A 72,089-nucleotide genomic window follows, 5' to 3' on the forward strand; every position below is an offset into this window, starting at 1 on the left:
ATGATGACTTGTACAATTACACGATCCTTACTCGAGACATTCCTGAAAGAATAAGGGAGACACGCCTGAGGAGATACATCAACGATCTAGATAATGAGAAAGGATATGAGTGAATGGGTCAACATTGGGAACCTGAGAAGAGACATCTAACTGTGGCTCCACTGTATACTATTTGGTAAAGGATATAAACTAGTATGGGTGGCCTCTTGGGTAAACTTGCTAAACAAGCTTCACACTCTCTGACGTTTGGTAGACACTCCGTCTTAGCTGACGGACACTCCGCTATGCTGGGTACCGAGGTGGGTTGCCTCTGAGTAGGTCTTTGTTTAGGTTGGTGGATACTCCATGGAGGTCACGGACATTTCGATAAGAACTAGGAGGTCTCGGGTTGCTGGGTTGCTGTTGTAACACCCCTGGTATTACGAGCTTATTTAGCACCACGTTTTAGGTCTAAGAAAAAATTCTGAAACGATTTTCTCGGATTTTAAAAATTTGACTTATATTTAAAAGTATCACTCGTGGCAAGTTATATTGAACTAACTAGTCGAGTAGTTCTTGAATGTAGTTCAAGACTAGAAATTATAATTTTCTAAGTCGGAAACGTTAGACAATGACGTGTTAGCATTAAATTCTAGCTAAATTTCTTAAACACTAACTTGATATTTTTGTATTGCTAGTTGCATCCTGGTGAGTACTTTGGCGTGGAGTGGTTCGTAGAATGGTCTGACGTGGCGGGGTTATTCCAAGATTTGCTCGAAGCTCTTTAGAACACGCATTGAACCACGTTCGATGTTCTGTTCGTGAACCGGCGCACTGCTCGACGAACTCATTTTGGCCTTCTCGTATCTTTTTTCCTATTTGCTCTCTGGTCGCGTCGAGTGCTTCCCTAGCTAGCTGGTGCCATGGACTTTGGATTAGTGAGGTTGGTCGGACTTGAACTGCACTGTTGGGCAGCTTTGGCATCACTTTAAAAAGCGTGCACGACACTGGTTTTGGCCAATTGGCCTTTGGCCGTGGTCACCACGTGTTTCAGCGCGTTCTACCGTGTCTGGCCACGCCATGGCCTGGCCATCGACTGAGCGTCTGGCCGTGCCTAGCGCCATCGCCGCACTGCCGTCCCCGGTCACTCGGTTGCCCTCTTGCCGTGCGCTGCCCCGCTAGCTAGCCTGGTGGCCGTCAACTGCACACCGGGCCTGTCAGTGTCGCGACCGCTCCCTGCTATGCGCGAGCGGTAGCCGACCGGGGTGCTGCTCACTCGCATCGGCATAGGTCTGTGCCCTTGCCCTCTTGTCACCTCATCCACTATAGAGCTCGTCCTTGCTACATGAACCGCCTACCTTGCCCTGTTCTCGACGTCGTCGCATTGCCTGCTGCGACGCTGTTGCATTTGACCGTGCGCATGCACAGCTTTTGGTGCTATCCGTGCTAACTGACACGCCTTGTCGGCCACGTTGTGCCACGTGAGCCCTACCCCCACACCCTGATCACTCGCTCGCCAACCCGCTCTGCTCAGAGTTTTTAAATCGTTTCGTCGTCACTAGCCACCATGACTGCCCCTCCCTCTCCTCCAAATTCATTGTGCGCGAAGCGCCTCCCTCTAATTCCTTGCACTCACTAGTGCCCAAGGTCCCTAGCTTGCCACTACAGTCAACTGCTATGGAAATCGCCCACCAGAGAGCGTGCACGTAGCGTCGCCGTCGCCGCCAGTCAGCTTGCCGCTGGAACAGAGCACGGTTGGGGGCAAGGTCTTAACCGTCGGTAATGGTTTGATTGATGGCACCGGTAGTCATAATTTGACCCCCTCTATCGAGTGCTCACCCTTTTCTGCCAGGTTTCTCGCCGGCGACGTGGTGGCACGGCCATGTCCGCCATGGAGCGTCGCTTCTCCGGTCGCTCACATGTGGCCGGGCCCGCTCGTAGGTCCTTCCCTTCAACCGTCTTCTCTGTGTCGACCGCGGTGAGTCCCTTCTGCTTTCCCACCGCCTCTATCCCTGCGTTAGCAGCCTAGGATGCCTACGTGCTCATGCCACCGTGGCAGATGGCCCAGCAGCGCAGATAGGGCGCCGGGACTGTTGATTTAGCTCCTAGTCGCCGTCTTGGGGCTCATCTTGGCCCCGCGGCGCTTGTCGGCCTGTTTGGGAAGTCGATGCTTTGCTCGGCTTTCCGGTGTGGGTGCGCTGTGCCGGCCGGAGCCACACAGCCACACGCAGAGCGTCGAGGGCCGACCTTGTGAGAAGGTGAGGATCAGGAGGGTGCACAATGAAAAACGGGTCTCTTGTATAACAGTGCGTGGAGTCATCGTGTAATAACCGCATAGTACGGGGACTTTTCTGCAAAAAAATCACCGACGCTCACATGGGCTCTCCGCTCGTTGGTCTGGCCTACTTCGCGCGTGTTCATTCCGCGCGGGCCGTGGGAGCCACTGGGCCACCGTTTGCGCTGGTCGCTGGGCCAGTTGGTGCTGCACCGCCTGGGCCGGCCTTGGGCCACCACGGCCTGGGTTTCACGTTGGGCTAGCCGGTCTTGTCTGGCTGGGCCTAATGCGGCCGTGAAGCGTTTCTATTTTTTTGCTTGATTTATTATTTGTTTGAAATGGCTAAAGTTTCTATATCCGTAATAAATCAAATAAAAATCATAAAATGGTGAAACAAGTTTTGTTAGTCTCCTAAAATCATGAGCTACCTATTAGTAGATTTTGTTCACATAGTTGATAATATTTTTGGAAGCTATATAAGTAAATTAAGGTACTTAATATTATAAAAAGATAACTTATAGGAATTATTGTGATAAATTGGTAATAGTATTGGATCTGAAACTTTTATAGTAGGCTCCTAGTAATGTTAGGTACTCACTGTAATTTTTGTAGCTCAATAATAATTAGTTTGCTAGGTAGATAATGATGCTCTATTTTAAATAATGATTAAATCGATAGAAGGAAATAAAGAAACAATCTTGGTTTATATAACTAAAATAATTGTTGGGAAATAACGCCTTATCCGACCACATGTATATGTAGCCTAAGTACGGACGTCGTTAGAATGAGCTCATTAGCTTAGTGCGGCATGATCGGGTTTCTATGCATTCGGCTATCATTGATTATTTATATCTATGTATTTGCATCATTGCATATCATATAGGTACGATGATGGATCAACGAATCAATTGAAGGATGATTGGGAATCCAAAGATGGTGTAATGGTATTCTCTCCAGGAGATGATGCAATGGGCTTCTATCCAGTTGATGGTGGATGATCTAAAAATGCAGATACTAACTGTTAATATATATCTTACCTAGGCAAGCCCCGGTGCATAACCCCTACTTTCTGCAGTTTAAATTATATTGTGCATTAAGTTTTTAAGGAGTTGAATGAAACCCACTTGCATATATATATCTTTATCCTATGAGTCTTACTAGTATTACATGATCGTGTAGAATGCTATGCTACAGGACTTCGGTAGAAGTTGAGTGATTGCCTATCACTCGCGATAGATAGAAAATATATTACTGTATTATTATCACTTGGAAAATATAAATGGTGGAAAGGAAAATGGTGACCGGGCACTGATATGGTTTGGGTATTGGTGGGTGTAAGAGGTTGTGTCACCGTGGACGCGGGGCATAGCTTGGGTTCACTGCTTTCCCTGTCTGTGTCGGTTAAGGACCGATCGTTGCATAAGCCATCGAGGCAAGTCACAAACTTATTATCCCGAGCACATACTTGGGTATAGGAGCTTGGAAGACTTGTTGCTCTCATGTCGTGGATCCAGCTCTTTTTGGACCGACTATAGGGTTTTATTTTGGTGGAGGAGGTCCTTGCACCGCACTGAGTCCGAGACTCAGGGGTGGGGGCTTGGAGTCCCAGTTTGGACAGGGACCTAGACACCTGGGATAGGAGAGTGATGGGTTGGTCTTGCTTGTGCCTTGGGTACAAGCGGGGCGTGTGTTTTTTGGGTACCCAACTGGGGGTATTGATTCGTGAATCGCCGGACAATCCAGTACAACCTGTTTCGTGTCTAGCACCATAGTAAGAACTGAAAGATGAAAGATGGAAGGAAAAGGAAATCTGATTGCTTACCACCTGCTTGAAAGTAGTACAGGTGCTTACATAGAATGGTTAGTTAATGAACCAATGCGGCTATTAATAAAAAATCGAATATAAGGACGTACGCTTAGTAATGCTTCCTGCAAATGCAATAAACCCACAAACCAGATAGCCTTGCATATCCTTGGAGCTTTTTCTTTCCTCCTGTCGGGTAAGTCTTGTTGAGTACAATTGAGTACTCAGGGTTTTATTCCCCATGTTGCAAGTTACAGGTGGATGCTAGAGCTGACCCTTATGTGTGGATACCTCCTAATGGGCTTAGCGAGGATTCCTTTACGCTGCGATCGTAGTTGTTATTTATAAATCTCACCAAATACTTTTATAAATGAAAGTTTATAATCTGTTGTCATAGTTCAATTATCAATGTTTCATCATGCTATGAATAGATATTTATTTCCGTTGTAATTCTGATCACATGTTTATATTCTACTGTTAAATTAAATTGTTCCTAACTCTGATAATATGATTATATTCCGCTGTTATAATAATAAATATTATACTCTGATGTTGTATTAAGAATGATGTAAGCTTATTTCTCTCATTTGTGATCCTGATGGTGAAAATGTGGATTTTCGGATTCTCCCCTGGGGTGTGCCCGACGAAACCGAGTAATTTGGTGTTCTCCCTTGGGTGCTTAGTGTCTAATGGAAGATGAGCACTCCTAAGAGGCATTAGATTAGATAGTTCTGCCATAGGTGGTATCAGAGCATAAATGAGGAAATAAGGCTTCGAAAACCTTTTCTAAACTAAAATTTGACAACCTATTTTTGCAAAAAGTTAGGGCGTTCAACTGCGAAGTTATATAAGTAGAGCCCTATTACTACGGTTATGTATCTAGGATAGATGGCACTCTGCTAACTTAGGTAGACTTAATCAAGTTTTCTACAGGTACACTGACTCGAGCATAGTCTGATAGTATCGACTAGTTACAGGGAGAGAACGATGTGCCAAAAATCTAAGAACGGTTGCCCTATATGTTGGCAAAAGTGAAAGGACATATAGGATGTGCATTCATGCATATCCTGTTTGTGCATTGTAGCGCTCATATTACTTATAGATACGCCCTCCATAGGTGTCATGCATGTCGTATTGTGCATGACTGACTCGTTCCTGTTCTAGAGTTAGGTTTGCACTGTGGCTTCGTGTTTTGCGTTCGCCCATGGTTCACGCCTGTTGTGACCCACGTCTCCTCGTACCCCTTTTCTATGCTCTTATCGGACCCTTGCCCTATAGTCATACTAGTCAGTAATGGCATCGCATGTCGCTCGCCTCGAACATGTGGAATTTGGTCGATTCGTCATAGTGATCCTGCGCGGGAACCCTAGTGGACCACGCTAGGACCACTAAATGCTCTGCCTTTATAAGCAGAGCCTAACTTAGCCATTGGCACCACTACTCAGCGCACTTTAGCTCGCTTAGCTTTTCTTTTGAGCCAGCCTTTCGTTTCGCTCAGTCTTCCTTGCAACCACCGTCAGAAATGGTAGGAGCCTGGGTTAGTAATTACTGCTTGAATGTTGAGGGTTTTCCTAGAATCCTGCATGCCACCCTGCAAAAGCTCGGAGTCAGAGATCATCCCAAGTATGAGGGCCGTGAGTATGAGGAGCATGGCATCGATTGGTGTGAGGTTACCGTCTACATTGGGAAGAGTGAAGAGTTCCCCGACCTCACTGAAGCCTGGAGTGTGACCGCAACCGGGTTTAGCTTCAATGACACCTACCAGGTTGTGGCCCACAAAGCCTTGTGGTACCTCTATCAGATCTATGAAGAGCCCATTGCCTATACCCCCATGAGGTTCTTTCCTCCCTTGGACAAGAATCGGTAGGCATGGAAGGCTCATATGGAGGCTTTGCAAGGGCGAGATGCTCAAGAGGATAGTCCAACCGTGGTGCACTTGACCACGTACCTGCTTGCTTTGGATGAGTAGTATGACCGGCAAGCCTTGGAGCTAAGGGCATGCCTTCAGCGCGCTGAGGAAGCTGAGATCTTCAACCGGATGCTCTAGGTGCAGCTCGTCGAAGCGCATGCCAGTGCTGTAGCTGCTGAGAGCCGGAAGACTACCATGTCGGAAGCTCTGAAGGAGACTAAAGATCGGCATGTCCATTAGCTGTGGGTGGCCTATCTTGTCACTAGGGCCAAGCGGAGGACGCTGGTTGTTGAAAGGCAGGATGCCCTGATCTTAGAGGGGATCCCTATCCACCCGCCTAAAAGAAGGAGAACCGGTGATGCAGAATCGCCAGCACCTCCACCTTCAAAAATGTTAGAAGCAGAACCCTTGATTCCTCTCACTCAGCCATTGCCACAAGAAGATGTAGATTAGTTGCCTTGGGATGCTGTACCCATAGTGGTGGCACTTTTCGTCGCTGTTCTCCAGTATTATACTCTTGCCGTTGTTGTCGTCCATAGTTGTTGAGATCGTCCGACCGTAGGTGAATGCTGTATCGTGAATGGGAGCCTGTATGCCTATATGATGTACCCTCATGAGACCGTTGGAACATGCATTTTATTTATTTTGCTATGTTTATTGCGTTCATCTACCCTTAGTTCGTTAGATGTGCTTAACAGTTGCATGGATGATATTAAGCAGGTTATGGGAGAAGTTGACACCCAAATGCTAGCAAATCAGCCGTGATTGGATGTTATTGGACATTGTATTGACTAATTGTGGATGTCCCAGCAGAGCACTTGAATCTCTTTAAATCAAATCTGCCGTTGGATTGGAATTCCTTGTCCCTTGTTGTGAAGGGAACCTTTGTTATTTGAATTTTCCCTTGCAATACTCCCCTTATTCTGTGGTCTATGACCCCACCGCCTTCATGGCATGTAAGTTGCTAGTAGTTGCCTAGTTAATACTTATGGTGCCACGACGACACCAAGGGCTCCCTATGGAATAGCTGCCACATGGTGACGCTGCTTGGCATGCGCTGGTATCAAGGTTGTTGACCAACTACCTTTACCCAGTTACACCGCCATACCACTTTTGCTACAAATAATTTCCTTGGAAATGTTCAGGTGTTCAAATGAGAAATCCACAACAGGTTGATGACATAGTGTTCTCTCAAGGTAAGCATGAGGAGGTGGTTTTGGAGGAAGGAAGTATGACATGGTCTCAGTCTACATGAAAGACGGACGTGGTCGAGTAAAGAAAAGAAAAAGAAGAGTAGTAAGGGAAGTTAGCCTTGGATAGTCGGGAGTAAAAGTGTAAAAGCCTGAGTGGATGTCATGTCCTAAGCCCTATGTTTAGTTGACCATGCTACGCATGCTGGGTTGTTTTGCTATGTGCCTTGCGAACGCTGTCTGTATCGGGTCCTTAGCTCCCTAGTCTCGCGTGGCCGCGGCATCGTGCCGCACTCGTCGTCTTTGTGCACTATGCGTTTCACCTTTTCCTAGCATCTGGTCGGCTCTCGACTCTCATGCCTTGTCCCTCGTACCGGACCCCCCTTCCCTCTCCCTCTCCTTTCTTTCTTCTTTTGGGGACACGACCGCCCGCACGTCTCCCTTGTCGAGCGCACCCTCTTATCTCCCCTCCTTTATTTCCTATCCGCTCGCTTGTGCAGGGAGCGCACCGTGGCCGTGTTTATCCCCGCAGCATGCACCGTCTATGTATCCCATCCCTGCCGCATCCGCTTCTGGTGTGTTGCTCCCCACTTCCGTTCACCGCTATAAAATACCCTTGTTCCTTATTCTTCTTCTTCATCCCATTCCCTCACATTCGAAGTAGAGCTACGAGATCTAGTCACCATTGTGAAGCGAGATTTGTTAGTTTGAGGTGATGGTGTAGTCTGAGAAGAAGAAAGAATTTGATCTGTCGAAGAAGTTCAAGTTCCCTTTGGTTAGTTGGTCCTAGGATTCACGATGTTTTATTTCTTAGTCGACTGTTTCTGGATCTGTTGGACCTATGCCATGTTTTGGATAATCATTATCTTGTTGTTTCTCCATTATCCACATCTATCTTGACTTCTGGATTTAGTCTCGGTTGTACTAGGTTGCTCTTAACGATGTACCGCTAGATCCCCGTGTGGTTTAGTATTCGAAGTCGTGTAATCTTTCGTGTAACCCCTGATCTACGGAATGTAATCGCGTTTCCCCTTCTAGTTTTTTGCTTCGAATCTTAGGACGAGATTCTTTTTAAGGGGGTTGGTTGTAACACCCCTGGTGTTACGAGCTTATTTAGCACCGCATTTTAGGCCTAAGAAAAATTTCTCAAACAATTTTCTCGGATTTTAAAAATTTGACTTATATTTAAAAGTATCACTTGTAGCGAGTTATATTGAACTAACAAGTCGAGTAGTTCTTGAATGTAGTTCAAGACTAGAAATTATAATTTTCTAAGTTGGAAACATTAGACAATGACGTGTTAGCATTAAATTCTAGCTAAGTTTCTTAAACACTAACTTGATATTTTTGTATTGCTAGTTGCATCCTGGTGAGTACTTTGGCGTGGAGTGGTTCATAGAATGGTCTGACGTGGCGGGGTTATTCCAAGATTTGCTCGAAGCTCTTTAGAACATGCATTGAACCACGTTCGGTGTTCTGTTCGTGAAATGGCGCACTGCTCGACGAACTCATTTTGGCCTTCTCGTATCTTTTTCCCTATTCACTCTCTGGTCGCGCCGAGTGCTTCCCTAGCTAGCTGCTGCCATGGACTTTGGATTAGTGAGGTTGGTCGGACTTGAACTGCACTGTTGGGCAGCTTTGGCATCACTTTAAAAAGCGTGCACGACACTAGTTTCGGCCAATAGGCCTTTGGCCGCGGTCACCATGCATTTCAGCGTGTTCTACCGTGTCTGGCCGTGCCGTGGCCTGGCCAACGGCTGAGCGTCTGGCCATGCCTAGCGCCATCGCCGCACTGCCGTCCCCAATCGCTCGGTTGCCCTCTTGCCGTGCGCTGCCCCGCTAGCTAGCCTGGTGGCCATCGACTGCACGTCGGGCCCGTCAGTGTCGCGGCCGCTCCCTACTGTGCGCAAGCTGTAGCCGACTAGGGTGCTGCTCACTTGCATTGGCATAGGTCTGCACCCTTGCCCTCTTGTCACCTCGGTCGCTATAGAGCTCATCCTTACTACACGAACTGCCTACCTCACCCTGTTCTCGACGTTGTCGTGTTGCCTACCGCGACGCTGTTGCATTTGACCACGCGCATGCTCAACTTTTGGTGCTATCCATGCTAATCGACGCGCCTTGTCGGCCATGTTGTGCCACGTGCACCCAACCCCCACACCCTGATCTCTCGATCAGTCGGCTCGCCAACCCGCTCTGCTTAGAGTTTTTAAATCGTTTCGTCGTCGCTAGCCACCATGACTGCGCCTCCCTCTCCTCCAAATTCATCGTGCGTGAAGCACCACCCTCCAATTCCTTGCACTCACTAGTGCCCAAGGTCCCTAGCTTGCCACTACAATCAACTGCTATGGAAATTGCCCACCAAAGAGCGTGCACATGGCGTCGCCGTTGTCGCTAGTCAGCTTGCCGCTGGAACAGAGCACGGTTGGGGGCAAGGTCTTAACCATTGGTAATGGTTCGATTGGTGGCATCAGTAGTCGTAATTTGACCCCCTCTATCAGGTGCTCACCCTTTTTGGCTAGGTTTCTCGCCGGCGATGCGGTGGCACGGCCATGTCCGCCATGGAGCGCCGCTGCTCTGGTCGCTCGCACGTGGCTGGGCCTGCTCGTAGGTCCTTCCCTTCAACCGTCTTCTCTGCGTGGACCACGGTGAGTCCCTTCTGCTTTCCCACCGCCTCTATCCCTCCATTAGTAGCCTAGGATGCTAGCGTGCTCGCGCCACCATGGTGGATGGCCCGGCAGCATGGACAGGGTGGTGGGACTATTGGTTTAGCTCCCAATCACCATCTTGGGGCTTGTCTTGGCCCCGCGGTGCATGTTGGCCTGTTTGGGAAGCCGGTGCTCTGCTCGGCTTTCCGGTGTGGGTGCGCTGTGTTGGCCAGAGCCACGCTGCCACGCGTAGAGCGTCGAGGGCCGACCTTGTGAGAAGGTGAGGATCGGGAGGGTGCGCAATGAAAAACGGGTCTCTTGTATAACAGTGCATGGAGTCATCATGTAATAACCACGTAGTATGGGGACTTTTCTACAAAAAAATCACCAGCACTCACACGGGCTCTCCGCTCGTTGGTCTGGCCTGCTTCGCGCATGTTCATTCCGCGTGGGCCGTGGGAGCCGCTGGGCTGGCTGGTGCTGCACCGCCTAGGCTAGCCTTGGGCCACCATGGCCTGGGTTTCGCGTTGGACTGGCCGGTCTTGTCCGGCTAGGCCTAATGCGGCCGTGAAGCGTTTCTATTTTTCTGCTTGATTTATTATTTGTTTGAAATGACTGAAGTTTGTAAATCCATAATAAATCAAATAAAAATCATAAAATGGTGAAACCAGTTTTGTTAGTCTCCTAAAATCATGAGCTACCTGTTAGTAGATTTTGTTCACATAGTTGATAATATTTTTGGAAGCTATATAAGTAAATTAAGGTACTTAATATTATAAAAAGATAACTTATAGGAATTATTGTGATAAATTGGTAATAGTATTGGATCTGAAACTTTTATAGTAGGCTCCTAGTAATGTTAGGTACTCACTGTAATTTTTGTAGCTCAATAATAATTAGTTTGCTAGGTAGATAATGATGCTCTATTTTAAATAATGATTAAATCGATAGAAGGAAATAAAGAAACAATCTTGGTTTATATAACTAAAATAATTGTTGGGAAATAACGCCTTATCCGACCACGTGTATATGTAGCCTAAGTACGGACGTCGTTAGAATGAGCTCGTTAGCTTAGTGCGGCATGATCGGGTTTCTATGCATTCGGCTATCATTGATTATTTATATCTATGTATTTGCATCATTGCATATCATATAGGTACGATGATGGATCAACGAATCAATTGAAGGATGATTGGGAATCCAAAGATGGTGTAATGGTATTCTCTCCAGGAGATGATGCAATGGGCTTCTATCCAGTTGATGGTGGATGATCTAAAAATGCAGATACTAACTGTTAATATATATCTTACCTAGGCAAGCCCCGGTGCATAACCCCTACTTTCTGCAGTTTAAATTATATTGTGCATTAAGTTTTTAAGGAGTTGAATGAAACCCACTTGCATATATATATCTTTATCCTATGAGTCTTACTAGTATTACATGATCATGTAGAATGCTATGCTACAGGACTTCGGTAGAAGTTGAGTGATTGCCTATCACTCGCGATAGATAGAAAATATATTACTGTATTATTATCACTTGGAAAATATAAATGGTGGAAAGGAAAATGGTGACCGGGCACTGATATGGTTTGGGTATTGGTGGGTGTAAGAGGTTGTGTCACCGTGGACGCGGGACATAGCTTGGTTTCACTGCTTTCCCTGTCTGTGTCGGTTAAGGACCGATCGTTGCATAAGCCATCGAGGCAAGTCACAAACTTATTATCCCGAGCACATACTTGGGTATAGGAGCTTGGAAGACTTGTTGCTCTCATGTCGTGGATCCAGCTCTTTTTGGACCGACTGTAGGGTTTTATTTTGGTGGAGGAGGTCCTTGCACCGCACTGAGTCCGAGACTCAGGGGTGGGGGCTTGGAGTCCCAGTTTGGACAGGGACCTAGACACCTGGGATAGGAGAGTGATGGGTTGGTCTTGCTTGTGCCTTGGGTACAAGCGGGGCGTGCGTTTTTTGGGTACCCAACTGGGGGCATTGATTCGTGAATCGCCGGACAATCCGGTACGACCTGTTTCGTGTCTAGCACCGTAGTAAGAACTGAAAGATGAAAGATGGAAGGAAAAGGAAATCTGATTGCTTACCACCTGCTTGAAAGTAGTACAGGTGCTTACATAGAATGGTTAGTTAATGAACCAATGCGGCTATTAATAAAAAATTGAATATAAGGACGCACGCTTAGTAATGCTTCCTGCAAATGCAATAAACCCACAAACCAGATAGCCTTGCATATCCTTGGAGCCTTTTCTTTCCTCCTATCGGGTAAGTCTTGCTGAGTACAATTGAGTACTCAGGGTTTTATTCCCCCTGTTGTAGGTTACAGGTGGATGCTAGAGCTGACCCTTGTGTGTGGATACCTCTTGGTGGGCTGAGCGAGGATTCCTTTATGCTGCGATCGTAGTTGTTATTTGTAAATCTCACCAAATACTTTTATAAATGAAAGTTTATAATCTATTGTCATAGTTCAATTATCAATGTTTCATCATGCTATGAATAGATATTTATTTCTACTATAATTCTGATCACATGTTTATATTCCGCTGTTAAATTAAATTATTCCTAACTCTGATAATATGATTATATTCCGCTGTTATAATAATAAATATTATACTCTGATGTTGTATTAAGAATGATGTAAGCTTATTTCTCTCATTTGTGATCCTAATGGCGAAAATGTGGATTTTCAGGTTCTCCCGTTGGGTGTGCCCGACGGAACCGAGTAATTTGGTGTTCTCTCTTGGGTGCTTAGTGTCTAATGGAAGACGAGCACTCCTGGGAGGCATTAGATTAGGCGGTTCTGCCACAGCTGTCCTCTATAAATTATCGGATGCTCCGCCATGAGTGACGGATGCTCTAGTGTGAACTGGTTACTCTCGGGTTGCTGGCTATAAGGCTCTATAATTCAATGGACACTCCATGGGATACCGTGGACACTCCAGTGGTCTAGGCTGACTATAGGTAAGGCTTCCTTGTGGCTTATTGTGGGCTTGGCAGACACTTTGTCGAATTATCAAATGCTCCGCCATGAGTGACGGATGCTCTAGTGTGAACTGGTTACTCTCGGGTTGCTGGCTATAAGGCTCTATAATTCAACAGACACTCTGTGGGATACCATGGACACTCCGGTGGTCTAGGCTGACTATAGGTATGGCTTCCTAGTGGCTTCTCGTGGGCTTGGCGGACACTTTGTCGAATTGACAGACACTCCATCATTCAGGCAATAGGACCTAGGCTCTTGGAAAATCCTAGGTTCAAGCTTAGATTTGTGATGTTGTGCATCTTGCATGTGCCAAACATTCCTAGGGTACCTTAGGTGGCTTACTAGGCTCAAGGTAGCTAGGTTTTGAGCTAGTTATACTAAGTGTGGCTTAGGGTTTAGGATTCAAGCCAAAACTCATGAGAAAGAGATAAGCCTTAAGATTGAGCTAGAGATCCTTGGCTCTGAGATTTGAGAGCTTCTATAGTCAAAAGATTGAAGATCCAACTCTCCTTTCATTCAAGCTCCTTTTCCCAACATGCAAGTCTTCCATCCATCATCCTCTCCTTTCAATAATCCAAACAAATACCTTAAGATGGATCCATGAGATGACAAGATGGTGGAGGTGGTGAAGGGTCACTTGGACTTACTCAACACATGATTGAACCACCTCTAGCAAGAGATCTCCAAGCTTCCACCAAAATCCACAAATTAGACCTTTGGGGAAAATCCACCAAATAAGAGTTAATCTCTTGAGCTCACCATGATTGGGTTGAGGATGTTGATGAGATCCATAGGGGGATAGGGATGCTGATGCTTCTCTTCTTCTTCTTCTTTCTTTCCTCCTCCACTCCCTTCTTCACTCCTTTCTCTCTCTAGTTCTAGGGTTCTTCCTTGTTCATGAGAGTTAGAGAGAGAGGGAGACAATTGCAAATGAATGGATAAGGGAGAGAGTGGATGAAGGGGTGTGTTTTCTGCTAAGGGCTTGTGCCAACTCATGTTGATAAGTGGGTCCACTTCCACAGTTGGAAAACAGCCAATTCCACTTAATTCTTTTCAGGTTCAGCTTCTGTCGGATGGTCCGATAACCTGACAGACGGTCCGATGGTCTCTGCCTTTGCTGAATCGACTAAGTCATTGGATGGTTGGTTGTGGGTGACCAATACATTGCCCTTGAATAGTTTCTTGGGGCTAGGTTGGTGTTGATGATGTTAATAGGATAAATTCTAATCCATGTAGAAGTTTTCTTTCATTCCAGATGCGAGCCTAACGATGACTGCTCGGGGGTTCACACAAGGTGCTTAGGCGTGCTGTCTTGCGTATTTCACTAGAAATCTTTGGAGTGACTTGGTAGGTGATTTTCCTTAGTGGTGAAAATGACTACCTAGGGTGTAGCGAATTTGGGTCATTACACTACCCTAGTATACACTCAGTATGTAGCTATATCAGTATATGGCTTGGTTGGCTCGTTAACGCCCATGGTAGCCTAGCAGATTGGCGTTCGTGATTTATTTGTCGACTCTGACTTCTCATCTTGGAACTGAATCACAAATCTCGAACACAACGTAGCAACTGCGACACGACCACCCAACTCAACGGCGGTGCTGCGATGGGCAGCCAACTTAGAGTGAGACTCCAACAAGGCATGCGTAGCTTCATATGAACTAGGTATGCACTAATATCTAAAGTCCCCCAAACCACCACCAACAGGCTATGCTAGCATCCGGATGTCTAGACAAGATGCCCGAGCAGCCTGCCCTCGTGTGTTGATGCTGATTTTTATTCCTGCCCCACATGCACACCCGTCTTGTCACAACGCCCACGTGTCCAGATGACTCGCCCACGTGTCTAGAATCACTCACTAGCTATCGCTTTGCAATCTAGCAAGCACAAGTGAGTTAGAAGGCTCCCAAGCACTCTCAAGCATGGACACTAAGTCCACAAAGGTGGTCAACCTTAGCCATGCCCGAGTACCCCTTCAATTTATAGCCTAAGGGCTCAAAAGAGCTATTGCTCAAAAGCCGCCCGGGGAGGTCTAGACTCAGGCTTCGGACCTAGGGTTCGGATGATGAACAGTGAGGGTTTGGACCATGGGATGCTGCCACATTTTCCCAAGTTTGAATGCCGACCGTTGGAGCTTCAACGGTCACTTTCGCGTGCTTAGACAACAACCAAACCGAGCAACCGAACCATCTTACACCTCAGTCCTATTCAGTCCAGAGAGCTCCCAAAGCAACCAGACCCGGTCCTGCTCCTACAATCAGACCATCTCAGGGTCTTGTCCCTTAAAACACAAGTAAAAATGCTCAATCGAACCTAGAAAACATGGTCTAGACCTTAGAACCAGACCTAGTTCGGACCCTAGAAGCGGACCCAGGGGACAGGGTGCTGAGCCAGAGTCCTGAGCGCTAAAACGATGATAACTCTTAGCTTCGAACTCCAATTTCGATGATCTTGGACATTTTGGAAAGCTTATGCAGAGGACTACACATCCCACATCCATATTTTTTTCCAAAGCACAATAGATCAACACAGAATTCCCATCCAAGAACCATCATGGTCCTATTGCCCTCCACCATGGTCCTGTTGACCTTTTCACCTCCAAATCATCTCAAACTTCTTCTCCTTTGCAAATGTGCCAACACCACCAAGTTTACACCATCATGTGCAAGTGTGTTAGTATTTTCACAATCATTTTAAAGGATTAGTCACTCAATTCACCACACCACATGTGCTCATGTGCTGATGCCCTTGTTTACTGATGCTGATTTTTATTCTCGCCCCGCACGCGCACCCGCCCTATCGCAACGCCCACACATCCAAACGACTCGCCTCCCCCCATGCAGAATGCCTTATCTGCCTAGATTCAAAGCCCCCGCATCATCCCACACTCTGTTGACGATAGTTACCATCCATCATAAACCATCAATATAACTCTAAATCAGGCACGCAAATAATCACCAACATAGACTTAGGGGTTAAACTAATAATTTTCATGAGTTTTGGTGAATATGTGTTTTTAGCAGGGTTTATCTAGAAACCCATCAAGGTGGATCAAATCATCAAACTAAATCATGCTTATCCATAGCGAAAATAATCCCAAAAGGTTCTAGAAGACTCGAGAAGACACCACACCGAAGCGGAGGGCGAGGCACCACCACCTGCACGTCGGCCAGCCTCCTAGCCCCACCTAGCAGCCTCTGATTCGATGTCGGTTCCTCCACCGCCACCTAGATGGCATCTACGCCATTTATTTAAGTCAATTTGATTCGAGGCTCAGAATTGACGCTTTGGCCTATATATACCAGCCCCTACCCCCTCCCTCAAGAAATCGGCCGTAAGTCAAGATCAGATCAGAAATTAGGGTTTATAGAGAGAAGAGAATAGAACTCCAATTCTTCAAAGTTCTAGTATAGGCTAGCTAGCAAGGTTCAAGTAGAGTTTGGGCTATTGCTCAGGATTCCGGATTCGCCGTCTGGAGGCCGGTATATCCATTGTATCCCTCTTATTTTATGACTTTGTGCTACTTCAGCACTATGTTGCTATTTATTATGTTCCTAGTTTGCTCTAGTTATATCCTGGATATAGTTATGATTGATTATGAATATATGCATATGTTCGCAAGGCGCTTAGCTCAATACTCGAGTGAGCTAAGTGGTCGACATTATGTAAGCGTGGTGCTTAAATATTGTTTATATGCGGATGCATTCTACACTCTAGGTCATGTGGTAGATCGTGGATGTGACACTCCCGTGGAGTCCTTTATAGTCCACTCCCCGTTTGTAGAGCAAGTAGAACCCAATTACGAAGGGAGTCAAGCTGTGTTCTTGATCTTCCTTAGTAATGTTTCTTATGGATATATCCAAAGTTAATTATGCTATAGATGAGAGTGTATATACTTGGGTGTATAAAAGACTTAGTAAATAAGAAATGACTTAGGAATCTTTTGCTCTTAGCTAATCTCCTGCCTAGCCATACTACATTTATGAGTATCTATTCCTATCTCTAGATTACTATCAATGCCTTACACTTATCATTTATTTATCATTTGACTTACCCCTGCTATAGCATGAGAGTTAATGATCTTATCTTAAGTATGCATATTTGTCAATATCTCCAGCCATCCCATCGCTCCTCCCTGTGGAAAATATAAATAACGATACCTAGTATACTCCCGGGTGAAATGCTACAATGGTATATTATTTGTGCGCTTACAGATACTTAATGTATATATATTAACAAGTGTTCTAAATAATTACTAACAACGCATTTTAGGCATCATTGCTAGGGATGACAACTTAGTAAAGAAGTGATGCTAAGAAATGTCAACAAGCATTTCTGACGCCGTTGCCGGGGAGGGGCACATGACTACAGAGAATTAATCAAATAAATACTTATTGATGAAATCATAACACCTCTGCTTTAGCAGGCTTGCCCTTGTTTGTCTTTGTTCATATTTTATATAGGGTATTGCGAGATTAGTTCTGATTCATCAACAAATTCCATCAATCTCAATCAAACCAATCAAGAGGAAGCTCAGCACCAGTTTATGAAGCTATGATTGAAAAGACTCTACGTGAATTCTCTACTCCAAGCACTGAGAACATACACACTGGACCAACACTCAAAACCAACAACCTTGAGTTTGAACTCTAGCCAAGCCTCATCAACATGGTGCAAGCTACTCCATTCAGCAGAAAGGCACATCAAGATGCTAGTGCTCATCTTCATAATTTCCTAGAGATTAGCAGCACAATCACCATCAAGGACATTGCTCAAGACATCATACTACTCCACCTGTTTGCATTCTCACTAGTGGGAAGGGAGAAGCAGTGGTTCTATACCAACAAAGATGACATCAACACATGGGCAAAGTGTTCAAAGGCCTTTCTACCAATTTTTTCCCTATAGGCAAGACCAATGCTTTAAGAGGAAAGATTTCCTATTTCCAACAGTAGAAAGGAGAGACCATTCTAGAGGCATGGGAACGTTTCCAAAAATACATTTCAGATTGTCCTCATCATGGGATGGAAGATTGGTTGCTCATGCAAAGCTTTTACCATGGATTAACTCAGAAAGCTCATGAACAACTGGATACAACTACTAGAGGATCATTTATGTCACTCATCCTTGGAAAAGCTGAAACTCTCATGGAGAAGAAACCTCTAATCAAGGCTGGTCTCAATCCAAACATGCAATAAGAGTGAAGAAGTATGAGAAGAGATGTGTGCACTGTAAACCAAGATGGATGTCTTATTGAATGGACTTGAACAGTGAGCAAATTACAAGAAAGATCATCAGGCCATTCAAGATGCTTTTAATTCCCAAAACGTATGCGGAGAATATTTGGGGGTTGATTTCCATGAATATCAAGATGATGCAAATGTAGTCATCAATAATTCTACTCCACAACAACAAAGGCAAAGATGGAGTCAACAACAACAATGGTCAACTTACCAAGGTGGCAAATATACTTGTGATCCACCATATCCGATAAGGACAGGTAAGACACCGACAATAGTACAAGAGGAGAAGAAGGACGATGAAGTTGAAGAAGTTGAGCCACAAACACAGGAAATGATGTAAGATTTTTATGACACCACCTTCCTACCCTTTCCACATAGAAATCAAAAAGCCAAAATGGATGAGTAGTTTGGTAAGTTTATAGAGGTAATTCAAAAGTTATATATCAATATTCCTCTGCTAGATGCCATACAAGTACCCACCTATGCGAAGTACCTCAGAGACATTTTGAATAACAAGAGACCACTACGCACCACTGAGGTAATCCAATTAATGGAGGAGTGTAGCGTGGCCATCCTGAACACATCACCTATCAAGAAGAAGGATCCATGATGTCCCACTATTGATTGTTCGATCGGAAGCCAAAACTTTGAGAATGCACTATGCGATCTTGGAGCAAGCGTTAGTGTCATGCCCAAGAAGGTTTTCGACAAGCTCAACTATTCAACACTCACACCAATGTCAATGTGCCTACAACTAGCCGACCAATCGGTCTGCTATCCTGTAGGAATCGCCAAGAATATCTCAGTAAAAATAAGAAACTTCTTTGTTCCATTGAATTTTGTAGTACTTGACATGCAGGAAGATATGAAGACACCCTCATACTTGGGAGACCCTTCCTAAGTACTACTAATGCACATATTGATATCGGAGCCAGAGAAATTAAATTTCATATCAATGGCAAGGAAGAGCAGTTCGCCTTAAAGGCAAGACTGGAACAATGCTCTAATTTGGGGTAGCAAGAAAAGCCTGTGCAATCATCAGGGTCTCCATCTCCGAGACCAACTGATGCACCCGAGGAATAAATACAACTGGAGAAGTCCGGTTTGGTGGACTTAAAATTCAAAACCCTCGCCGAGAGCTGAAGACCTAGAGGTTCATTCTCACTCCCGCTTATGATCTAGCCCTCCTACAGTCGACAGGTATGAATGCTGAGTTCAAAATCATTTTTAAAACTATTGGGTGGGAGAATGTTTGGAAAATTGATGAGCTGGGGTCGAAGCTTTGAACGGCTAAATTTTTATGCACCTTGCAAACCACTGATTCTGAAGTCACATTTGGACTTTTTGGGAAAGACTTTTCTGTTCCTTGGAAGAATTTTAGTGAGCTTCTAGGATTCCAAGCTCAGTGTGTAGTTGATGTAGACACCGCTATATAATATTTCGATAGGACAAAATTTTAGAGAGAAATATCTAAAGAACTTGTTACCATCCTCATACAAATGAAATTCATCACCCTACCCTGTGCTTTATGCATAAATGGCTAGGATTTTCTTTATTTCCTAGAAATGATTTTCGCACTATAAGGAGTGATGAACTTAAGCTGCTCTATGCCATGGTTAAGAGAAGAAAGGTTTCACCGGTCAAATTTATGATGAAATAATGGACATAAATTCTTGAACTTAAGGGAGATGTTGGGTGTACTTCTCTGGTCACACGCATAGCCAAAAATTTGGGTCTTTTGGAAAATGCTTCTGTTGTTTACATCGATGACATTCCCCGTTGGTATATCGACTATAAATATTTTGTTCAAGCACACATGTTAAAAAATAATAAGGATGGGAAACTTGTCATGATGTATATGGATTATACAACCGAGATTTCGTTACTAGATCAGAACCTCGCTTTGTATGTGGTGGATTCTTTTGTCTTTGATTTACATGTTAAGGAGGCAGCCCCTCATAGAAGTGCCTCTACAAGATTGACTCGCAAGCCGCAGCCCAGGTATCGCGGTGATGATTTGATTTTGGAGGGACCGACTTTCACCAGCTATGTAGGCTAGGATCAGCTAGGATCCTCTCACATGTATCAACCCAAGCATGCTAGTTGGGAGCAGCCTGCTCCTTAGCACATTGAGAGCTCCTAGCAGCAGGGCTCAAGTGAGCAATGGAAGTATGGCAACTTTGACTACTATCAACAACAGCCCTATGAAGAAGTTTCAAGTGGCCACCAGGGAGGACGTATGTCCTTCTCTGCTCATAGCTATCATGGTCAACCTATGGGCTACCATGACCAGCAGATGGAGCATTCCTGCCTTAGCACCAGATTGACGACCATAGAAGAGGCGCAGCAAGACATTCAGAACACGCTTCACAAGCACTCCTAGTGGCAAGAAGAAGTGGGAGACCGCCTCACCAATATCCAGCAACACCATCAGCAGGAGAATGAGAACTGGAGCTATCTGTTCCAGAAGTTTAACTTTGACCCGCCATTCTGATCGACTACAGCAACACCCAACTTGGGGGAGGAGGATTCCCTGTTATCTAAGGTAAGTTTTCTTTTCTAGTATTTTGTTTCCTTTTCCTTTTATTTATTTATTTTTCAGTTTGTCTTATAAAAAATGTGTAATTCAAAATAAAATAAAAATTTGTCTTTGTTTTTTATGTATAGTAGTAAGGTGTGATCTAAAACATGAAAACCAAATAAAAAGAGTATGTATAAAGTTTGCATTAATTTCTGTTGTTAAGAGCTAATAAATAAAAATAACTTAAAGATGATGATTCACAATGGAAATGATGAATAGTTGCTCTGTTATAATTCCTTTCAAGTACCTAGTTTTTAGCCTTGAATTCTCCCGAGTTTTGGGTAAAATTATTTTGACATGTGATTTTGCTCTGAACTTGAAACTCGTGGGTAGCAATGCTTGATCTAAGTCTAGATAATTGACAAATATGATATGAGAGGGTCTGAGCTGCTATTTATCTTATTCCAAGTGATATTAAGTTCTGGAGATTTCTTTTAAAAAACATAAAAATACAAAATAATGAGTTTCTTTATGACAAAGCTTGAATTCCTACTAGAGCCAAATATGTTTATATTTAGGCTAGGAAAATTTCCACTCATATATGCTGCTTGTTTTACATTGAGTTTGGTCAAGCTTTGTTAATCCTTATGAGACTATTGTCTTGCTCTTAAAATCAAGATCACGTACACAACACCCACATTTGCACTACTCCTACACTGAAGGTATGCGCAAAAGCATGCCTTTCATTTAGATCCACCCAAAAATGTTTTACTCCTACACTAGGAGTAAACACCAAAAATATTCTTGATAGGTTTGATCCACCAAATAAATGCTCCAAGTTCTTGTTACTATCTCTCAAAAATTTTGTTACAAAGAAGAGGCATGGACTATTCAAGAGTTATTCATAAAAAGAAAAAGAAAAAGGTTGAGAAAACATTGAACAAGTGTCCGAGATATTTAAAACAATGGGTACTTAGATGCCTGTCTGAAAAAAGAAGAGAGAAGAAAGAGATGTTCTCTTGCAAATGCTTCCAAGTTTCAAAAGAGAGATAACTTTTCAAGGAGCATAGTAGAATTAGGTTAGCCACCATATATCCCCATATATTCAACACACATGCACATCTTGATTTGATTGTATGACTCAACTCTCTTTGAATTCGTTGTTTGACTTTACAATATATATATTGTAAGTATGCTCTTTCATATTATCACCATTCCTATGAGCTCCACATAAGCCTTAGTTGTAGGAAGAAAGGCACAACAACGCTATTGCCTTGGTGAGGATCCGTAAATACCACATATTTTGAGAGACTTGAGAGTGTCATACAATGGAATCTTTGAGTTTTATTTTGAAAACTTGCAAAAACTCTAGAATAATGGTTGAGCAAAGAACTTGAGACAAAGTGCTTGACTTGATCATTCTGTTTTTCAATTGCTCAAGACCCAAGTGAAGGCTACAAGACCCATGGTTGAAGGTAATATGAGTAAGTTTGAAAGTTAGATTGGTTTGTTCTAATCCAATGGAGAAAATTTGTTTGAACACATATGTACTTTTGAGGACTAAAAACATTGATGCAACTCCTGATCCAATGCTAAGTTTGGCATTACTCAGGGACGAGCAAAGGTTTAGCTTGGGAGAGTTTGTTGACGGTAGTTACCATCCAATTAACTTGAAATCATGCATGAAAATGATCACCAACATAGACTTAGGGGTTAAACCGACAATTTTCATGAGTTTTGGTAAATCTATGTTTTTAGCAGGGTTTATCTAGAAAACCATTAAGGTGGATCAAATCATCAAAGTAAATCGTGCTTATCTATAGCGAAAACAATCCTAGAAGGTTCTAGAAGACTCGAGAAGACACCACACCGAAGTGGAGTATGAGGCGCTACCGCCTGCAGGCTGACCAGCCTCCTAGCTCCACCTAGCAGCCAACGCTTCGATGTTGGTTCCTCTACCGCCTCATAGAATGCATCTACACCGTTTATTCAAGTCGGTTTGATCCGAGGGCTCAGGATTGATGTTTCGGGCTATACATACCAGCCCCTACCCCCCTCCCTCAAGAGATCGGCCATAAGTCAAGACTAGATCAGAAATTAGGGTTTTCAGAGAGAAGAGAATAGAGGTCCAATTCTTCAAAGTTCTAGTATAGGCTTGCTAGCAAGGTTCAAGTAGATTTTGGGTTATTGCTTAGGATTCCGGATTCACCATTTGGAGGCTGGTATATCCATTGTATCCCTCTTATTTTTTTGACTTTGTGCTACTTCAACAGTGTGTTGCTATTTATTATGTTCCTAGTTTGCTCTAGTTATATGCTTGGTATAGTTACGATTGATTATGAATATATGCATATGTTCACAAAGCGCTTAGCTCAATACTCGAGTGAGTTAAGTGGTCGACATTATGTAAGCGTGGTGCTTAAATATTGTTTACCTGTGGATGCATTCTACACTCTGGGTCATGTGGTAGATCATGGATATGACACTCCCATCGAGTCCTTTGTAGTCCACTCCCTGTTTATAGAGCAAGTAGAACTCAGTTGCGAAGGGAGTCAAGCTTTTTTCTTGATCTTCCTTATTAATGTTCCTTATGCATAGATCCAAAGGTAATTATGCTATAGATGAGAGTGTATATACTTGGGTATATAAAAGACTTAGTAAATAAGACATGACTTAGGAATCTTTTTCTCTTAGCTAATCTCCTGCCTAGCCATACTACATTTATGAGTATCTATTCCTCTCTGGATTACTATCAATGCTTTATAGTTATCATTTATTTATCATTTGACTTACCCCTGCTATAGCATGAGAGTTAATGATCTTGTCATAAGTATGCATATTTGTCAATATCTCTAGCCACCCCATCGCTCCTTCCTATGGAAAATATAAATAATGATACCTGGTATACTACCGGATGAAATGCTACAATGGTATATTATCTGTGCGCTTGCGGATACTTAATGTGTGTGTATATATATATTAACAAGTGTTCTAAATAATTACCAACAATGCATTTCTGGCATCATTGCTAGGGATGACAACTTAGTAAAGAAGTGATGCTATGAAATGTCAACACATGCGCACCGTGCCCCCATCGCGTCCCGACCACCAGCCTCTAGCTCACCGTGGCCCATTCTATGGTGCCCATGCCGTGCCACCGTCACTCCCTGCATGTGTTAGCTCTCTAAATAGTATGAAACACATGCAACATGAAACATTTGAATGCAACATCCGTTTGAAACAGATAAAACATTTAGAACTTACACTTGCAACATATGTGTGAAACATATGCAAACATCAAATCAAACACTTGCAACTTGCCACCATGAAAACAAGCACTGCAACATAAGACTGAAATAGCTAAAACATTTTGAACATATTCTTGCAACATATGTGTGAAATATGTACAACATCTAGATCAGAACGCTTGCGATACGTCTGGAACAAATGAAACAGTTTGAACAATACCTCTAAAACACTTGCAACATGCCTCTGAAACACTTGCAACATGTGCAACATCCCTGATCTATTTTTGCAACATCCATATGAAACAATTGGAACATACCTCTAAAACACTTGTAATATGTGCAACATCCTTGGTCCACTTTTGCAACATCCTTATAAAACAATTACAACATACCTCTGAAACACTTAAAACATACGCTTCCATCGCAACATCTCCTTGCCAAAGTCGTGCATCACGGTGGTTACGACATCTTTCATGTGTTTTTTTCTTGAATACCCAAAAGAGTTTCATGGTTCATGTGTACATAAGGCCCCCAACTTTTTGTTTCGCCCTGGGCCCTAAAAATTCATGACCGGTCCTGCCATGATGAAGGCAGTGGGGATCCACAAGGCGTAGGGCCGTGCGAGGAATGCGAGCACGGCGTGTAGGCCTGATCCTATGATTCCACATCACCATATCTGGTGATGACATGGGGCTTCATGGCTCGCCGCTCCTAGTCCCATGATTTGACTTTGCGTGCACTCGTTCAGCCGTATCTCCTGCACGCCACCAGCCAGCGATGACGACCATGACTACACCATCATCTCTAGTGATGTGCGTGGTAGCGCATTGTCATTCCATGGCACAGATGAGGTCCCAAGGGCCTTCACTCAGTGTACGTTAGCAAGCCTGCATCGGCGAGGAGGCCGAAGCAACAGTCGTGGAGGGGGAGTAGTCGAAGGAGGGACATGCTAGATTTTGGCATGGACGTCGATGATGCCATCGTGTGAGCATCCAACAATGACTCCTCCCCCGGCGGCGCCACCTCTAGCAACTTGCTGGTCATGGTGGAGAGCAAAGGCATGACCCAGCCATGTCTCGGGCATTGCGGTCGTGGCCTGCCTCGACGCCACACGCTCACAGACATCATCATGCTGCTGCCAGGCCTCAGGGCCAATGTAGACGCCAATGGGCTAAGTGTCTTTCATGCCGACATGCACAAGCTCTAGTGGGGTGATCGACTCTAGCTCAAGGACAACAACAAGAGGGTAGCACATGGCATTAGTCATGGCAAAGGAGCGCGGAGGTCGACCATCTGTGGGCATGGTAGCCAGAGCAGTGATGATGCCACCGAGAGCAAAGGTTTGGGTGACATGAAGCGGAGGTCTTAGGCGAGGCAAAGCGGAGGTACGAGGCACGGTGTAGGGTTGAGATGGCGGACTATAGGGGGGTGAATAGTCCTTTCTAAAATTAAACGCATCAGCTAACCGAGATAAATACGGAATTAAAACTAACGGTCTAGCCAAGACTACACCCCTCCATCTAGGTTCACAAACACCTTATAAGGATCCTAATTAGGCAACAAAGGTGCCAGGCTAGCTAGAGCTCACCTAATCAATTCTAGTAGCAAGATCACACAAACCTATGCGACTAGTACTCAAACAACCGGGGGAGCTCCTACACAACTGGTGATGCAAAATCACAAAGCCACCTAAGCTCACTAGCAATGCTCAATAATAAGGCAACCAATGCCAAATTAGAGAGCCCAAATTACTTAGCTACACAAACTAAGCAATGTGACTAACAAGGTTACTCAAACTAAATTAGTCATGCAAGGGAGCTACCTCTATGCTACACAAGCAAGAAGGAAACAAGCAAGCTATACAAGCTAACTAATTACAAGGGCAACTACACAAGCACAATGTATATGAAAGTAAATACAAGCTTGTGTATGATAATCGCAAACCAACGGGAAGATGATGACACGATGATTTTTATCCTGAGGTTCACTTGGTTGCTACCAATCTAGTCCCCATTGTGTCGACCACTCACTTGGTGATTCCATGGCTAATTAGCATCACCCGCCAAGCCCACACGTTGGGCACTGTAAGAACCTACCCCAAAAGTGAGGGTAGCTCAATGACACGCTCAATTAGAGTTGATATTCGTGATCACTGTGGGGTGAGCACAATACCCCTCACAATCCTTCTCTGGAGCATCGCACAATCTTCTTGCGTGCTTTGATGGAGCCACAAGCCTCCAAGCCATCTAGGAGGTGGCAACCTCCAAGAGTAATGAGCACCACCGGCTTGCAACATGAACACCTAGTGCCACTCGATGCAATCTCTCAATGCAACGCACTAGAATCACTCACTAGCTATTGATTTGTAATCTAGCAAGCACAAGTGAGTTAGAAGGTTCCCAAGCACTCTCAAGCATGGACACTAAGTCCACCAAGGTGCTCAACCTTAGCCATGCCCGAGTACCCCTTCAATTTATAGCCCAAGGGCTCAAAAGAGCTTTTACTCAAAAGCCACCCAGGGAGGTCCAGACTCAGGCTTTGGACCCCGGGTTCGGACGATGAATAGTGAGGGTTTGGACCATGGGATGGTACCATGTGTCTCGAAGTTTGAATGCCAACCATTGAAGCTTCAATGGTCACTTTCACGTGCTCAGACAACAATCGGACCGAGCAACCAGACCATCTTACACCTCAGTCCTGTTTAGTCCAGAGAGCTCCTGAGAGCTCCCAAAGCAACTGAACCTTGTCCTGCTCCTACAACCAGACCATCTCAGGGTCCTGTCCCTTCAAACATAAGTAAAAACACAACCAAACCTAGAAAACATGGTCCAAACCTAGTCTAGACCTTAGAACTTCGTCTCCTTTGCGAATGTGCCAACACGACCAAGTGTACACCATCATGTGCAAGTGTGTTAGAATTTTCACAATCATTTTAAAGGATTAGTCACTCAATTCACCACACCACACACGCTTGTGCGCTGATGCCCTCGTGCGCTGATGCTGATTTTTATTCCTGCCCCACACGCGCACCCCCCAGTTGCAACGCCCACATGTCCAAATGACTCGCCTCACCCCTATAGCATGCCTTATCCGCCTAGATTCGAAGCCCCCCTGCGTCATCCCGCACTCTATTGATGATAGTTACCATCCATCATAAACCATCAATATAACTTGAAATCATGCCTGAAAATGATCACCAACATAGACTTAGAGGTTAAACTAATAATTTCTATGAGTTTTGGTGAATATGTGTTTTTAGCAGGGTTTATCCAGAAAATCGTCAAGGTGGATCAAAACATCAAAGTAAATCACGCTTATCCATAGCAAAAACAATCCCAAAAGTTTCTAGAAGACTCGAGAAGAAACCACACTAAAGCAGAGGGCGAGGCGCCACCACCTACACGTTGGCCAGCCTCTGGCCCCACCTGGCAGCCTCCGATTTGATGTCGGTTCCTCCATCGCCTCCTAGATTGCATCTATGCCATTTATTCAAATTGGTTTGATTCGAGGCTCAGAATTGATGCTTCAGCCTATATATACCAGCCCCTACCCCCTCCCTCAAGAGATCGGCCATAAGTCAAGACCAGATAAGAAATTAGGGTTTATAGGGAGAAGAGAATAGAACTCCAATTCTTCAAAGTTCTAGTATAGGCTAGCTAGCAAGATTCAAGTAGAGTTTGGGCTATTGCTCAGGATTCCGAATTCACCATCTGGAGGCTGGTATATCCATTGTATCCCTCTTATTTTATGACTTTATGCTACTTCAGCACTATGTTGCTATTTATTATGTTCCTAGTTTGCTCTAGTTATATGCTTGATATGTTCGCAAAGTGCTTAGCTCAATACTCGAGTGAGTTAAGTGGTCGACATTATGTAAGCGTGGTGCTTAAATATTGTTTACATGCGGATGCATTCTACACTCTGGGTCATGTGGTAGATTGTGGATGTGACACTCCCATCGAGTCCTTTGTAGTCCACTCCCTGTTTGTAGATCAACTAGAACCTAGTTGCGAAGTGAGTCAAGCTCTGTTCTTGATGTTCCTTATTAATGTTCCTTATGCATAGATCCAAAGGTAATTTTGCTATAGATGAGAGTGTATATACTTGGGTGTATAAAAGACTTAGTAAATAAAGAATGACTTAGGAATCTTTGGCTCTTAGCTAATCTCCTGCCTAGCCATACTACATTTATGAGTATCTATTCCTATCTCTGGATTACTATCAATGCCTTACACTTATAATTTATTTATCATTTGACTTACCCCTGCTATAGCATGAGAGTTAATGATCTTGTCATAAGTATGCATATTTGCCAATATCTCTAGCCACCCCATCACTCCTCCCTGTGGAAAATATAAATAACGATAGCTGGTATACTACCGGGTGAAATGCTACAATGGTATATTATCTGTGTGCTTGCGGATACTTAATGTATATATATATTAACAAGTGTTCTAAATAATTACCAACAATGCATTTCTAGCATCAATGCTAGGGATGACAACTTAGTAAAGAAGTGATGCTAAGAAATGTCAACAAGCATTTCTGGCGCCGTTGCTAGGGAGGGGCACATGGCTATAGAGAATTGATCAAATAAATACTTATTGATGAAATCATAATACCTCTTCTTTAGTACGCTTACCCTTATTTGTCTTTGTTCATATTTTATATAGAGTATTGCAGGATTGGTTCTGATTCATCAACAAATTCCATCAATCTCAATCAAACCAATCAAGAGGAAGCTCAGCACCAGTTTCTAAAGCTATGATTGAAAAGACTCTACGTGAATTCTCTACTCCAAGCACTGAGAACATACACACTGGACCAACACTCAAAACCAACAACCTTGAGTTTGAACTCTAGCCAAGCCTTATCAACATGGTGCAAGCTACTCCATTCAGCGGAAAGGCACATCAAGATGCTAGTGCTCATCTTCATAATTTCCTAGAGATTAGCAGCACAATCACCATCAAGGATGTTGCTCAAGACATCATACTACTCCACCTGTTTGCATTCTCACTAGTGGGAAGGGAGAAGCAGTGGTTCTATACCAACAAAGATGACATCAACACGTGGGCAAAGTGTTCAAAGGCCTTTCTAGCATTTCCCCTATAGGCAAGACCAATGCCTTAAGAGGAAAGATTTCCATTTTCCAACAGCAGAAAGGAGAGACCATTCTAGAGGCATGGGAACATTTCCAAGAATACATTTCAGATTTTCCTCATGATGGGATGGAAGATTGGTTGCTCATGCAAAGCTTTTACCATGGATTAACTCAGAAAGCTCATGAACAACTGGATACAACTGCTGGAGGATCATTTATGTCACTCACCCTTGGAAAAGCTAATAGTCTCATGGAGAAGATAGCCTCTAATCAAGGCTGGTCTCAATGCAATATTCAAACATGCAATAAGAGCGAAGAAGTACCAAAAGAGATGTGTGCACTGTCAACCAAGATGGACATCTTGTTGAATTGGCTTGAATAATGAGCCAATTATAAGAAAGATCATCAGGCCATTCAAGATGCTTTTAATTCCCAAAACATATGTGGAGAATATTTGAGGGTTGATTTCCACGAATATCAAGATGACGCAAATGTAGTCATAAAAAATTCTACTCCACAACAACAAAGGCAAAGATAGAGTCAACAACAACAACGATCAACTTACCAAGGTGGCAAGTCTACTTGTGATCCGCCATATCTGACAAGGATAGGTAAGACACCGGCAGTAGTACAAGAGGAGAAGAAGGACGATGAAGTTGAAGAAGTTGAGCCATAAACATAGGAAATGAGGTAAGATTTTTATGACACCACCTTCCTACTATTTCCACACAAAAATCGAAAAGCCAAAATGGATGAGTAGTTTGGTAAGTTTGTAGAGGTAATTCAAAAGTTATATATCAATATTCCTCTACTAGATGCCATATAGGCAGTGACGGATGCATAACAGGATTGAAGGGGGGGGGGCTGGTCTCTTCTTCTTCCTCTCTCTCTCTCTCTCTTTTCTCCACCTCTTCTTCTCCCTCACCCTCCCCATATTTCCATTGATGCACCAGCTGTAGGTGGGGCTGGAGCCCCCCTATGGATCTGCCCTTGCATATAGGTACCCTCCTATGCGAAGTACCTCAGAGACATTTTAAACAATAAGAGACCACTGCGCACCACTAAGGTAATCAAATTAATGGAGAAGTGTAGTGCGGCCAACCTGAACACAACACCTATCAAGAAGAAGGATTCAGGATGTCCCACTATTGATTGTTCGATCGGAAGCCAAAACTTTGAGAATGCACTATGCGATCTTGGAGCAAGCATTAGTGTCATGCCCAAGAAGGTTTTCGACAAGCTCAACTATTCAACACTCACACCAACATTGATGTGCCTACAACTAGCCGACCAATCGATCCGCTATCCTGCAGGAATCGCTGAGAATATCTCGGTAAAAATAAGAAACTTCTTTGTTCCATTGAATTTTGTAGTACTTGACATGCAGGAAGATATGAAGACACCCTCATACTTGGGAGACCCTTCCTGAGTACTACTAATGCACATATTGATGTTAGAGCCAGAGAAATTAATTCCATATCAATGGTAAGGAAGAGCAGTTCGCCTTCAAGGTAAGACTGGAACAATGCTCTAATTTGGAGTGGCAAGAAAAGCCAGTGCAATCATTAGGGTCTCCATCTCTGAGACCAACTGATGCACCTGAGGAATAAATACAACTAGAGAAGTCTGGTTTGGTAGACTTAAAATTCTGAACCCTCATCGGGAGCTGAAGACCCGGAGGTTCATTCTCACTCCCGCTTATGATCTAGCCCTCCTGCTATCGACAGGTATGAATGCTGAGTTCAAAATCATTTTTAAAACTATTGGGTGGGAGAATGTTTGAGAAATTGATGAGCTGTGGTCAAAGCTTTCAACCGTTGAATTTTTATGCACCTTGCAAACCACTGATTCTGAAGTCACATTTAGACTTTTTGGGAAAGACTTTTCTATTCCCTGGAAGAATTTTAATGAGCTTCAAGGATTCCATGCTCAGTGTGTAGTTGATGTAGACACCGCTATATTAGATTTCGATAGGATGAAATTTTAGAGAGAAATATCTAAAGAACTTACTTGTTACTGTCCTCATACAAATGAAATTCATCACCCTACCCTACGCTTTATGCATAAATGGCTAGGATTTTCTTTATTTCCTAGAAATGATTTTCGCACTGTAAGGAATGATGAACTTAAGCTGCTCTATGCCATGGTTAAGAGAAGAAATGTTTCACCGATCAAATTTATGATGAAACAATAGACATAAATTCTTGAACTTAAGGGAGATGTTGGGTGTACTTCTCTGGTCACACGCATATCCAAAAATTTGGGTCTTTTGGAAAATGCTGCTATTGTTTACATCGATGATATTCCCCGTTAGTATATCGACTATAAATATTTTGTTCAAGCACACATGTTAAAAAAGAATAAGGATGGGAAACTTGTCATGATGTACATGGATTATACAACCAAGATTCCATCACTTGACCAGAACCTTGCTTTGTATATGGGGGATTCTTTTGTCTTTGATTTACAGGTTAAGGAGGCAGCCCCTCATAGAAGTGCCTCTGCAAGATTGACTCACAACCCGCAACCCAGGTATCGCGGTGATGATCTGATTCCAGAGGGACCGGCTTTCACTAGCTATGCAGGCTAGGATCAGCTAGGATCCTCTCGCATGTATCAACCCGAGCATACTGGTTGGGAGCAACCTGCTCCTCAACACGCTGAGAGTTCCTGGCAACAGGGCTCAAGTGAGCAATGGCAGTATGGCAACTTCGACTGCTACCAATAGCAGTCCTATGAAGAAGTTTCAAGTGGCCACCAGGGAGGAAGTATGTCCTTCTCTGCTCGTAGCTATCATGATCAGCCTATGGGCTGCCACGACCAGCAGATGGAGCATTCCCACCTCAGCACTAGATTGATGATCATAGAAGAGATGTAATAGGACATTCAGAACATGCTTCACAGGCACTCCTAGTGGCAAGAAGAAGTGGGAGACCACCTCACCAATATCCAGCAACACCATTGTAGGAGAATGAGAACTGGAGCTATCTGCTCCAGAAGTTTAACTTTGACCCGCCATTCTGATCGACTACAACAACACCTAGCTTGGGGGAGGAGGATTCCCCGTTATCTAAGGTAAGTTTTCTTTTCTAGTATTTTGTTTCCTTTTCCTTATATTTATTTATTTTTGAGTTTATCTTATAAAAAATTCATAACTCAAAACAAAATAAAAATTTGTCTTTGTTTTTTTATGTATAGTAGTAAGGTGTGATCTAAAACATGAAAACCAAATAAAAAGAGTATGTATAAAGTTTGCTTTAATTTCTATTTTTAAGAGCTAATAAATAAAAAGAACTTGAAGATGATGATTCACAATGGAAATGATAAATAGTTGCTCTGTTATAATTCCTTTCAAGTTCCTAGTTTTTAGCCTTGAATTCTCCCGAGTTTTGGATAAAATTATTTTGACATGAGATTTTGCTCTGAACTTGAAACTCGTGGGTAGCAATGCTTGATCTAAGTCTAGATAATTGACGGGTGTGATATGAGAAGGTCTAAGCTGCTATTTATCTTGTTCCAAGTGATATTAAGTTCTGGGCATTTCTTTTAAAAAAACATAAAGATACAAACTAATGAGTTTCTATATGATAAAGCTTGAATTCCTACCAGAGCCAAACTTGTTTATATTTAGGCTAGGAAAATTTCCACTCATATATGCTGCTTGTTTTACATTGAGTTTGGTCAAGCTTTGTTAATCCTTATGAGAGATTTATCATGCTCTTAAAATCAAGATCACGTACACACCACTCACATTTGCACTACTCCTACATTGAAGGTAGGCGCAAAAATATGCCTTTCATTTAGATCCACCCAAAAATGTTTTACTCCTGCACTAGGAGTAAACACCAAAAATATTCTTGATAGGTTTCATCCACCAAACAAATGCTCTAAGTTCTTGTTACTGTCTCTCAAAAGTTTTGTTGCAAAGAAGAGGCATGGGCTATGCAAGAGTTATTCATAAAAAGAAAAAGAAAAAGGTTGAGAAAAAATGGACAAGTGTCTGAGATATTTAAAACAATGGGTGCTTAGATGCCCGTCTAAAAAAAGAAGAGAGAAGAAAGACATGTTCTCTTGCAAATGCTTCCAAGTTTCAAAAGAGATAACTTTTCAAGGAGCATAGTAGAATTAGGTTAGCCACCATATATTGTGGTAGAACTGCCTAATCTAATGCCTCCCAAGAGTACTTGTCTTCCATTAGACACTAAGTACTCAAGGGAGGACACCAAATTACGCGGTTCCATCGAGCACACCCCAAGGGAGAACCTAAAAATTCACATTTTTCCAGCAGGATCACAAATGAGAGAATAAAGCTTACAACATTTTAGCCGTTTCTTACATCACTTTTCATGCAACATCAGAGTATAATATTTATTGTTATAATAGTGGAATATAATCATGTTATCAGAGTTATGAATAATTTAATTTAACAATAAAATATAAACATGTGATCAAAATTACAGCGGAAATAATATTCATAATATGATGAAGCATTGGTATATAAGCTAGGACAATATATTATTGAACTTCTATTTATAAAAAAACATTTGGTGAGAGTTATAAATGAAAACTATGATTGCAGCATAAAAGAATCCCCTCTGAGCCCACCAGGAGGAATCCACACACAAGAGTCAGCTCTAGCATCCGCCTGTCACCTGCAACAGGGGGGATAAAACCCTGAGTACTCAATTATACTCAGCAAGACTTACACGATAGGAGAAAAAAAGTCTAAGGATATGCAAAGCTATCTAGCTTGTGGGTTTATTGCATCTGTAGGAGCATTACTAAATGTGTGTCCTTATATTCAATTTTATTAGCAGTCATCATTAGTTCAATAACTAACCATTCTATGTAAGCACATGTGCTACCTTCAAGCAGGTGGTAAGTAATCAGAATAATTTTATCATCTTTCATCTTCTAGTTCTTACTACGTTGCTAGACTATAGACAAGTCGTACCGGATCGCCCGGCGATTCGTGAACCAATGTGCCCAGCTGGGTACCCTGAAACACACACCCTGCTTGTACCCTAGGCACAAGCAGGACCAACCCACCACCCTCCTATCACGGGGTCCAGGTCCCCATCCAAACTTGGATCCAAGCCCCCGCTCCTGAGTCCCAGACTCCGTGCGGTGCTTAGACCTCCACCATCCCTGCCTCCAATCAGTCGGTCCGGAAAGAGCCAGAACCCATGACAAGAGAGCAATGAGCCTTCCCACGCCCATACATAAGTATATGTTCAGGATAATAAGTCTGTGATCTGCCTAGAACCCAATGCAACGGCCGGTCCTTAACCGACACAGGCGGAACAAATGCAATCCGAGCCTCGCTCGAATGCCAAACCAAGTCCAGATCCAAAGTACCATTCCACCCAGTCTCAATTATCATTCATATATATTCTAGGTGATAATAATATAGTAACAATAATAATATATTTTCTATCTCTCACGAGTGATAGGCAATCACTCGATTTCTACCAGGTCCTGTAGCATAGCAATCTACACGATTCTGTCACACTAGTAAGACTCATAGGATATATATATATATATATATATATATATATATATATATATATATATGCAAGTGGGTTTCATTCAACTCCTTAAACTTAATGCACAAGCATAAATTAAAGTGCACAATAATAGGAGTTATGCACTAGGGCTTGACTAGGTAACATATAACCAAAAGTTAGTATTCCATCTTGGTGACACGATCTCCAAAAGTACCATCTCACTAGCAACTCCCGATGACTCCGCAATCCATCGTTGTCCCTATTATGGTATGCAATGCGATGCAGAGATGATGCAACACTTAATTAACAAGGCAACTATAACTCTTAAAAGAGAGTACATACTACGAACTAACAAGCTAGCTCTAATGACTAACATACTAATCTACATATCAACATCATCGAGAAAGATGCCATTTCCCAACAAGTGTTTTAGTTATACAATTCCAAGGTGTTTCTTTATTCTATTCTATCGATTTAATCTTTATTCGAAATAGGGCATCATTATCAATCTAGCAAACTAATTATTCTGGAGCTACAAAAATTATAGTGAGCAGCTAATAATATTAGGAATTTACTATAAAATTTTTAGGGTCAACACCATCACCATTTTCTCACAAAAATTCCCACAAGTTCACATTTTAACAATATTAAACATTTTAAAATAATTAGAGCAACCCTTGAAATATTTTAAAACTAGATGAACCAAATATGCTAATAGATAGATCATGATTTTAGGAGCCTAACAAAATTGGTTTGGCATTTTTGTGATTTTTCTACATTTTATTATCAATTTCCAAGCATTCAACCGCTTACTCAAATTAACAAGACACCGAAAAAGGAAAAAGGTTCCTGGGGCCTAAAGCGGCCTAGTTCGGCCTGGTCTAGCGGGCAAAGCAGCCCAGGCCGGGGCGGGGCGCGCGTGGCCACAGGCTGTGGCCCATGGTGCGGCAAGCGCGACCCAATGTGGCGTGGGCATGAGCGGCCCAGGCGGGGCAGGCGGCGGCCCAGCAAGTCGGCCCACGGGCGGCGCAAGCACGACGGCATGCCGGCTAGCGTGGCTTGCCCAAACTGACCTGGCAGTTTTGCAAAAAGGTCCCTGCATATACCTTAAACTAACTCGAGGTAAACAACACTATGTGTTACTATTCATATGAGTCACAGTTTTCACACCTAGCCCCCCAAAAAGCTTCTATTTATACTTTCTCACCTTCTCTCCCTCCTCACAAGCAGAGCATGAGCAGGGGGCGGGGCGACCAGCGGTCCAATCTGGCCATGAGTTCACCGACGTTGGTGGGGAGGCGGCATCACGGCTTGCCCGCTATCGGGCGCACCCATTGGTGGACGTGGCTCAGCCAGAGGTAGAGTGTGGAGCCCTGGCCACATGCGTCGGCCTTGGGACTGGGCGACTCTATGGTGAGGGTGCGCCAGCGGCGAGCTGGCGGTGCAGGGGCGGGAACGAAGGTGGAGTAGCGTGGGGCAACATGGGTGCGCTCACGTGCGCGGTGGCTGGCGATGGGAGTGGCCGTGGCACCAGCGAGCACGAAAACCAGTCGGCTAGGAGGCACGGTGTGTGACAGCGGTGCGCTCGCATGGCAGCGGCGTGGTCAGCATAGGAGCATGGGAGGGTAGTGCTGTGGGGCTGCAGGACCAGTGTGAGGCCATGGGGGCTCAGCTGAGGATGGAGAGGGCTGCTCCAACGTCGGCTATTAGAGACCGGAGGAGCGAAGCTATGCCAACACTCGACTGAGTTTGTAGCTCACCATTAAAGGTGGCGCTGTGCTCCGAGCAATAGTTAGTGAGCGTCGACAAGCATCTACTTGTAGCTGCTTAGCTCTGCCATAGCAAAGGGCGACAGGACAAGGCGAGCAGGCAGTGGTGCAGCGGGTAGCGGGGGAGGTGAAGCTGGGCGTGATGGTGAGCTCAGCAGTGTTGCTTATGTGTGTGCTTGCCCGATGCAATGAATTTGCACGATGGGCATGCTACTGCTACCTGAGCACATGCTTGCTGCTACTTGCTCTATTGGTGATGTGCCTGGTCATTCAGCTATGCATCTAATGACTGCGTGCATGGTTAATGCACACACCATCGGTGCGCAATAGTGTACTATTGTGCTGGCAGCGCAACACGAACATGACGTGGTCCCAGCGCCCAGCGCACTATGTCTGTGGTGGTCGCAAACACCGCTCAAATGGCCACTGTTAATGATGTGCACTGATTTTAAATCAAAACAAAAGCCACTGATCAACTCGACTTAGGTTCAACCAGTTCTACTACCCTAAAGTAGGTACTAACACCTAACGGGCGAAGCAACTCTTACGACTAGAGGATAATCGGACAGGAAGTTAGTGCGACCCTTGAAAATGTTTGTGAAAGTATGCTAACACATGTGCACAAGGTGATACACTTAGTGGTTGGCACATTTGAGCAAGGGTAAGGAACTTCACCAGCGGAGTGTCCGCCCGTAGAGTGCGAACAGTCCGATGGTGCCACCAGTGCCCTAGATAGAAAAGACAGAGGTCACTGTAAGTGATCGGACACTGGTCTCGGCTGGACTGGCATGTCTGGTCAATGGCAGCAGAGGGCATGCGTTTCGATCTCATGATCGAATGCTGGGTCGCTCAGTGACCAGACACTGGAAGGCTACGTCCAGTCATGCTAACGTGGTAGCACAGAGGAAGACACCATGTGACCGGATGCTGGCTATGTCCGGTCAAGCATGACCGGACGCGTCCGGTCGGGAAAAATCATTTCTAGAAGCTTACTAGAAACGTCTGGACGCTGGGGGTTCAGCATCCAGTCACTGTTAGCTGTTGCATTTGGTGGTCTTCTAACCATTGAGATTAGGCGCACAACATTTGAAGAGAGGGACACATGGCGTGCATCGCGTGACCAGACGCTGAGGTCCAGCGTCCGGTCGATCTGACCGGTGCATCCGGTTGGCCCGTGTTTAGCCCAGTGAAGGGGTACAATAGCTCTATTTCATGGGGGCTTCTATTTAAGCCCCATGGCTGGCTCAAGCTCACTCTCTTGACCATTTTGCATTGACATAGCAACCTTGTGAGCTTAGCCAAAGCCCTCCCATTCATCTCCATCATAGATTCATCATCTTTGTGAGATTGGGAGAGAATCCAAGTGCATTGCTTTAGTGTTTGCATCTAGAGGTAGTTGGTGTTCATGTTTCGCTATGAGATTCGCTTGTTACTCTCGGTGGTTGCCACCACCTAGATGGCTTGGAGCAGCGAGGATCATCGAGCGGAGGGTGGTGATTGTCTTTGGCTCCGATCGTGGTGATTATGAGGGGTTCTTGACCTTTCCCTGGCGGAGAGCCAAAAGGTACTCTAGTGGATTGCTCGTGGCTTGTGTGATCCTGATCTTGTGTTGGTTGTGTGGCACCCTATTGAGGGTTTGGCGTGTGATGCCAATTAGCGCGTGAACCTCCAAGTGAGTGAATCGCCACAACGAGGAGTAGCTTGCCGGCAAGCAAATGAACCTCGGTAAAAATCATTGTGTTCATCATTTGATTCCGAGGTGATTGGTCTTCATAGTTATTCATTCTTATGATTGATTGGCTCCTTCCTTGACAAGACAATATAACTTTCTTGCTCACTCTCTTTACATTACCGCAAACTAGTTGTCAAGCTCTTTAGTGTAGCTAGTTGTGAGAGTTTGTTAGTTTGGTTAGTGTGGCTCTTTAGTTAGCTTTTGAGAGCATACTAAGTGTAGTGACATAGCTATTGTATGGATAAAAACTATATAAGCTAGAATTGTGGTAGGTGGCTTGCATTTTTAGTAGGTTAGCGCAACACTTGCTTCGCCTCATAATTGTCTAACCGGTTTGTTAAGTGTTGTTGTAGAAATTGTTATTAGGCTATTCACCCCCCCTCTAGCCATTAGGACCTTTTAGTTTGTCACGCTAAATGATAGTCCACGAACAGAGCATCAACGGCATAGCTACAATGCGTTTTGACTAAATTTGGGCAAATTATGCGACTCCATGACCACTCCAACCCAACCGTGGACTTCACCAAGCTAAAGTACTCACTTAGATGCAACCAACACTACAAAAACATAGACCTAGTGTTTAAGAAATTTAATTAAAATTTCAATGCCAAAATGGCATTGTCGTTAGGTTTTCAAACTTAAAATCGTTTAGTTCTAGAAGCCGAAATTATATTCCACTTTCAATTCTTGAGCTATCAAAAATACGATGGAACAACATCTATTCACCAAATCCACAGTTGTATTTTCATCTACTAAACTTGCACTTCAAATTTTATTTAAGTACCAATTATAAGTTATATTTTATTTTTGCTTATAAAAATTGTTTTTCATGCTTAATCAAATAAACAAACCATTCGCTATTTATTTGCTATCAGGCATTTTTAAGCACTTTCTTCATACTTTTCCAAAACAAGCCTTAAACAACTTTTGTCCACAAGATTATTTAAAAGTTGTTAAGCACCGAGACAAGTTGACTAGCGATACTTATTTGTTTGTTTTAATTACAAAAGCGAGTCATGCAAGATTTGTTTATAATTCCATGTGTGCTTTAAACTTTTAAACCCAAAAACTTGTTTTGCTAATTACTCTTAGGCACTAACCTAGGTGCTAAGCAAGCTTGTAACACCTGAGGTGTTACATATATCCACCATATATTCCACACACATGGAAATCTTGATTTGATTGTATGACTCAACTCTCTTTGAATCCGTTGTTTGACTTTATAATATATGTATTGCAAGTATGCTCTTTCATATTATCACCATTCCTATGACCTCCACATAAGCCTTAGTTGTAGGAAGAAAGACATAACAATCCTATTACCCTGGTGAGGATCCATAAATACCACATATTTTGAGACTTGAGAGTGTCATACAATGGAATCTCTAAGTTTTATTTTGAAAACTTGCAAAAACTCCACAATAATGGTTGAGCAAAGAACTTGAGACATAGTGCTTGACTTGATTGTTCTATTTTTCAATTGCTCAAGACCCAAGTGAAGGCTACAAGCCCCATGGTTGAAGGTAATATGAGTAAGTTTGAAAGTTAGATTGGTTTGTTCTAATCCGGAGGAGAATTCTTGTTTGAATGCATATGTACTTTTGAGGAGTGAAAACATTGATGCAACTCCTGATCCATTGCTAAGTTTGGCATTGTGCAGGGATGAGCAAGGGTTAAGCTTGGGGGAGTTTGTTGATGGTAGTTACCATCCATCATAAACCATCCAATTAACTTGAAATCATGCATGAAAATGATCACCAACATAGACTTAGGGGTTAAACTGATAATTTCCAGGAGTTTTGGTAAATCTATGTTTTTAGCAGGGTTTATCTAGAAAATCATGAAGGTGGATCAAATCGTCAAAGTAAATCACGCTTATCCACAGTGAAAACAATCCTAGAAGGTTCTAGAAGACTCGAGAAGACACCACACCGAAGCGGAGTGCGAGGCGCTACCACCTGCAGGCTGACCAGCCTCCTAGCAGCCAATGCTTCGATGTCGGTTCCTCTATCGCCTCCTAGAATGCATCTACACCATTTATTCAAGTCGGTTTGATCCGAGGGCTTAGGATTGATGCTCCAGCCTATATATACCAGCCCCTACCCCCCTCTCTCAAGAGATTGACCGTAAGTCAAGATCAGATTAGAAATTAGGGTTTCTAGAGAGAAGAGAATAGAGCTCCAATTCTTCAAAGTTCTAGTATAGGCTTGCTAGCAAGGTTCTAGTAGATTTTGGATTATTGCTCAGGATTTTGGATTCGCCGTCTGGAGGCCGGTATATCCATTGTATCCCTCTTATTTTATGACTTTGTGCTACTTCAACACTGTGTTGCTATTTATTATGTTCCTAGTTTGCTCTAGTTATATGCCTGATATAGTTATGATTGATTTTGAATATATGCATATGTTCACAAAGCGCTTAGCTCAATACTTGAGTGAGTTAAGTGGTCGACATTATGTAAGCATGGTGCTTAAATATTGTTTACCTGCAGATGCATTCTACACTCTAGGTCATGTGGTAGATTATAGATGTGACACTCTTATTGAGTCTTTTGTAGTCCACTCCCTGTTTGTAGAGGAAGTAGAACTCAGTTGCGAAGGGAGTCAAGCTCTGTTCTTGATCTTCCTTAGTAATGTTCCTTATGCATAGATCCAAAGTTAATTATGCTATAGATGAGAGTGTATATACTTGGGTTTACAAAAGACTTAGTAAATAAGGAATGACTTAGGAATCTTTAGCTCTTAGCTAATCTCCTGCCTAGCCATACTACATTTATGAGTATCTATTCCTCTTCGGATTACTATCAATGCCTTACAGTTATCATTTATTTATCATTTGACTTACCCCTGCTATAGCATGAGAGTTAATGATCTTGTCATAAGTATGCATATTGGTCAATAGAGATAATTCCTTATTTGACACCAAACAAATGACCTGTTCCTTTCTTGGCCCTAAAAAAAATTCCGTTCCCTATTTGACACCGAGTTCAACTTTCATTCCTTACGTGACACTCCGTTGCATTTTCCATCCGGTCACCATTAACTATGCTGTGAAAAGATGATTGTGCCCCTGTGGGCCCCACCACCCTTCTCCCTCCTCCTCCAGGCTGCTGTGTCCTCCCCCAAGAGACGAGGACGCGATTGCTGCCGCCGAGGTCCACCTTCTCAGTGCCGCAAAACTTCCAGCGTAGGCGGTAGACGTGGAGCACGCGATCACCGTCGATGAAGATGGACATGCCAACCTCGGCCCTATCCTGCTCCCGCCCATGGCCGCCCTAGGCTGCGGTGTGTGAGACAAGATCCACCAAGATCTCCCTGCTGCTTGTCGCGCATGACGACGAAGGTCCGGTGCCCGTGTGCTCCGCCATCGCGCATGGACACGTGCTCATGTTGCGAGATGAGGACGGGGCCCGGCCTGAGCGAGCATCATGCCTTGGTCTTCCTATAGGCCTCCTCCGCCATGTCCCCCATGATGAGTGCCATCTCGCCGTCCACCACGACAGCGACGAAGTACCCCGAGCAGGGCTCTGGGGAGCCGCCCGAGGGCGGGAAGCGCGCGCGAGAGAGGTCCTAGGATAGGTCCACCACGCGGTGGCCCCGCACGTGAAAGCTCTTAGACCCGCGTTGTAACACCCCGGTGTTACGATCTTATTTAGCACCATGATTTAGGCCTAAGAAAAAATTTTGAGATGAGTTTCTCGAATTTCTGATTTAAAACATACATGAGATGATAAGGCGAATCTTAAGAGGTTCGCTTTTGTGGTTGAAAGGAATCAAATGAATGTAGTGAGTAGTTTACTTAATGTAAAAATATGCTAATAAGATCCTAATAAGGAAAATAGAATAAGTGGTGTTAACTGTTTGGCATGAAAAGCAATTTTTTATAAACAAAGATAATAAACTTGTGCATGTTACTTAAGTTAAGTTGATGGGGAAGATATGTAGAGGAATAGGTCACTTTAATTTTGGGAGGATAAATGTTGTTAGTTAGTTTCCTTGGAAGCTCAAAAATCAAAGTGGAAATTAAATCCACTCTTTTCGGCTTAGTCGACACACATCGAGTTGTTGTTGACAATGCTATCTTTGGCATTTAAATTCTAACAAAAATGATAAATACCCACGTCATGTTTTTGCACTATTGGTTGTCACTAAGTGAGCTCGTGGGCATGGTGTAGATTGAGGTGGTGTGTGAGGTCACGATGCACTCTCCAAATTTGCCCTAACCTCCGTAGGATGTGCTGGGAAACATATTTTGGAACCTAGTCCACAATTTGGCACCCGGGTGACGAACTCAAGTTGGCAGTTCCTTATCTCCCTCTCCAGTTGCTCTATCATCATGAAGTTTACTTCGCTAGTTAGCTGTTAGTGCCAACTTTAGGTTGGTGGCTTCGGTTGGACTTCAATCGAAATACTAAGTGGCTTTTGCTTCGCTTTAAAAAGCGTGCGTAGCACCGTTTCCAGCTGTTTGGGCTCGGGGCGTGGTCACCGTGCACGCGCTACCGCCCTAGTTGGCACTGTGGCCGTAGCTGCTGCCCCGCTGGTCGGCCCCATGGCTACCGGTTCCGTGCCTGGCTAGGTTGGCCGGACCCTCCCTGCCGTGCTGACAACCATGTGAGCCCACGTGTGTGCGTTGTCCGCCGTATCCCGTGGGGTCGAGCCCGACACCGCGGTTGCTGTCGCTTGGCCAACATGGCACTGGCCCTCACCGTCCACTTCCCCGACCATGCTTAGTCCTGGGGCGTGCACCAAGTGATCGCCACTGTGTCGCTGGCCCAGCCGCTGTTGCGATGAGGCTACTCCCGGCTCTGCCCCACCTGTCCACCCCATCCCACTAGCCAATGGGAGAGAGCTCTGTTCGAGCTTGGCTATTTCGATTCAAGTGCGTCACATCGAGGCTCCGCTCGCTTGTGTGTATGTGCTCGCATCGCTCCACAACCATGACCTCTCGCTTTAAATTGCCGGCTCACTGTGTGCTGTTCACTCGGTCGCACTGCACCATGGCCGTGCCTTCTTCCTCCTACATGGCAGTGAGTTTTGCAGCTCTTTTCCTCGCACCTGCGTGTATCTTGGGAAGCTAGCTAGGCGCCCTACCGCACTGAGCCTCAATAGAGCACTGATGGCCACCAATTTGGTGTTTCCCACGCTGTCTGTCAGTTCACCGCCGTAGTCTAGGATTTGGGGGTAAGGCTCAAAGTGATGGTAGTAGTTTGATTGAGTGCAATTTCTAACTCACCTTAACCTACTTTATCTGATGCTCGTCTCGGCTTGGTCAGGAAGTTCACCGGCGATGAGCTGACACGGCCACACCACGCTCAGAGCGCCGTCGCCCTTCACCATGCACTGGCCAGTCTGCTTCAAGCCATTCCTGCCCTAGACAACTCTTTAGAGGTGTTTGTGGTGAGTCACTGACCCTTCCTTGACTCCCCGTTTAGCCTCTGTCATAGTAGTCTTGCCGGCACGTGCACGCCATCGCCGCCATTCGCGTCTTCATGTGGGCAGACATGCCCTACATGCCACCATGGGCCGTCGGGGACCTGTGTAGTCACGCTAACCCTCTGATGGCCCTGCGCCTTTGGCGACCACCCCTCTGCCGTCGCCATGCCCTCCCTGACCGGTTTGGTCGCTGCCGGACCATCCCCTTGGAAGGTGTTCTGCTCTGGAGTACGTCGTGGACCAATGTTTGTGAATATAAACGAGTATAGGGGGTTATTGTGATAAGGCTGAGAGAGTAATGAATAGTGCAAATTGTTTTTGGCAATTACAAAAACGGATAAGGGGTTTTCTGTAAAATCACGCCCACGCCCTGGGTTTTCCCTCCTGGGCCGACCTGCTACCTGTGTGCCTAAGGCGCGGGTCGGCTTGCCTGGGCCGCCTGCGCGCCGCGTTGGGCCACGCGCAGTTGTTTTCGTGTGGGCCGCCCGCGTCGTTGCCCGTGCGTGGGCCACCGATCTCCACTGGACCACGTTTCATGTTGGGCCAGGATCAGTGATGCCGGCCTTTTTAATTTGTAGAGCAGTTCCTAATTTAGCTTACAAGGTAAATTGTAAATTTAAAATAAAATTGTGTATGCGTTCAAAAATAGTGAAACCAATTTTGTTAGCCTTCTAAAATCATGATCTACCTGTTAGTCTAGTTTGTTCACATAGGGTGATATTATTCTTGGACGCTATATAATTAATTTAAGGTACTTAATATAGAAAAATACAAACTTATAGGAATTGTTGTGATAAATCGGTGATAGTGTTGAATCTAAAATTTTTATGGTAGGCCCTTAGCAATATTAGGTACTCGTGGTAATTTTGATAGATCCAGAATAATTAGTTTGCTAGGTAGTTAATAATGCTCTATCTCGAATAAAGGTTAAATCAATAGAACGAAATAACAAAACCACTTGCATTTATATAACTAAAATAATTGTTGGGAAATAGTGTCTTATCCGATAATGTGTATATATAGCCTAAGTATGGTCGTCGTTAGAACTAGCCCGTTAACTTGAGGGGCGTAGATCGTAGTTTACAAATCATGATTTTATTCGATTAATTACGTCTTTGCGTTGCATCGCATTGCATATCATATAGGTACGATGATAGATCAATGGATCAATTGAAGGATGATTGGGAATCCGAAGATGGTGTAATGGTATTCTCTCTATGAGATGATGCAATGGGCTTGCTATTCAGTTGATGGTGGACGATCTAAAGATGCAGATACTAACTTTTAATATACATCTTACCTAGGCAAGCCCCAGTGCATAACCCTACTTTTCTGCAGTTTAAATTATAATTATGCATTAAGTTTTAAGGAGTTGAATGAAACCCACTTGCATATATATCTTTATCCTATGAGTCTTACTAGTATGATAGGATCGGGTAGAATGCTATGCTACAGGACTCCGGTAGAAGTCGAGTGATTGCCTATCACTTGCGAGAGATAGGAAATATATTACTGTATTATTATCACTTAGAAAATATAAATGGTGGAAAGGAAAAATGGTGACCGGGCAGGGATATGGTTTGGGTATTGGTGGGTGTAAGAGGTTGTATCACCGTGGATGCGGGGCATGGCTGAGTTACACTACTTTCCCTGTCTATGTCGGTTAAGGACCGATCTTTGCATAAGCCATCGAGGTAAGTCACAGACTTATTATCCCAAGTACATACTTGGGTATGGGCGCTTGGAAGACTTGTTGCTCTCTTGTCATGGATCCGGCTCTTTTTGAACCGACTGTTAGGGTTTTATTTTGGTGGAGGAGGTCCTTGCACCGCACTGAGTCCGGGACTCAGGGGCGGGGGCTTGGAGTCCCAGTTTGGATGGGGACCTGGACACCCAGGACAGGAGAGTGATGGGTTGGTCCTGCTTGTGCCTTGGGTATAAGCGGGGCGTGTGTTTTTGGGGCACCCAGCTAGAGGTATTGATTCACGAATAGCCGGGCAATCTAGTACGGCTTGTTTCATGTCTAGCATTATAGTAAGAACTGAAAGATGAAAGATGGAATGGAGAAAGGACTCTGATTGCTTACCACCTGCTTGAAAGTAGTATAGGTGCTTACATAGAATGGTTAGTTAATGAACCAATGCGGCTATAAATAAAAATCGAATATAAGGACTCACGCTTAGTAATGCTTCCTACAAATGCAATAAACCCACAAGCCAGATAGCCTTGCATATCCTTAGAGTCTTTTCTTTCCTCCTGTCGGGTAAGTCTTGCTGAGTACAATTGAGTACTCAGGGTTTTATTCCCCCTATTGCAGGTGATAGGTGGATGCTAGAGCTGACCCTTGTGTGTAGATAGCTCCTGGTGGGCTCAGCGAGGATTCCTTTATGCTGCGATCGTAATTGTTATTTATAACTCTCACCAAATACTTTTATAAATGAAAGTTTCATAATCTATTGTTGTAGTTTATATATCAATACTTCATCACATCATGATTAGCTATTTATTTCTGCTATAATTCTGATCTCATGTTTATATTCCGCTGTTAAATTAAATTATTCATAACTCTGATAATATGATTATATTCCACTGTTATCATAATAAATACCATACTCTGATGTACATGTAAAGTGATGTAAGAAATGGTTAAGAATGATGTAAGCTTTATTCTCTCATTTGTGATCCTGATGGCAAAAATGTGGATTTTTGGGTTCTCCCCTGGGGTGTGCCCGACGGAACCGAGTAATTTAGTGTTCTCCTTTGGGTGCTTAGTATTTAATAGAAGACAAGCACTCCTAGGAGGCATTAGATTTGGCGGTTCAGCCATAGGTGGTATCAGAGCATAAATGAGGAGATAAAGCTTCTAAACCCTTTTCTAAACTAAAATTTGACAGCTTGTTTTTGCAAAAAGTTAGGATGTTTATATGCGAAGTTATATAAGGAGCCCTATTACTATGGTTATGTATCCAGGATAGATGGCACTCTACTGATTTAGATAGGCTTAATCAATTTTTTCTATAGGTACACTGACTTGAGCATAGTTTGATAGTATCGATTAGTTACAGGGAGAGAATGATGTGCCAAAAATCTAAGAACGGTTGCCCTATATGTTGGCAACAGTGAAAGGACATATAGGATGTGCATTCATGCATATCCTATTTGTGCATTGTAGTGCCGTATTGCTTATACGCCATCCATAGGTGTCACGCATGTCGTATTGTGCATGACTGACTTGTTCATGTTCTAGAGTTAGGTCAGCACTGTGGTTTTGTGCTCCGTGTTCGCTCGTGGTTCATGCCTGTCGTGACCCACATCTCCCCGTATCCCTTTTCTGCGCTCTTGTCAGACCCTTGCCCTGTAGTCGTACTAGTCAGTAATGGCATCACACGTCGCTCGCCTCGAACGCGCGAAATTTGGTTGATTCGTCGTAGTGATCTTGCGCAGGAACCCTAGTGAACCACGCTAGGACCACTAAACGCTCTGCCTTTTTAAGTAGAGCCTGGCTTAGCCATTGGCACCACTACTCGGCGCGCTTTTGCTCGCTTAGCTTTTCCTTTGAGCTAGCTTTTCGCTTAGCCTTCTTTACAACCACCGCCAAAGATGGCAGCAGCCTAGGTTAGTACCTACTGTGTGAACGTTGAGGGTTTTCCTAGAATCCTACATGCCACCCTACAAAAGCTCAGAGTCAAAGATCGTCCTGAGTATGAGGGCCATGAGTATGAGGAGCATGGCACCGAGAGGTGTGAGGTTACCATCTACATCAAGAAGAGTGAAGAGTTCCCCAACCTCACTGAAGCCTGGAGTGTGACCGCAACTAGGTTTTGCTTCATCGACACTTACTAGGTTGTGGCCCGTAAAGCCTTGTGGTACCTTTGCTAGATCTATGAGGAGCCCATTGCCCGTACCCCCATGCGGTTCTTTCCACCTTTGGATAGGAATTGGCGGGCATGGAGGGCTCGCAAGGAGGCTTTGCAAGGGCGGGATGCACAAGAGGACAGTCCAACCATGGTGCACTTGACCACGTACCTGCTCGCGCTGGATGAGCAGTATGACCAGCAAACCTTAGAGCTGAGGGCATGCCTTCGGCGCACCGATGAAGCCAAGATCTTCAACCAGATGCTCTAAGTGCAGCTCGCCAAAGCGCATGCCAGCACTACAGCTGCTGAGAGCAGGGAGGCTGCCACAGAGGAAGCTCTAAAGGAGGCTAAAGATCGGCATGTCCATCAGCTACGGGTGGCCTATCTTGTCACTAGGGCCGAGCAGAGGACGTTGGCTGCTTAAAGGCAGGATGCCCCGATCTTGGAAGGGATCCCTATCCACCTGCTAGAAAGAAGAAGAACTGGTGTTGCAGCACCGCCATCACCTCCACCCTTGGAAGTGTCAGAAAAAGAGCCCTTGATTCCTCTCACTCAGCCGTTGCCATGAGAAGACATAGAGTAGTTGCCTTGGGATGCTGTACCCATAGTAGTAGTGTTTTTCGTTGCTATCCTCTGGTATTGTATTCATGCTGTTGGATATGGTTTGGGTATTGGTGGGTGTAAGATGTTGTGTCGCCATGGACGCGAGGCATGGCTGAGTTACATTGCTTTCCCTATCTGTGTCGGTTAAGGATCAATCATTGCATAAGCCGTCGAGGTAAGTCACAGACTTATTATCCCAAGCACATACTTGGGTATGGGCGCTTGGAAGACTTGTTGCTCTCTTGTCACGAATCCGTCTCTTTCCGGACTGACTATCAGGGTTTTATTTTGGTGGAGGAGGTCCTTGCACCGCACTGAGTCTGGGACTCAGGGGCGGGGGCTTGGAGTCTCAGTTTGGATAGGGACCTAGACACACGAGACAGGAGAGTGATGGGTTGGTCCTGCTTGTGCCTTGGGTACAAGCGGGGCATGTGTTTTCGGGGTACCCAGCTGGGGGCATTGATTTGCGAATCGTCGGGCAATCCGGTACGGCTTGTTTCATGTCTAGCATCGTAGTAAGAACTGAAAGATGAAAGATGGAATGGAGAAAGGACTCTGATTGCTTACCACCTGCTTGAAAGTAGTACAGGTGCTTACATAGAATAGTTAGTTAATGAACCAATGTGGCTGTAAATAAAAATCAAATATAAGGACTCACGCTTAGTAATGCTTCCTACAAATGCAATAAACCCACAAGCCAGATAGCCTTGCATATCCTTGGAGTCTTTTTTTCCTCCTGTCAGGTAAGTCTTGCTGAGTACAATTGAGTACTCAGGGTTTTATTCCCCCTGTTGCAGGTGACAGGTGGATGCTAGAGCTGACCCTTGTGTGTGGATACCTTCTGGTGGGCTCAGCGAGGATTCCTTTACGCTGCGATCGTAGTTGTTATTTATAACTGTCACCAAATGCTTTTATAAATAAAAGTTTCATAATCTGTTGTTGTAGTTTATATATCAATACTTCATCACATCATGATTAGCTATTTATTTCCACTATAATTCTGATCACATGTTTATATTCCGTTACTAAATTAAATTGTTCATAACTCTGATAATATGATTATATTCCGCCGTTATAATAATAAATACCATACTCTGATATACATGTAAAGTGATGTAAGAAATGGTTAAGAATGATATAAGCTTTATTCTCTCATTTGTGATCCCGATGGCAAAAATGTGAATTTTTGGGTTCTCCCCTGGGGTGTGCCCGATGGAACCGAGTAATTTAGTGTTCTTCTTTGGGTGCTTAGTGTCTAATGAAAGACAAGCACTCCTAGGAGGCATTAGATTAGGTGGTTCTACCACACGCACCACCGCCACAGCAGCCACGGCCGCACGTGCACGGCCACCGTCGCCTCCTCATCGTCGCACTCGCACTCGCCGCCGTCGTCGGACATCGCCGCAGAGGGGACACGGAGCACGATGTAGAGGCTGAGCCCCAGCGTGGCGCGTGACTAGGATAGCGCTGCGGCCTGGATGAGGAGAGGAGGGAGAAGGGTGGTGGGGCCCATAGGGGCAAAATCGTCTTTTCACAGCGCAGTTAACGGTGGCCGGATAGAAAATGCAACGGAGTGTCACGTAAGGAATAAAAGTTAAACTCGGTGTCAAATAGGGAACAAAAATTTTTTGAGGGCCAAGAAAGGGACGGGTCATTTGTCTGGTGTCAAATAAGGAATTCTCTCTTTGTCAATATTTCCAGCCACCCCATCGCTCCTCCCTATGGAAAATATAAATAACGATACCTGGTATACTACAGGGTGAAATGCTACAATGGTATATTATCTGTGCGCTTGCGGATACTTAATGTATATATATATATATTAACAAGTGTTCTAAATAATTACCAACAATGCATTTCTGGCATTATTGCTAGGGATGACAACTTAGTAAAGAAGTGATGCTAAGAAATGTCAACACACGCGCACCATGCCCTCGTCGTGTCCCGACCGCCAGCCTCCAGCTCACCGTGGCCCAATCTCTGGTGCCCATGCCGTGCCACCATCACTCCCTGCGTGTGTTAGCTCTCCAAATAGTATGAAACACGTGCAACATGAAACATTTGAATGCAACTTCCATTTGAAACGGATAAAATATTTAGAACATACACTTGCAATATATGTGTGAAACATATGCAAACATCAGATCAAACACTTGCAACTTGCCATCATGAAAACATGCACTGCAACATAAGACTGAAACAGCTAAAACATTTCGAACATATTCTTGCAACATATGTGTAAAACATGTGCAACATCCAGATCAGAACGCTTGCGATACGTCTGGAACAAATAAAACAGTTTGAACAACACCTCTAAAACACTTGCAACATGCATCTAAAACACTTGCAATATGTGCAACATCCCTAATCTATTTTTGCAACATCCATATGAAATAATTGCAATATACCTCTAAAACACTTGTAATATGTGCAACATCCCTGGTCCACTTTTGCAACATCCATATAAAACAATTGCAACATACCTCTAAAACGTCTGAAACACTTGAAACATATGCTTCCATCACAACATCTCCTTGCCAAAGTTGTGCGTCACGGTGGCTACGGCATCGTTCATGTGTTTTTTTTCTCAAATACCCAGAAGAGTTTCGTGGTTCATGTGTACATAAGGGCCCCAACTTTTTGTTTTGCCCTGGGCCCCTAAAAATTCATGACCAGCCCTACCGTGATGAAGACAACGGGGATCCATGAGGCATGGGGGCATGCGAGGAATGTGAGCGTGGCGTGTAGGCCTAGTCCTATGATTCCACTTCACCATCTCTGGTGATGAGGTGGGGCCTCACGGCTCACTACTCCTGGTCCTGTGGTTCGGCTTTGCGTGCGCTCGTTCAGCCATATTGCCCGCACGCCATTGGCCAGCGACGATGGCCACGACTGCACCATCGTCTCTAGTGACGTGCGTCGTAGTGCATTGTCGTTCCATGGCATAGATGAGGTCCCAAGGGCCTGCGCTTGGTGTACGTCAGCAAGACTGCGCCAGCGAGGAGGCCGAAGCAGCAGTCACGGAGGGGGAGCAGTCGAAGCAGGGATAGGCTAGATTTGGGCATGGCCATCGATGACGCCGTAGTGTGATCATCCAACAGCCACTCCTCTCTTGATGGCACCAGCTCCAGCAACATGCTGGCCATGGTGGAGAGCGAAGGCACGACCCTACCATCGGCCATGTCCCAAGCGTCGCGGCCGTGGCTTGCCTTGGCATTGCGTGCTGTGTGCTCACAGATGTTGTCACGCTGCTGTCGGGCCTCAGGGCCAATGCGGACGCCAATGGGCTAAGCGTCATGCAGACCGACATGCATGAGCTCCGATGGGGCAATTGGCTCTAGCTCGAGGACAACAATGAGAGGGTAGTGCGTGGCGTCGATCATGGCAAAGGAGCATGGCGGTCGACCGTCTGTGGCCATGGTAGCCAGAGCAGTGACGATGCCACCAAGAGCAGAGGTTTGGGGTGACGTGAAGCAAAGGTCTTGGGTCAGGCAAAGAGGAGGTCTGAGGTACGATGTAGGGTCAAGATGGCGGACTAGAGGGGGGTGAATAGTCATTTCTAAAATTAAACACGTCGGCTAACCGAGATAAATGTGGAATTAAAATTAACGGTCTAGCCAAGACTACACCCCTCCATTTAAGTTCACAAACACCTTATAAGGATCCTAATTAGGCAACAAAGGTGCCAGGCTAGCTAGAGCTCACCTAATCAATTCTAGTAGCAAGATCACACAAACTTATGCGACTAGTACTCAAACAACCGGGGGAGCTCCTACTCAACTAGTGATGCAAAAGCACAAAGCCACCTAAGCTCACTAGAAATGCTCAATAACAAGGCAACCAATGCCAAATTATAGAGCACAAATTACTTAGCTACACAAACTAAGCAATGTGACTAACAAGGTTACTCAAACTAAATTAGTCACGCAAGGGAGCTACCTCTATGCTACACAAGCAAGAAGGAAACTAGCAAGCTACACAAGCTAACTAATTACAAGAGCAACTACACAAGCACAATGTATATGAAAGTAAATACAAGCTTGTGCATGAGAATCGTAAACCAACGGGAAGATGATGACACGGTGATTTTTATCCCGAGGTTCACTTGGTTGCTACCAAGCTAGTCCCCATTGTGTCGACCGCTCACTTGGTGGTTTGGTAGCTAATTGGCATCACCCTCCAAGCCCACATGTTGGGCACCGTAAGAACCTACCCCAAAAGTGAGGGTAGTTCGATGACACGCTCAACTAGAGTTGCTCTTTGCGATCCCCGCAAGGTGAGCATAATACCCCTCACAATCATCTCCGGAGCACCACACAATCTTCTTGCATGCTTTGACGAAGCCACAAGCCACCAAGCCATCTAGGAGGTGGCAACCTCCAAGAGTAACAAGCACCACTGGCTTGCAACACGAACACCTAGTGCCACTCAATGCAATCTCTCAATGCAACGCACTAGAATCACTCACTAGCTATCGATCTGCAATCTAGCAAGCACAAGTGAGTTAGAAGGCTTCCAAGCACTCTCAAGCATGGACACTAAGTCCGCCAAGGTGCTCAACCTTAGCCATGCCCGAGTACCCCTTCAATTTATAGCCCAAGGGCTCAAAAGAGCCATTGCTCAAAAGCTACCCGGGGAGGTCCAAATTCAAGCTTTGGACCCAGGGTTCGGACGATCAACAGTGAGGGTTTGGACCATGGGATGCTGCCACATGTCCCCAAGTTCGAATGCCTACCATTGGAGCTTCAACGATCACTTTTGCGCGCTCAGACAACAACCGAACCATCTCACACCTCGGTCCTATTCAGTCTAGAGAGCTCTCGAGAGCTCCCAAAGCAACCAGACCAGTCCCGCTCCTACAACTGGACCATCTTAGGGTCCTGTCCCTTCAAACACAATTAAAAACACTCAACTGAACCTAGAAAACATGGTCTGGACCCTAGAACCGGACCTAGTTTGGACCCACGGGATAGGGTCGTGAGCCAGAGTCCTGAGAGCTAAAACGACGATAACTCTTAGCTTCGAACTCCGATTTCGATGATCTTGGACATTATGAAAAGATTATGCAGAGGACTACACATCCCACATGCATATTTTCCAAAGCACAATATATCAACATAGGATTCCCATCCAAGAACCATCATATGTTCAACATAGACCAACAGGACCATCTCTCACAATGGTCCTGTTGCCCTCCACCAGGGTCCTGTTGACCTTTTCACCTCCAAATCATCTCAAACTTCTTCTCCTTTGCAAATTTGCCGACACCACCAAGTGTACACCATCATGTGCAAGCGTGTTAGCATTTTCATAATTATTTTTAAAGGATTAGTCACTCAATTCACCACGCCACTCGATCCTACCAACGATGCAAAGTTAGATCACTCGAGTGACACTAGATGACCGATATGCAAACAAGTTTGCCCCTCTTGATAGTACGACCTTCAATCCTAAACCCGGTCATAAACTTCTCTACACACCTATGACTGGTGAAATGAAATGCCCTATAGGTTATACCTTTGTCTTGTGCATTCCATTCCATCTCCTCCAATGTTGATGCAACACATGCACCAACCATATCACAAATGATATGATCCACTTCATATCATCATGTGGCCTTGTTGGTTCATCGATCTTGACCTCACTTGCTTTTCACCGTTGCCTTTGTTCATCGACGCCAAGTCTTGATCAAGCTTCACTACCACGCGGTCCATCGCTCCAAAGCCTCCAACTTGCCCTTCACGCTTGCAACCGGTCCATCAAGCTAAGTCTTGTATTGATCTTCTCTACCATGGTCACATGCCTCCATGTCATGTCTCATATGCAATAAGCTCCGTCATCACATAAGGACCTTTCACATGGCAAGGCCAGCGCGACGAGGCGAAGTGGAGGTCCGAGGCACAGTGAGGCCAGCGCGACGAGGCGAGGCGTCCGTCAGCAGGCTTGGTCTAACAGAGGAGTCGGGACTTGACGTCCATATGCGTTCCTATACAGATACATACCAGACAGTGGGCCTTTATACGCAACAGGTGTACAAAATGACATAGATAAAGGAGAGATGGAATTATAATAGCAGATCTCCAAATAGACGAATTGTAATGACATTTCTCCCAACTCGGAGAATTGCAATGGGCTCGATTAAAAAAACCTTACAAAAAAGCTTCGACGATTAGGGACATTTTTCATCTGAATATTTTCTGAAACATTTGAAGAGGGCAAAAACAGCACTGAAACATGTGGGGTTTATTTAGCAGTGCAAGAAGGAATTTCAGAATGAAAAAAAGTTGCGAATGACCTTAGCTATCAAACTATACAATCAAAAGGGTGAGCGTCTGTTGCTTATAATCTACTTTTCAAAAGCGAAATGAGAAAATAGTTTCTCCAGTCTAGGCATTAGCAGTTTTCGATAAATGTCTAGATTGGGAAAATAGTTTATGCAACCCTAATAAATCTATACGGCACTCAGGTGTTTCTCGCACTCCGCACACCCGGTTTAGTGGGCCGTCCGATGTGCAATGGAGGCGCGAGCGCAGCACCTTGCTCCACGCCACCCACCTCGTGCAACGGGCCGACCACCACCTCGTTTTCTGGGTCGCCTTGAAACTGCTCATGACCATAGGCCGCCCACCTCGTGTGTGTACATGGAGCTATGCATGTATGTTCATTTCTTTAGTAGGGGCAGAGACAGGGGGTTGCGAATGTGAATTTTCCACTAAATTTTTTAATACAAATAAAATTTGAAAGTTCAACACTGTTGGACCCCCCCCTTTGGCATTCAAAAAATCAACTTCTTGGCTTTGCCCCTGTATGAAACTATATTTTACTATTTCTATTTGTCCATAAATTCAATGTTTAATTGATGTAAATTGATTATTCGTTTATAAGACTTGTTGTGGTAGCACCACCCAAATTATGTTGACCCACATGCACCCGTCATTGTCCTAAAGACCTTTAACTGTTGTACACGAAAGTTAGATAATCCGGTAGTCTGTCGGGTGTTCTCGGGGAACCCCGAATCATCCACATTTTATAACTCATACATGGTCAACAATGGAGTTACCACAACATTACAACATTGATACAAAAATTTCATACAACGGAGTTGCGGAAGACTTATAACATTAGTTTACAAAACATGTTTAAGTAAAACTTAACTTGAGATCAAAATGGTGAGTAGAATTGCAGAAGCACCTTAGGTAAAGAATCTAAGGTAGAAGAGACAGTTAGACCATGTTGAGCCCACTGACATGACCTTGATTAACAGCACTAGTCAGAACCTGCAATAGGGATTAACAAACTCTAAATACGTGAGGGTACTCAACAAGACTTACCCTACTAAAAGGAAAGACTCCAAGAGTATACAGGCTTAAAGGTAAGATAGAAGCAAGAATAACATTTGCAGAAAAAGCTTACTATAAGTGGATCCTTACTTTCAATGTTTTAGCTTCGTATTAAGTTTATCGGTAGTATCCAGTTTGCACCTGATCTAGCTCAATCACTTCATTAAGCATCTCAACTCATTTCATCTCATAACCATAAGTCACCATGTTCCATTGATTAACTACGATGTAGATCGGAGAATCGAGTCTCCAAACCGAGAAGCAACGGCAATTCGAATCGATTAAAACCCAGCTAGGGATTCCCAACCACACGGCATATGCAGGTCCCGGACCTACATATATCAACCATTCCCACATATCCTCCAAAACATGAACTAGATCGCACCACCCGGGAATACAGTACTCCACCGCCCTACGCCAACCCGGTGTGCTTCAAACGTCCTCCTAGGATGCCCATAGTACACGATACTCCTGCCATCTCTCCACTCCTAGTGTGCGTTATCATTTCGCATAATGAAATAGCCGAGGTACTCAGGCTTACCGGAGTATGTGGCCGGTACTGCAAAGTCTCGACTCACACAGGTCTACAACGGTACGGTCCTCAATCAACACAAGCGGAGCACTACATAGAGACTCCATTCTCAATGCAAGCTACCCGTCCAGTCTCAATTTAACATTATCATTATCCTGGTATTCTCATGACACGTGAGCAGATCCGAGAAGAACAAAGATAAAACTTATTTCTCGTGAACGATGAAACAGTCGCTGGACTTCTATCGGAGTCTTAAGCATTACTAAGCATTAGAGATATCGACCTACACATACTAGTGGGGTATAACTAAGGATACCTGAATAACAAGGTAATCATGTAGCAACGGTTAAACGACCAACTCCTAATTACTTAATGCACATCTTACAAGACTTAAAGTATAATAAAAATTTGTAAATACTAAGAGAGGATTTATGCTCCGGGGCTTGCCTGCATTGCAGGGAAGGTTAGATTCCGTACAAGGATCATAGAAGTCAAGCTTGGCACCAATACCACTGACGGATGAACCTTCTCCGAAGCTTGTCCACGAGAACTTTCTCACTCTCGTTTACTACACGTAATAATGATGTATGCTTTAACACGATGAAAGGCAATAAACATGATGCATGACGTAAGGCACACAAGTGCTTAGATGAACTCAAATAAAGCTAACATACTTGAATACGACTTTCCTTTACTAAGAGCTACTCATTGAGGTCGTCCTAGCATTCGAAAAAAGTATCAGAAAGGAAGACATTTTAGCTTCGGTAGCTCTTACAGCAGAAGTACAGCACCGGGCATCCATCACATCCTATCGTCCGCTATGAATAACAAATGAAAAAAAAAAACAGGCGGTGTGTGAGGGGCTCCTAGCCAGAGCGCTGGTCCCAAGCAGCATGCTGCTGCATACGTGCGTCAGGAGCAAGATTCCATAAGGGTTTCAGAGTCATTTTTCATCAACGTTGGTCTCTGTGTTAGCTTCCTAGACGTATTTTAATCTGGGACAGAGGGAGTAGGGTTTACATTTATCAAAAGTCATTTAATGATTAATCCTAGTCATTTTGGTAATTATTATTAAAGAATAAAGGCATTTCAATTAGGTGAACAACTAAAATTATCAAAATAGTACCAAACTTTTTGTGGAGCTAGGTATTATTATCATATTAAGCATACTCAAAAAGTTTTATTATTACAGGATTAATATTTTTGTCTACAAAAATTATGCAATAAGCATTTTTTCATTAATTGAGTGATTTTTCAAGCATACACAAATTACTTTTTTGACCAAATCATATTTTTCCTAGGTACAGCACATCACGAAAAGGCTACAAAAAAATTTCAAGATTTTATAATGTTTATATATTTATTTATGAATGTACAAGAATCAGCACATTATTGGAAATTAATAAAACATAGAAAAAGAAAAGGACCTCGGGCCCAAAGTTGGCCCGGCTCGGCACAGCGTCGCGAGCAGGCCGACCCATCACGGCCTGCCCAGGCGCGGCCTGGTGACTTTGCAGAAAGAACCCTATTTTTCAAAAATTAACTCGCGGTACATGTGCACTATTTGGAACTATTTACATGAGTCACAGATTTCTCACCTAGCGGCGGTGGCTAAAGGCGGCGGCGCTCCTGCGCGTGGCGGCTGCGCTACAAGGGCGCGCGCACGCGAGGTGGAGGAGCGAGGGAGGTGCGGCGTGAGCTGGGGAAGGCTAGGGTATGGCTGTCTTATGCAGAGGCACGGCGGAGGTGTGTCGTCGTCGTCACGGGCGACTGCGGCGGCGCGGACCGGCGACGAGAGCGCTGTTCCGGTGCGTCTGCTGCTCTATAGATAAAAAGAAAACGGCTGGTGAGCAACACGGAGCCAAAGTAAACCTAGAACGAGATCTAGAAGGAAGATAGGTGCCTCGAAACATGCCGGCCACGGTGAGGGGCTTGCGGCGGCCGCGGCGGAAACGGCACGCGCAGGCGATTCCAGCGACGAGGAGCGACGCAAGCAGGCTCAATAGAAGCGCAAGGGGGTGTCTAAGCTAACTGCTAGAGCAATTAAGCAGAGGGCGAGCAGTGGCGGAGAAATCGGCCGGTGAAGCAAAGCTCGACGGCGGCGGCAGAAAGAGGAGAAAGAGAGGACGGCAGGGTATTTAAACGGCGAGGGCGACGTCACCGGCTTCTCCAGCGCCTTCTCGAGCACGACCACGCGGACAGTCACGCGTCCAGGTAGGAGAAGCGCCGCGAAGGCGGTCAAACGGCACACGGCGGCGAGCAGGCAGGCAGCCGAGCTGCTGCTGGTTCTACTGTAGCCGACTGAACCCTCCTCTTCCCTTCTCTTTTTCTCTTGATTCCAAACAGCAACTCAAAAAACTTCACTACTATAACTTGTTCAACTTGATGAGATCTCCAACTTCTATTAAGGAACCAACATCAAAATATCAAATATTTGAGAGATTTTGAATGAGGAACAGAGGTACTTTGAAAATGATTTCGGAAATTCAAAGTTTGAAAATTTTGGTTTGGTTAAGTAACTTTGGTAATTAATTAGAGGTTAAACATCTATCAAATTTAATAACCAATTGCACAGTATCATAACTCAAGTATAGGACCAAGCAATGAAACAAAAGTCAGTACAAATTTTATTCATGAAAATGGATTTAAAAACTACCCAAAAATTGAACTTAATAGCTGATTCTCAAAGACTTAGGTATAAATGGCTAAGTTAGAAGACCACCCTCAGATCCAATCTTTAGGCTCCAAATTAAACATGTTTGACTTAAAATCACCTTTGAATTTTGATTCTACATTATAAAGCACACTTTGTACTACAAATTTAATTTGAACAAAATTTTACTTATTAAAGCAAATTCACATATATAAATTCACAAAGTTTCTTAATTACTAATATTGACATCATTTCATATAACATAAGAAACATCACAATTGCAACATATAAATCGTACATATGCAACATATATATGCTATAAATGAAACATGGAATGAATTTATGCCACAATGCTCATGCATGCTCATGCTCATGATCAAGGTTTTATTAAGTTCACAACACCTAGGGTGTTATAATGGTCAAAATTACTCGAACAGTTATCTGATCTTTTTTGGCTATTTTTTCTATATATTTTATTTGGTTCCTCTTTCAAATTTTCTAATTTGGCTTCTATAGAAATTATCTGGCTAATATTTTTATTTTGTGTGATAAATATTTCTGTATTACTTGATAGTTTCTTTTGGTTCATTTGATCTGGATCGAATGGTCACAGGAATCGAGTGTAGGTCGGATGAGAAACACTTGATTCTCCTTTGTTTTCCCAATCGAGTGTCGGGAGTGTCGGGCTGCCATTTAATACTCAGGTATCAACTGCCTCCAAAACAACCGACCGTGCACTAGACACATCCTTATGCAATCTAGGTACGTTTTGACATTTCTATAACTTGGAAAGGAGGGAGTATATGATTGAAAAAATTTTGTTTTTTCTTGTTTCTTTGTTGTCACCATTGAATTTAGGTATTGATATTTGACCAACAATGTTCTTTTCTTAAGTGCATAATCATGTAACACGAAAATGGTATAAATAAACGGTTTACTAACGTACGTTTGGAGCTATCTGCTTTAGCATTTGGCTATAAATATGTTGTCAAAGTGTCCGGAATTATTCACTTTAACATCAAGCACCTTACGGTAAGAAATACACCACTAACAATGGCATAAGTTTCACTACCAGCAAAATGATGTATTCATGCGCAAAGATGTCCGAGAGAATAATACCATGCACATTTAATGAGTGCATATAAAATATTTTGCTAACGTGACATCAAGTTTAACGAGAGAGAATAAAAAATTTGGCAGCAAAGACCAAGTTTTTAAAATCAGAAACATATTATGCATCTACCATAGTGTAAGTGTAATCAAGCTCTAAGTGAGTTTTGGTGATGTTGACCACATAATTAAAGAACTAATGGCTTTGACAAGTGTTTAACAACATATCTTTAATCGTGGATACAAAGAAACAAAGGTGGAGATCCCCCAACTCGAATGGATGGCTTGCAACGGCACCAAGAGCTAGTTTAATTCATTTCATATTTTAAAATTGAGTCATAGGATAAGTCGTACTATCAAGGGGATACTAATGGTGTGCTAGGTGAAATCAAGTGCTCAAAACTTCATCTACATCTCAAATAATCTCAACCACAAAAAGCCAGCCGAGCTGAATTCTTATCTATTCGGGCCTGCACGGAACCTCCACGCTCTGGCGCGGGACCTCCGTATACTGACGCGGAAGCTCCGGGGTCTGACAGACCCGATCGTTTTATGAGTCATGTGGATGGTATTTATACCATACCCCTTCGTACCTAACGGTTATCTTCTCTATTCCTTCATTCCTGACTAACAGAAGCGCTCTCTCTTCCAAGCTTGGTGCTCCCAACTCCCTTGCTCAAATCTTTGTGATTCCTTGAGGGATTTGGCTCTAGAGAGTGTGAGAAAGCTCGAGAAGATCCTTCTCCTCCATTCTTGTGCACTTGGTGAAGCCCTAGCCGCTTGGTGTGTTCGTTTCTCTTGGAGCTTGGCTCCTAGACGACTAGCGGTTGCCCGATAGCTCCTGAAAGCATCTAGGCCCCTAGTTGGGTTTCGGTGATTAATGACAATACGTGATTACTGTGACTAACGTGTGTTTTGCAGAGGCAACTAAGTTAGGTTACGGTAGTGGAGATCGATTGGGCAATCATGGTGGTCATGCCCTTACGATGGAAATCGTTTCGATTTTCAAAGGATGGACGACAAGGTTAAGGATGGACTAGTTCTAAGTGTCGTTTGGTGTTGAAAAGACACTTATAGTAGTTTAGGACTTTGTTTTTCCTTTGGTCGTACTCTTAAGGGGGTATGGACAGGTAGCTTGACCTAGGTGAGTCTAGTGAGTTAGGTGTGGTGCACACTTGCTAAATCTAGCACTAGGTAGCTCTAAAATAACCCTTAGATCCATTGGAGCAAACTTCATTCACGTATAATCGAGAGTTAGAAGTGAATGGAGGATTAAATACTGACCGGACGCTGGCTTCGGTGTGACCAGACGCTGGCGCAGAGTCCGGTCAGTTCATTTGATCAAGGTGAAGTCATCTGAAAGTGACCGGACGCTGAGAGGTGAAGTGACCGGACGCTGAGGGGCAGTGTTTGATCGACTCTAGTAAGGTTCTAGAGATGGAAAATTATGACCGGGCACGTCCGGACACTATTTGATCATTGGAATTCGGGGTGAACTGACCGGAGCGTCCGGTCAACATGACCGGAGCGTCCAGTCACCCCGTAGAGGCACATAACGATTCGTTTTTCAGCCGGCATTATAAATACTTCCTCCATTCATGTGTGGGGGTACTTTTGCTCATTCCAACAGCTGAGAAACACCTTTGAGAGTGCCAAGAAGAGCAAGGTCCTAGTGAGGTGATTGAGATTTGAGAATCCCAAAGAGAGCCCTCATTAGTGAGATCAAGAGTAACAAAGTGTGCATCCACCCTTCTCATTAGGCTTGTCGTGGTCAAGTGAGAGTTTGTGCTTGTTACTCTTGGTGATCGCCATCACCTAGATGGCTTGGTGGTGATTGGGAGTTTGATGATCATCCGGCGGAGCTTGTGGATGACCCAACTCAAGTTGTGAGCGGTTGTAGGTGATTCACCGCGACGGAGTGTCAAAAAATCAACCCGTAGAGAGCACTTGATCCTTACGCGGATCAAGGGGGAGCTACACCCTTGCGCGGGTGCTCCAACGAGGACTAGTGGGGAGTGGTGACTCTCTGATACCTCGGCAAAACATCGCCGTGTTCCTCCTTCTCTCTTTACTTTGAGCAATTCAATACTTGTCTTTATATTCCGTCAACACAAAATTTTCGTCTCTGTGTTGGGGTCACACGCAGCAAGTTAGAAGGGTCTGCTCGATGGAGCAAATCCGCCTAGCTTCAGCGCAAGGGTGGTCGATCCCGCGCAATCCTCCCAAGACATGCCAGTCAATTTGACCCTGCAATTGACAAGGAGAGAAAGCTCATCAATAATTAAGGGCGGAACGTGCCGGTTTTACCAGACAGTCCCGAATGTGCGGCTCTGAGAGCCGATATGAGAGGAGATCAACTAAATAGTCGATCCCAGCATATTCGCAAGAATGAATCGGTTAAAGCTCATGGGGTTGTATAAGAAGAATCGGTTGTCATTCAGGATAAATGTTATTTAAGCAAATATTAATCAATGGCAATAAGATATCAATAGTGATCGGTTTGTACTGAGCCAATGATTATTAGTAACCAAACTCCTCTTTATATAAAGAAATAATTCAACATCACTTAACCATTTAATAAAGATAAATCTAATGAACATGTTAGATCTCATCTATTGTCATGACTAGTGGGGCTTGAGGCAGAATCATGCAGGCCATAGAAACAACAATAGACTCGACGACCCTAGCTCATTACTAATATCAGTGGGGCATGAGGCAGAATCATGCAGGCCATAATACAATAACAAGATCATGGAGCTAACATATCTTTCAACTTATCTCTACTTCAATGATCTCGTAATGTGAACAGTTCGTGAAAGCATTTGATATCGGCTAAACAGCCAATTCAGGCATAGCGCACAGTTAAGGTCATGTCTTCTCAAGAACGGGTCTACCAACCAATGATTCCCACTCCATGGTGCCAATAGTGGGGTGAGAGGCAGAATCCCATAGGCCATGATGACGGACCATGGAACGGTTTTCATTGACTAATAGATCTACTCAAGATCGAACATGCCTTAACCACACGCTATGCACGATTAAGATTGACGCAAAACAGCCAATAAAAACATAACTCATCATTTAAGATGTAGATTAGATCAGATTTAGATTAGCAAACGATGAGTTAAACAAGATATAAGGTCAATCCAGATCAATCTCAATCGAGCAGAGTGATATTGCTGTAATTAGATAAACAATTAAAGTAATAAGCAATATCGGTAACTTAATAAATCTACCAAATACTGCCATACTAAGGTAGAGCCAATAACTTGACCTTGATCTAATTCAAGCAGTGGGGTGTGAGGCAAAATCACACAGGCCATACTTGAATTAGACAAGAGTCGATAACTAGCCTATACCAGAGTCGTAGTGGGGGTCGACCGGATCGATGCAGCCATACGAACAGAGGTATAAACCGTGATGGTACTTATAGACAAGCAGTGGAAGTCGACCAGATCGATACAGCCATACTTGTTGAAGAACTCGCCGAGATCTACTCTACTCCTACTCCTTAGGGGTGGCCGGAGCCAAAAAAAAGTAATTGACTTGTATTTGATTGGTTGATGTTCTTTACAATAGCCGGGGTTTGGTATTTATACCCGGAGCCTAAAACGAACCCTACTCGAGTATGACATAATACAATCTTTGGCATAATGAAAACATTCCTAATTTAAGATAACTTGGACTCTAATCTTTCCCTTTTTGTAGAGTCCAGTATGTCTCGTCTCAGCGTCGATCATAGCCTCTGTCGTTATCTGCTGGCGCTATCTGAAGAAAGCCGATTCTAGAGTGGCATCCGAATTAGCTAGTTTCGATCTGCACATAACTGATCCCTTGTTGTCATGATCTTGGGAGCTCCTGAGCTTCTAAGATCCTTCTTCCAAATTCTGGTGTAAACACATGCCCCCCAATTTTGGGATAAAAGTAATTTTATTCTAAAATTATCATGTCTGCATCCCTGATTGGTCCACAGTCATGGGTAGAGAACCTTGATCTAGGGCCCACTATTTATCACCGCTTGTGTCTATTCATGAGCCCATGCCTCAAAACTTCTTACAAGAGCATCACTGTTTCACGGGCACTTGGATTCATCTTCCTGGGCCAGCTATAAAATGCCTATCCGACCCCGACGAGAGCAACTTAACTATTTAGCTATGTTTCTCTTCTTCCTGCCCTCTCGAGCTCTGACTTCACTAGACCCTCCATGGTTCATCTCTTTGCTATAAAGATCTTGAGTGGTTAGAAGAATTCTTGTGTATAGGGTGATTATGTCACTCATTCTAGCACCTTGTCGAGCAAGAGAATTAGCTATTGTGGCTAGAAAAAGTCTTGTGATACCACCTGAGTCTTCTCTTCATGCTCGCAAAGTTGTTCTAGTGTTTGCAAGGGCTAAAATGTGTGGACACTTTCCCCTTATTTGCTTCATCAAACGCCCACTAGGAGAGCCACAGGCTTCTTTCCCGCAATTCCTAGTCACTGAGAAACTAGTTAGGCATCTGTTAAGCGGGTGGCCTTTCCCTTTATTCTGACATAAGTTTGCTAACTAGCCAATGTGACTTAATTCATGATAACCTTCGGCCTCATGGGGAACCAGACTGGCTCAGAACGCTACCCGTCTTGTCTTAAACCTTCTGTGCCCTTAGTATACTTCCTGCTCTTCTGTAGGTTTGAGATCATGGAGAGCAGCAAGAGACCCGCTGAGGAGGCTCTTAGCGAACCCGCATCATCATGCCAGCGCCTTCATCGCCGGAAAGGTGCCACTCAGGATGTCCCCATCGTTCCAGAGCACAGGGTCAACCTGGCTCAATCGTCGGGATCATCCTCAACACTGATTCGTCGCCAGCTCCCTAGTTATCTGAGGAGGCAGATCGATAATGTCGGTCTAATCGCTTCCATCGATCAGATTGATCAGAGTCTATCCAACTGCCTTTCCCTCATGGAATCGGCTCTAGCCATGATTCAAATCTAATCGTTCTCTGAGGCCGACCTGAGGGAACGGCTGGCCAAGGCTGAAGCCAGAGTCATAGGTGAGAAGGCTACCACAATCTTCTTAGCTTTTCTTAACTTTTGGTTTTGAGATTTTCTGATCATCCCTTCCTTTGAATTTTTAGATCTAACAGCTCAGTTGGAAAGCCTTCGATCAGCCGCAAATCATGCGGCGGGGTTTGTCAATGCCAGGGGTGCTGTTCTGGCAATCCGTTTGCATGACATTCCAAACCACGTCAGGGAGGTTGCTCTCCATGGTGTTCGCCATGGTGTTGCCACAGTGTTGGCTACTGCACAAGTCCGCTCTGGTCACAATCTTTAGCTTCTTCCTCATGGTTTCCCAGATGCAGTGCCCCCCGGGGATCAGGAGTGTTTGACTGAGGAATTCTCTAATGCCGCCAACTCTATAGCTTTCAATACTTTAGCTGATGATGTAGTGAGCAAATTGTTCTCCAACCCGTAGCTTGTAATAAGTGATTTTTAGCAAACAATTCCCTCATCATGAATGATTTTCCTTTGTTTTCGCACTTCATATTATGCATATTACTTCATCCATGCTTGCTTTCCCCCTATAGGTGATACGCATTGTACCAGCTTTTGTTCTTTTGGGTTCATTTTTTGCACTAAAGGCGATACCTTTCTGACATCGGCTATTAGAGCTGTCAACCGAACAAATCGGCTTTTTAACTGTTAATCCAAACGCTGGGATAATATTTCTTTAGATATTTCCCATTGATTGCTTGGTCGAACTCTTCTTCTCCTCCTAGCGTCTCCAGAATATACGCATTACCAGGAGCACAACGTTTGATCTGATAAGGCCCTTCCCAATTGGGTGACCATTTGCTGAACTTGTTGTCCTTTGACCCGATTGGCAATTTCACTTTCCAGACCAAATCTCTTTCAAAAAATTGCTTATTTTTGACCTTTTTATTGTAATATTTTGTGACTCCCAATTTATTGGCTTCAATATTTTTGAGAGCGCACAGCCGAAGGCAATTTAAGTCTTCTAAGCCATCCATCATAAGATTTTTGTAGACTTTAGCTGTCAAATCGTTCTATAACATAACACGCCTCGATCTAGTCTGAATTTCCCAAGGAAGAACTGCGTTATGGCCATACACAAGTTCGTAAGGTGATGTTTTAATTGATCCATGACAGGCCATCCTGTATGCCCATAATGCCTCATTAAGCGTCGAATGCCACTTTCTTGGCTGTTCCTCAATTTTCTTCTTGATCAGCTTAATCATAATTTGATTGGACGCCTCTGCCTTGCCATTAGCCTGAGCATAGTAAGAAGACAAATTTAGCAGCTTTATCCCCATACTAGCAGCAAAATCTCTGAATTCCTCTTATGTGAACATGGTCCCTTGATCGGTAGTGATGGTTTGAGGAATCCCAAAACGATACACGATATGCTCCTTAACAAAATCAACCATATTTTTTGAAGTTACCATTTTTAGGGGAACTGCCTCAACCCATTTGGTGAAGTAGTCTGTTGCCACCAATATGAACTTATGCCCCTTGCTTGAGGGTGGAAAGATCTGGCCAATCAAATCAATTCCCCAGCCCTGAAACGGCCATGGCTTGATTATTGGGTTCATGGCCGACGTAGGTGATTTCTGGACATTACCAAAACGTTGACAGTCTTGGCATCCTTTGTAGTATTCAAAATAGTCTTCTAGTATTGTTGGCCAGAAATATCTAGTTCTGCGAATAATCCATTTCATCTTATAAGCCGATTGATGAGCCCCACATATCCCTTCATGCACTTCGCCCATCCAAACCTTGGCTTCTTCTTGATTCAGGCATTTGAGTAATGCCCCATCGATTGTTTTGTAATACAGCTGATCATCCAGTAAAACATACTTAGTTGATTTATACCTTAGCTTTCTGGTAACTTTCTATGACGGATTTTTAAGGTAGTCGACTATCTCAATTCTCCAATCATTATCCGAGGCTTCATTACTTAGGATTTCTTGAATCACTCGATACTCTGAGGCACTTTGAGCCAAATGGTTAGCTTCCTAATTCTACGCCCTTGGAATGTGTTGAAATGAGACATGGGGAAATTCCCTGAGCAACCTTTGGCACTCGTCATAATATTTCCTCAGAGTATCCTCTTTGCACTCATACAAGCCGATCAACTAATTAATAATTAACTGTGAGTCTCCAAATATTTCAATCGCTTTGGCCTTTACCTCATCAAGAAGTTGAATCCCTTTGAGAACAGCCTCATATTATGCTTGATTGTTGGTAACCACTGGTTCGGTTGGAAAAGCAAACTCAAAATTTGCCCCCTCGAGGTGAAATAATAACAATATCAATGCCACCACCTTGTTTACATGATGACCCATCGAAGAATAACATCCAGAGCACCGGCTCTACATGATTCATGCTTGGCTTATGATGTTGGGTGATGAAATCAACTATTACATGCCCTTTAACTGCTTTAGCCGATTCGTACCTCAAGTCAAACTCTGATAACGCGAGAATCCATTTTCCTACTCTACCATTTAGTATTGGCATTGACAACATGTGCTTGATCACATCAGCCTTGGAAACAATCGTGCACTCGGCCGATAATAAGTAATGCTGCAATTTGGTGCAAGAGAAGTATAAGCACAAGCATAACTTTTCAGTGGGAGAATATCTTGTTTCTAGATCTAAAAGTCTCCTACTTAGATAGAAAACCACTCGCTCTTTTCCTTCAAATTCTAGTATCAGGGCCAATCCAATTGTTTTGTCATCGGCCGATATGTACAACCTGAAAGGCTTACCTTGCTGAGGAGGGACCAGCACGGGTGGACGCTTCATATATTCTTTTATCTCCTCAAACGCTTTCTGTTGCACGTCACTCCATCTAAATTCTTGATTATTTTTTAATTACAACAAGGGAGAAAACGGCATAACCCTTTCCGACATATTCAAAATAAACCTTCTGATGAAATTAATTTTGCCAAGCAAAGATTGCAACTCTATCTTAGTAGTCAGGGGTACTGCGTCGTTAATTGCTTTCATGCTCTTCTGACCAAATTTGATTCCTCTCTCGTGGACCATAAAACCCAAGAACTGTCCAGCTGATACTCCAAAAGCACACTTATTAGGATTCATCTTCAGACCATGTTTTCTTGTGCATTCTAGAGTCTCCCGCAAATCAGCCAGATGCTCTTCGTATCCTTCTGATTTTACCATCACATCATCAATGTAGATCTCAACAATCCTACCGATCAACTTATGAAAGATATAATTCATTGCCCTTTGATAGGTGGCACCAGCATTCTTTAGACCGAAGGTCATCACAACCCACTCAAACAAGCCAATTGCGCTAGGGCACCTAAAAGCAGTCTTCGCTATGTCCTCCTTAGCCATGAAAATTTGGTTATACCCTGCGTTGCCATCCATGAAGCTAATAACCTTGTGCCTGGCTGCTACATCTACTAACATATCGGCTATTGGCATTGGATAACCATCCATGGGTGTGGCTTTATTCAGATCCCTAAAGTCAATGCAAACCCTCAGTTTTCCATTCTTCTTGTATACAGGGACAACATTCGATATCCATTCTGCATATCGGCATGGTCGGATAAACTTTGCCTCCAGTAGCCTTTCAGTCTCCTTTTTAATATCATCAAGCACGTTCGGATTGAATCTCCTTGGAGCTTGCTTAAAGGCCGATATTTAGGTTTGATTGGCAACCGATGTTCAATAATTGACTGGTCTAAACCAGGCATCTCGTAGTATTCCCAAGCAAAGCAGTCTTTAAATTCTTTTAGTAAATCAATTAATTCCTGCTTATACTCTGGATCCAATTTAGCACTTACGTACATCGGCCTAGGCCTGTCTCCAGAACCAATGTTCACTTCCTCTAATTCATCGGCTGACGTGAAGCCATGTCCTAGTTTACCATCTGTACCATCTATTGGATTATCCATTAAACAAATTTTCAAAGCCGACTGCTTGGATCGGCTGTTGGCTTTTGCCATTGATTTTGAATTCTGATGGCAACAAAAAGGCCATTTGAATATTAGCTGATGGTTGCTTTCTATTGGCTATTTTCTTGGCACGCCATACTTGAGTTTTACTGGATGCCTGAGCCTGTTCCATTTCTTTATTCCTTAGGCGCTGCACCCTTCTCTTCTGGCTCCTTGTTAGTCCTCTGGGGCACCATTGGCCTTCCTGCCAAATGTATTCTTTCTTGTTGCTTCCTTCTTCATGATCAGCCCAGTCTTGGTCAACAACTCTTTTTCCCAGCCGGTCATGAATACTTTTATTTTTTAAGCGTTGATCCATGTTATTATAATGATGTGAGTCCTGGACATGGATAGACCGGCAGTTGATTTGAGATTGCCTAAATCCCCAATACTGATTGCTGCATTCTGGATAGTCATGTCTGGTAGGCAATTTCAAATCTTCGTTCCAGCAGTATTTGAAGAAAGGACAATTCCAGTGCGATTTGGCTTGCCTCCTTTCATACCTATCTTCTTCTAGTTGACGCTGGTATTCTTGACCCTCTAACCATCGTTGATAATCCTTTTCCTTCTGCTGCTGCCACTTATTCAACAGGATCCGAGATGTAACTCGTGACTTCGTCGCTCCACTTTTTGATGTTTCCCCTGCTCATATTGGCTCTTCTACTGATCACAACGTTTTCTGATCTCTCTATATTCGTCAGCTGATATTTACGTCTTGGGATCAACAGTTCTAGCTTCTTTCAATCTGGCCGATGTTAGGACCTTAGTCTTTCCTTTGAATATCCTAATATCAACCATATTGTGATCTCCTGGGAAAGGATTATTATCTACTTTCATCTTCTAAGGCGTATCGAACTTGAGCCTCCCTTGCTGAATAGCCCTCTATATATGCTGTTGGAAAATTCTACACTCATTAGTGGAATGAGAAGTAGCATTATGGAGCTTGCAGAACTTCTTATTCTTCAACTGTTCAGGGGGTAACATAACATGATTGTTTAGCAATTTGATCTGGCCCTTCTCAAGTAAGAAATCAAAGAGCTTATCCGATTTTGTGACATCAAAATCATAGCTCTCCTCAATTCCTCTTCCCCAAGGATTTGGTACCATTACTGTCTTCTTGCCCCAATTCCATTCAGCTGTAGCAACCTCCTCTTCTTCATCTTCATAGCCGTCTTCAATTGAGTATGGATCATAAGCTTCGGCTACTATGGTGCTCTTCTGGAATCGGGTATCTCTGCGCATACTCTGGAATTGGCTATTAAGTGCTGCTACTCATTGAGCCAATTGTCCCAAGTTGTCAAACTCTTGTCCTAGCAGCTTTTTTTCCACATTGGCAACATTCCTTGGACGGCTAAAGTAGCCAGCTGATCATCGGCCAAGCTTAATGAGAAACACAGACTCTTAGTCTCTTAGAATCTCTGAAGAAACTCAGTGCCCAATTCATTAGTCCTCTGTCTCATGGTTGTCAAATCGGTTATTTTCTTCTTTCCAGTCCCAGTATAAAAATATGTATGAAACTTCTTCTCCAGGTCGGCCCAATTGGCAATGGAGTTGACTGGTAATGACGAGAACCAAGTGAAGGTCTACCCTGACAAGGACAAGGAGAAGAAACAAACTCGATGGGCATCCTCAACTGATGCTTCACCCAATTGTGTAAGATACCGACTGATATGTTCTATGGTGCTTGTACCGTCTTGACTAGTGAACTTGGTGAATTCTGGGAGCCTGTAATTTGTAGGAAGAGCGACCAAATCATACCATTCTGGATATGGACATTTGTATGAAAAGGTCAGCCCCTTTGGCTTCAGACCGAACTGATTCTTCATCATCTTGGTCACCTGTAGCAGCAACTCGTCAGCTTGCGGGTTTGGATTTCTCGGTACTTGTTGACTCATCTATGGATTGAAATCCCATGTGCCTTGATATCCTGGATTTGGTATCATGTGGAGGGTGTTATAATCTATGCCATAGTGATAGCCTTGTGGAATTTCAATCTATTGGGTCCTTTGCTGGCTTGCCGCTTGAAGTCTCTGATTATAGACACAAGGATCTATATCTCTACGGATCCTTTGAATTGATGGTGCTATCTTTTGAGCCAACGACGGTATGTGGCCTGATATGCTAAAATTGATCATCTGGTTCTGACTTTGCCCCACTGGCTGTTGCATATGCTGTACTGACGGTCCAGGATTGTACTATATCTGATTTATAGTAGTACCTAGAGTTTGTTCAGATGAACCTTGAAATGTCTGGATGTCACCATTACCAAATGGTGCTGCTTCTTGATGGCTGGTACTGACTTGATTAGTCCCTTGAGTCGACGAATCTAGAATATTATAACAAGTCGATCCAACTTGACCAATTGAAATTCCATGAATCGCCTCTTTCATGGCGTTGTGAAATGCATCAACGAAAGCTTCATTGCGGCTTGATATGGCATCACGAATAGACTTGCCTATGGCTTTCGTAAAGAAATGTCTATCTTCAGCTTCGACTGTATCTGTCTGCCCATGTAGTATAACTCTTTATAATGTACCATAAGGATGCTGTCGTTGTTGTGAACCGCCATGATGGTTGTGGGGTCCCACTGGGCATGCCAGAAACATGTGTCGACACAAAATTTGTATCTCTGTGTCGAGGTCACATGTAGCAAGCCGAAAGGGTCTGCTTGATGGAGCGGATCCGCCTAGCTTCAACGCAAGGGTGGTCGATCCTGCGCAATCCTCCCAAGACGTGCTAGTCAATTTGACCCTACAATTGACAAGGAGAGAAAGCTCATCAATAATTAAGGGCAGAACATGCCGGTTTTGCTAGACGGTCTCGAATGTGCGGCTCTGAGAGGAGATATGAGAGGAGATCGACTAAATAGTTGATCTCAGCATATTCACAAGAATGAATCGGTTAAAGCTCATGGGATTGTATAAGAAGAATCGGTTGTCATTCAGGATAAATGTTATTTAAGCAAATATTAATCAATGGCAATAAGATATCAATAGTGATCGGTTTGTACTGAGCCAATGATTATTAGTAATTGAACTCCTCTTTATATAAAGAAATAATTCAACATCACTTAACCATTTAATAAAGATAAATCTAATGAACATGTTAGATCTCATCTATCGACATGACTAGTGGGGCATGAGGCAGAATCATGCAGGCCGTAGAAACAACAATAGACTCGACGACCCTAGCTCATTACTAATATCAGTGGGGCATGAGGCAGAATCATGCAGGCCGTAATATAATAACAAGATCATGGGGCTAACATATCTTTCAACTTATCTCTACTTCAATGATCTCATAATATGAATAGTTCATGAAAGCATTTGATATCAGCTAAACAGCCGATTAAGGCATAGCGCACAGTTAAGGTCATGCCTTCTCAAGAACGGGTCTACCAACCAACGATCCCCACTCCACGGTGCCAATAGTGGGGTGAGAGATAGAATCCCATAGGCCATGATGATGGGCCATGGAACGATTTTCATTGACTAGTAGATCTACTCAAGATCAAACATGCCTTAACCGCACGCTATGCACGATTAAGATTAACGCAAAACAACCGATAAAAACATAACTCATCATTTAAGATGTAGATCAGATCAGTTTTAGATTAGCAAACGATGAGTTAAACAAGATATAAGGCCGATCTAGATCAATCTCAATCGGGCAGAGTGATATTGCT

General features: G+C 43.9%; 2 non-coding genes and 1 pseudogene across 2 annotated transcripts; all 3 read right to left on the bottom strand.

Moving 5' to 3' along the window:
• Positions 1 to 17,713: 17,713 nt before the first annotated feature.
• On the bottom strand, positions 17,714 to 17,822 carry LOC136530237 (small nucleolar RNA R71). Its single transcript, XR_010777721.1, has one exon. It is a non-coding gene; the product is annotated as a small nucleolar RNA R71 (small nucleolar RNA).
• An 11,112-nt stretch (positions 17,823 to 28,934) lies between these two features.
• LOC136530256 (small nucleolar RNA R71) lies at positions 28,935 to 29,041 on the bottom strand. Its single transcript, XR_010777738.1, has one exon. It is a non-coding gene; the product is annotated as a small nucleolar RNA R71 (small nucleolar RNA).
• An 11,865-nt stretch (positions 29,042 to 40,906) lies between these two features.
• LOC136526327 (uncharacterized) lies at positions 40,907 to 49,325 on the bottom strand (annotated as a pseudogene).
• Positions 49,326 to 72,089: the final 22,764 nt, after the last annotated feature.

Source organism: Miscanthus floridulus, chromosome 19 (assembly GCF_019320115.1).
Source record: "Miscanthus floridulus cultivar M001 chromosome 19, ASM1932011v1, whole genome shotgun sequence".
Taxonomy (NCBI): Eukaryota; Viridiplantae; Streptophyta; class Magnoliopsida; order Poales; family Poaceae; genus Miscanthus; species Miscanthus floridulus.